Source organism: Ammospiza caudacuta, chromosome 3 (assembly GCF_027887145.1).
Source record: "Ammospiza caudacuta isolate bAmmCau1 chromosome 3, bAmmCau1.pri, whole genome shotgun sequence".
NCBI lineage: Eukaryota > Metazoa > Chordata > Aves > Passeriformes > Passerellidae > Ammospiza > Ammospiza caudacuta.
The window spans coordinates 91,837,409-91,889,381 of record NC_080595.1 but is presented as its reverse complement, the minus strand read 5'-3'; the positions used below and the strand labels follow the sequence as shown (position 1 = coordinate 91,889,381).

Below are 51,973 nucleotides of genomic sequence, written 5' to 3'. Positions count from 1 at the left end.
TTGTATCTTTAGTTATAAATGGCAGTTGAGAGGGAAGTCATGAAAATGAAAGACAATTCATGTTCCCTACGTTAAAGATTTTCAGAGATCTTCTGGAGCAACACGTACACATCACGGACTAAAATGAGCTACCAAAGTTAAAATGTCCAGTCCTTCCAAGGTGCTGACACTTGTTATTCCTATTGGCCTGAGCAGGAAATTTGAGCCTATAGCACCTTTGAGCATCACATAAGTTTTATTTAAATGGTTACTTTTTAGGCACTCAAATCTGAAAAAAATAAAAGGCTGTTTAAGTGTAATCTTATGAAAATATGTGACTTTCAGCACTTTGGATTCACATCTTAGAAGCAGGTCTGTACTTAGAAAAGTAATGTGGACTCTCCCCAAGTCAGTCTGAAGTGAAAGTTCCATAAGAAACACAGAACTTACTACAAGTGGATTTGCAGAAAAAGAAGTGCAAAGTAATGCCAGAATATCACTAGTGCATAAGTAAGCATTCTTTGTACATGAATCAATCATTTATAGAAAGAGGATATAAATAAATGGTGTTTGAGCTTTCTTTCAAATACTTAGATTTCTTCATATGATACATTTTAGAACATTTCACAGCATCTAAAATATATAAAAATAAATATCTACAATATTTACAAAGTATGATACAATCCAATCCTTAAAAAGAATTGTAAAGACATGTTCTTTAGCTCATACTGAGGTAAGTAGGTTTCTGTAAGACTGAGAAAAAAGAGGATAGGCAGTTATTTTGAAGGAACCCCTTTGTCCAGTTGTAGTCTGTACCACAGCTAAAAGCATGTGACACTCTGTGGCAGTTGTAGTGTATTGAGCCAAAGTCATCCTTGCTGTAACTCCATCGAAGTGAGTTTAGTTATGCTAGAGACAAATTTATCCCACTCTGCATTCTCTGGTTTGACAGTGTCTTCTGCAGAAACCCTCATGGCTTCATCTATGTTTGAAGTCACGTTCATCCCAGGTATGTGGAGATGCAGCTCTGCTGACTTCAATGGGCTGAGTATCGCTGGGATATCTGTAGATAAAATAAAGATTTTAAATAATTTCACTGCTTGTATCAGGTGACTGGCTAACTGACTCTCTGATTATCTCTCTCTGAACACTATGCAGGTGATTATCTATTAGTAAAATGGTCTTCCAGAAAATGTTTCAAATTGCATTTGAAAATTTGAAGTGAAAGCTTCTTGACTGAAGACTAAGGGCATTTCTAAGGCATAAATATAGATTTTTTAACTTTTCAACATTTTAATGTGTTCTACTACTTATTATTATGCACTATTAAGTACATTGCCCTGTGGTTCCTTATCCAGATGCCTTTCTGACCAGCAGTGCACCATGGCTTCCTGTTTATAAATCAGTCATGGAATCACTGATAGTTTGGGTTTGAAGAGACATTTAAAGACCATCTAGTCTAACTCCCCTGCCATGAGCAGAGGACAGAGAGAAGAGAATAAATCAGAAACAAAGGGTAAAACATAATTTATAGTCACACTGTCATATGAGTTTCATATTTGTAACTTTGCTTGTGCTGTACATAAAGGAATGGCAATGCTACTGAATTCAGGTGAAAAACCCCATTCCTTCTACATTAAGTGAAAAGTGGCTTCCCAGCTGTTCCTGGACACATTCAATAGCCTACCATGAAAAAGAACAAAACTTTTGGAAAATAAATTAATATGAATTGCTCTTTTGATCAGCCTAACTCACACCAGAATGCATGCTAAGCAGATAATTTGAAATAGTAAAAGACATTAACAGTAGTTCAATCTCTACACTCAGTTTTGATTAAAACATTTGTTATTAAATATACCACAACTTCAGCTAATTAGATGAGAGCTGTTTATATACACAATCCAATGATAGGGAAAATAATTTTCATACTCTCAGATACTTGTTCTTTATTTACTTACGAGTCTAAAAGAAGTACGTATCCAAAGAAAATATTTGTATAAAACATGACTGCTTTGCTCCCTAGCTATCTGCAACATGACTTGAAATAAATGTGAGAAATTTTCTTTCCTCATTATATAATCAAAGTTATGGCATATTCTATAAAATATTTATTTTAATTTTCTTTTCTTCTTAAAATTAAGTCAGTTCTTAATTTTAACACCCTTCTCTCTTTGTGCTCGGATCCCAATATTGATGGATGCAGAATTAGAATTTCCTTCTATGGGATCAAAAGGCATAGGGACTAGTATACTAACAGTGAGTAATAGATGCAGTACCATTTGATGGAATTGTGTTTATGTTGGTCAATACAACGTGTTCTGAAAGTTTTGAAACGTTATCAAAATTGCTGATCTGGGTGGTCAAGGATTTCCGACTCTCTGTACTGGCACGACCTCTGTTGAACCGTTCGTCATGGTGGCTGCGAATGCCAAAGATGCAACAGGAAAATGCTGCTTTAAATTCTTCTCTAAATTTCCCTGTCAACCACAAAAATGACTCATGAAAAAATTGTACTATAAACTGCATTTCATCAAACTTTATAGATTAGGATATAAAGGAGTTATCTAAAGCAAAATTAATGTGAACCACCCAGATGCTCTTCTAATGCAAAAGGAGAAAATCACAGTTTAATCATCTTGGAGAAAGACAGAAAAAAGACAACCTTTCTAAGAAGACGTGAGGTGTGATGTGAAGACAGAATTATTCTTGGCTGGACAGAACGGACAAACTAGAATGATTAATGACACCACCTCATAGATAGTCCGCTGATCATTTACGTATGTAACATAAAAATAATTGAGCAAATATAGGCTTGAATGATTGTATCTTTACTTGATATGTGAAATGAGAGAGCATGGCTAATTTGTGTTTTATCATTAATAGATTTTTAAAGAAGATTCACAATGTTTGACAATTCCATGCTTTTGGGGCTCAGAGGAAATTGCTCAGATCACTATCATACTACACACCACAAAAAAACTACAGTGGGCCAATACGTAGTGATAGTCAATAGAGTTTTGCCTCCCTGTATTTAGCTGCAATACTACCAGGTCAGGTCCTCATTCTGCTCTCCAAGCCAAATGACACAAATACAAACTGTGAGAAATCTATACTAGCAAGTAAACAGCTGGTTTTTGAAGTTGACCCTACTTGGCACAGTCTGGCCATGCAGGTACTATTAAAGACTCACAGCCTCCAAATCCCAAGACTTGGATATAACACACCAGCTGGGGACAGCCCCCAGACTGTGCTACCTGCCAGAGAGCATTCAGGAGTCTTTAGAGGAATGTTGTTTCAGATCAAAGTCATGCCAGGAACTTCTCTGCCACATTAATGTCACACTCTAGCACTTGGACTCAGGCCCTGGCACACTCCAGGTTACTTTTTGGTAGACAGCTGAGGGTAATGGGATACTTCAGGCAACTTCTTCTAGGAAGAGGATCTAGCTCCCACTGGAGGAGCTGAGCTGAAGTTACACAGTCATTAATTTTTGCTATGGTTCATTACATTCAAATTACACATTAAACTTGAATTCTAGGTAACAGTAACTTACCACTGAGGAAGTTATAAATAATAGGATTGGCAGCACTGTTTGCGTATACAAGCCAGTGTGAGAATGTGAACCAGGCATATACAGTTTCTCTGTCATCAGCATGATTAAACATCCCCAAAACCCTACAGCAAGAGAAAAGCAAACCTGAAAGATCGCAAAATTGGAATTCATCTTAAAAAATTTTACAACTTCTAGCCTGATATTATCTCTGATGACCTATTTGCAGTACCACAAAAAGGCTGATTCAGCAGTGCTCTCTCACTTGAGAGAAAGAAATCCTCTCCCCAGCCCTCAGCCTCCTGTCTTGGTGGTTTGGCACAACTGAGACTTTACCATGGTGAAGATGCACAAGTTTTCTGCCAAGTAATTAAAGTCATCTGGTGTAACATAAGCCAAGAAAAGATAGGAAAATTTGTTTTTGATGTACTTATGTCACTGATCTTCCTGGCTCTAGGCCCACTCTCCAAGACACTCTCTAGGCCACTCTCCAAATATCTCTGGAATTGAAAAGGTACTGAACTGGCCCCAAACCTGAGGCTAACCCTGGGCCTACTCTGCTATTGTTGTTGATGTAGCCTGTTTATTTCCTCTTTTTCATGTTGTAGGAGCCATGAACCATCTTCTGGAAATAGTTTTCTCTCTAAATTTCCTACAAAGGGACTTGAGAATGAAAAGTATTTAAAGTAGGCCTCAGGGAAGAGCTAGAATTGAGTAGGATGTATGTAAACCTTGAAAATCTCCCTTAAAAACTAAAATGTTCCAATAACACTCCAATTAAAAAAAACACTAATAACATGCTCATTTTTTTTGGATATTCAAATCTTCTGGCTGTGTGCCATTATTTACTGGTATTCCAGGGGACTCATGAGGTGTAACTTTACCAAAGCCTCAGTCTGTCAGGCACTGTACAAATACCAAGAGTGTACACAATCACATATGAAATGCACAGAGACAAAAAGATAAAAAGTTAAAATACAGCTTCATAGGAACAATGGAAGTGTTAGTCTAAGGTCTCAAAACTGTACATGAGTAGCTTAGGTTTGAACTCAGCACTTCACAGCACTTAGAGCCAAGCCACAACACTGCACTCTGCTGCTAACCTTCAGCTGCTGCTTTAGGTGATTGCACTTCCATGGGGGCATTTACAGCAAACAAGCTGCAATTCCACATAAATGATGAGGTTTGAAGAGGAGATAGGTTAGATCATTTTCATGAGGAAGATCTTGTTAATAAGAGTTCCACAATCTGGTCTCTAGTTTAAGTACTATGGATAGGTTTTATGTATATATAAACATATAGGTGTTATTTATATTATTTTCTCGCAATACTATGCTTATTTTCCAGTTCTTTATCATGAAATAAGTAAGCTTATCCTTCAATAGTATCTGTCAGAATAAAAGGAATCTTGTAACAGAGAATTCTGGTTTTAGACAGAAAGCTTTACCAAGTGTTTATATTTTGAGATAAAGTTTACCTTTTCAAGACATTAAGGATGCTAATTGGTAGGTAGCAAAGTGCAAAAACCAGAAGGACGACCATTAGCATACGTGCTGTTTTCCTTCTTGCACGAATCTGTTTTATTTCAGCTGCCACAGCACTAATCTTTGACTTTGTTGATTGTCCCAGCCCTCGGGGCTGTGCTGAAGGCTGCTGAGGTTTCCATTTCTTCTGAACAACAGAAGAAGTTCCTGGGATCTAAGGCAAACAGAATAAGGGGCATTTTGAAAAACATTTTAATAAACCAATTTTTTTGGCAGATATAACAAGACAAATAGACACCTCAACATACGCAGTGTAAGCTCACAGGGATAAAAAGGATTTTTAAATTAATTTAATTGATGCAGCTGCAGGAAACAAACTGAATTTGAGACACACAAGAGGGACAGCATAAAAAATTGTGTTTTATACACAGATATCAACTGATGCTCTCAAGTTTTCTTTACTTCCCACATACCTTACCTTGCCTGCATCTTCAGACTATCAACAAAACCAACCCTATTGCTGCAATTACGTTGCTTTAAAGTTCTACATTAAATGTTTTGTGGTATAGCAGAGTAGCTTTCCCCATTAATATGCTGATAATATAAGATACCAAACAGTTTTTCAGTACTGGAAAACAAGGATTTAAAGCCTACAAAGCTTTAAGTGCCATAAAACTTCCATACATGCAACTCATATGACAGTGAAGTAGCTAAAGAAATAATCACAGCTGAAGTGTGGATCTCTCTGCAAAGTTCTTCTAAATTGAGGGAAATCATGGAAATCACCTTGTCCTGCCAAGACACAGGAAGAATTAGATTAGTCAAAGACATGCAATGAGTTGCATGTAGGACCATGCTATTAAAAAAAATGTTTTTTTGTTTCCTGTGCCCTTACATAAGACAAGCCAAGTAAAACCATTTTGCTTCACTTCTTCTAAATTACTTCCTCCCGCAGCAAAACGTGAAAGACTGCAGATGTCAAGGACTTTCTCAGAGAACTCTATTACAATTACATTTATGATATTTTCAATGTCATACAGTGTGAAAACCTTTTGGCTAGAAATACAGTTTTATTTATGCATAGTACAACTGTGTGTAGGGTGACTAATATAATGAGAAATATTTCAACTTCAAAACTATCTGAAAAGTTCACATTGTCTATTGTAACTTTTTTTTTTTTAACCAGGGCTTATCCAGACAAACTGACCAGCAAATTATGAAAATTTAGTATTTATTTAAGAAAGATAAAAGTAAGACAAAAAGCATGCACATTCAGAATTGTTCTAGAAAACCTACTATGTTGTGGTTTTGTGGGGTTGGGTGGGGGTTTTTTTGTTGGTTTTTGGTTTTGGTCTATTTATTTGTTGTCTGGGGTGGGAGTTGTGTGTGAATATCTTCAGACAAGCCCTTAGTTCAGCATTTATGTACACACCAAACATGATTTACAACTATTGGAACATTTTGGCAAAGTTGCCATGTAATGAGCAGAAAATCCATTAAACAAAACTGGGGATAAATTCTAACATTTAGTTTTTACTAATGTATCCATGGATTTAACAACATGAATAAAACAATTCAGCCCCTTACACTTCTACTGTGGATTCCCACTCACACAGCTGAAATCATCAATTACCAGCTTGACAATTGCACATCAGTACCATTGCAAGGGATTTGCCCTACTTGGCTGTGGGGTGTAGCAGAGAAGTGATAGAATGAAAGGAAATTGTCTCAGGTTAAGCCAGGGGAGGTTTAGACTGGATATAAGGAAAAATTTCTTCACAAAAAGGATAGTCAAGCCTTGGAACAGAATGCCAGACCACTCCTGGAGATATTTAAAAGATAAGCAGAGGTGGAACTTTGGGACATGGTTTAGTGGTGACCTTGGCAGTGTTATGGTTGTTATGGTTGAATTCAATGTTTGTTATGGTTGAATTTAATGTACTTAAGAGTCTTTTGCAAGATAAATGTTTATATGATTCTGTGATTATGCACAAATATACACAAGTGTACACATGGGAGCATAATGCATATATTCGCTTGTTGGTAATTAATCAGTCAGAGAGATAATTTTGAAGCATTTGTGTAATTCCAACATGTTATGAAAAGCCTATTAGCTGTGAATATACAAGTACTAAAATTCAGAGTATTACTTTCTTATGCACCTTTTCTCTACCCCTCAGATAGTTATCAAGGGGCTTACAACCAAAGAAAATTTCTCAAATGTAGTATCGACTTGCAAAGATTGGGAGGGTAAATTTCAACTACCAAAAAGAAAATGGATAAAGTTCCTAATTATTAATTCAAATGTGCTTAGTGATAATGCATTCAGACATGAGGAAATTGAAGCATACTAGGAACTTGATATTACAAATTGTGTATCAACATTTTCATCATATTCAGTTGTGTTTGTACAGAAGCCATTTTTAATCAACTTAAAATCCACACAAGAACATAGGCTTCTAAATTACTACCTCCTTACTAATAATTAAAATTAATTACTCAAAATTTATAGAATTTTTTGCATTATTGTACTTGTCTTTATAAAATTGAGTCATTAATTCAAAGATCTGCTTGATTTATACAATCAGAAATTTTAAGAGCTATTACACAAAGTATGGCAATGATAACTTGTAACTCAGTCTTCTCTTTTTCATTTGAAAATTTGCACGCACAAGTACATTTTAAAAAATAACCTTTAGAAAAAATATAGGGCATAGAAAGCATCTACTGTTAGTTGGTTTTTCTATCATGTACATCTGAAAGGCTCATTGTACCTTGCAATAAGATCACCATATTTAACTGAATTTCTGGTAAACAGCATGATTTTTTTATTGAAACTGTTACCAAAGAACACATTTAGAGCACTTCATTAATTTGTGCTACATGACTGATTACAGCACACCTGCTGCACCTAGAAAAGTGCCTGATGCCTGCAGCCAAGTCATAGCTGATAATAGATGTGCAGTGGTTTTAATTTCACTTAGTGCAGCCTCTTATACTTAGTGCTATTATCTAGGCCAGGCAGAGAGACAGCTGTAATTTGGCACCACTGACAGCACTAAGCCTGCAGTAGAATTTCTCTTTTTGTCACTGAAAAAAAAAAGGATCATCCTAACCTTGCCAGCGTGCAACATGAATAGGGAGAAGAAACCTGAAGAACAAATAGACCAGCTAAAACAACTGGAGTGAAGGTGGGGGAACCCAAAAAAAAAGGTTGGTTTTCAGTCATTCAACTTCTGCTCTGCATCTGAGCCAGCAATTTCAGCTACGTGTAGGTTAAGAACAACTGCTTTGCATTAACTTAGTTAAAGCAGAGCTTGAGAGGTTAGGCAGATTGTAAAGAAGAGGAGGTTGAGAAGGATTATGGTGATAAAGCCATTAGGTGATACAGGACAGATTCAGCAAGGCAGAGCATATTAGAACTATGTTTAGACTAGACTTAAAACTAAGCAAGAAATCCTTTGCTTGAGAAGAGTCCCCTCAAACTGTAAAGGTTAAATTTAATCTCCAAGCCATCTTGTTATTTAATCTTATCAACCTAAGAAATTAAAAGCAAAAATAATAATTTAAAGCTGACAAGCAGGATAAACAGCAATTCTGGTTTAACCTAATCTGATTAGAAGTGACAAAAATTGCTCTTATGACTTATGGGCAATATCAAAAAGCCTTAAAGTGGATTTGGTATTTCCTGTGTATGAGTTACTTGTGAGAGATCTATTCTGTCAGTATAAGATTTGATTTTTAATTTTATCATATGCATATTTAGAAATACAAAGTCTATTTGTGGTTTCTCCGATGAATTATTATGAACTGCATGAAAAATGCTCCTGATGGGGCAGGTATTATCCCCTGCCCAGGACAGCCTCAGAATTGAATGGTATCAAACATGCTGGTGAGAGAGAAGTGATTCATGCCTATATGTTAATGGAAATATGAACTATTTTAGAGCCACTTGAGATGGAATATCTTGCATTATTTCTTCAACAGGATGGGTATTTTGTCTTTTTCAGAATGACAGGGCAGCTGGTAGTGGACTGCAGCTATAGATAAATCCTGGACAAAGCAGAAAACACCAGAGAGCACCACAGACAGGTGCACGATAAATTACAGTTCACACACAAAAAATAATTTTTTTAAAGATTCCTGAAAAAAACATACATCATTTTGCCACTTTAATTCAAATGTTCTTTGTTTGTTTGTCTGCTTGATGGGTTTTTTGTTTTGTTTAGTGTTCTTGTTTTCTTTCCTGTATTTTTATTTGAATCTTGAAAAAAAAAAAAAGCATTCACATTAGAAATTGTGAGAAATTGTGTCAATTATTTTTATACCAATTCATATCAAATGTTTTTGGTAACAGCCAGCTTCACATCAGGAAATTCCAGTCTCCCAGTACTGATAGCTGGATCTTCTACTTTAAATTTTGTTCAGATTGGACCTGCCATCAACCTGAGTAATAAAAATAAAAATAAAACTAACAAAATGAGAAGGTCAATCTTAAATTTTGACTGCTACAGGATATTTTAGCAGTATAAATAAGGTCATCTAAGGTCTTTTGGCAAGCATTTCAGATACATTCAGTACATTCAAGTGAGAGAGATTTTCCTTCTACCTATAATCCATTTTTCTGATGCCTTTTGCTTTCTTTCTCTCTAAGACAAAGCCCTTCACAGACGCACGAAAGCTGTTTACTTTGACTGCCTTCATTTTTCATTACATCTCAATGCCTCTCCAAGGTGGCTGTATACCTGCATGGATGGAAAAATCAAAGTCCCAAGTGACAAAATGGAGTTTATAAAGGCAGAGGTTGTACATGGGAATCTGCACAAAGCTGCGGGAGCAGTTAAGCAGAGGCAGTGCCGAGCGCCTTACCTGGCGACACCACAGCTTCCGGAATATCTGCAAATAGGCCAACACCATAAGACACAGTGGTGCCATGTATGTCACCAGAAAAAAGCATGTGTGATACATTTTGGGGTACACCTCAGCTGGAAAGAGAATTCAAATAGAAAAGGTGCGTTTAAATATACATACATTTCAAAATCACCTTAAGAAAAATTATTCATATAGATATGCATGTATTTTTCAACATAAGAGGAAGATGTACCAAATAATATTATGGTCAAGATTGGTTTTTTAATCACTTCTAGATACATTCTATTAGAAACATGCTCTTTATCTCAAGGATTTCCTATATCACATTACTGATTTCTTATCATATTATTACTTTATGTATGGAGTCTTAAGAAGTTTTACTTTTTGTTAAAACAGTAATGGATTAATTTTTTTATCTAAAAATGAAATGTTATATATAAGTGAAAAATTTTTCTATCTAAAAATAGGTAAGTAATCAGTCAACCTACCTCATCCTTGACATATTGAAAGGTTGTCTGTCATTAGTTTAATTCTGCAAAGGCTACTACATATTCCTGAATAAACTGCACAATCCCTCACCTACAAAGACTGCAACTGCAAACTACAGCACAGAGGACACTGATGGGAGGAGAGACACACATTCCATAAATCACTCGTTGGTGGCAGAATATATCTAATTAAGATGCAGTCATTATTATTATGATTAAATTTTAAAAATAGAATCAGTACATTCAAGTGCTTTAAACCTAGGAAATCTCCAAGATGTTTTTTAACTCAAATTTAACAATAATTTGAGTTAAGTGTTGTGTTCTAATTTCCCAGGTATCTGTTTTCAAAAGAAAACTTATGAATGTTATTTGCTTAGAGTAAATATCTTAGAAGTGCTGTGCCTGTATTGAGTTTTAAGAATGTTGCATCTTAAGCTCCATCAGTAGTTTACACCAGAATGTGCACTGCCTGAAAACTTATCTTCTATTTTGTAACATTAAATGTAGTTTGCTATTACCAATTGTTGGTATTAATTACAACTTAACATCTGTGGATGGCCTCAGAAAAGGAAAGAACTTTTTGGACAGTAACAACACATAGCAGAAGAGAAACTGTATCCCATGAATAGTTAAATTGCAAGGTAATACTAAGCATTGCATCTTGGATAAAGAAGGAAATTTTATTTTAATTTCCAGAATTTCCAAATGTTTCAGGATGATAAGATCTGCAAGTGAAATTCTGTATTGATTGCTTTTTAAATTAAAAAAAAAAAAGAAAAAAGAAAAAAGAGGGAAAAAAAAAGAAAAGAAAAAAAAAGAATTGCATGAGATCAAAACTGGTGCATCAAAATTATTTTCTGCCTGTTAAAGTGACTGAGACTGTGGACCCTATCAAAGAAGAGCATGCCAGGAGAATTTCAGAGCTTGTTCAGGCAAAGATACACAAAGACTTGCCCCAAGACTCTCATAGCAGGGAAGAGAACACCATAATGTAAATTCCATGCTCACTCTCAAATGCAGACTCAGGTAGTCTCACACTTGCCATTGGACCTGAAAGTACCTGCTGATACACCCAGAAAACCTTCAGTGTGAAGGAGATGGAAACCTGCTACAGCAAAATCCAGCCAATGTTAATTGCCAGCAAAGGTAATAGAGATGCTGCAACTGACATTTGATAGTTTTGATACATCAGGGTTCAAAAAATTCAGATGAGTAGTATTTGACTTCTTACTTGCTCTAAGATCCTGTAGCAAACCAACTTACCACCTCCTGACTAGCAGCTGCAGCTACTAACTCTTGTCAATGTCCCTGGGGTAGCCAGACCATTTGGGGCAGGTTCATTAAAATTGGCATTAACCTGAGATTATATGTTGATTGATGATCTCAAACTTTGCTTTGCATTCCAGAAAATGCAGCCTCACAGCAACCCTGCTAGCCAGGGAAGTATTGACATGCATGCTCCACAGGTGGAGAGATTAGGGAGCAACTGGAGTAACGTGACTTGCTGGGATCACAGGAGGTCAGAACCGAAAGAACATTCTTTGTGCTCAGGAGGAGGTGCCACCTGCCTCGTCAGGGCTCTGCCGGCAGCCGGGCCCCTTTCAGGTGGAAGGACGGTGCATATTTAAAAGGCCATCTGGAGTTTATGACTTCCAATTTAGCATTCCAAGTAAAGTAAAACATTAAATGAGCCTTGCTATCTACAAAGAACTGAGAACCAGGTTGGAGGAAGATCCTAACACTTGCCTTTGAAGTTCAGCCACCTGGAAAGTGCCAGCTGCTAAACATCAAAGGAAACCTGTCCCTCCTCCACCCAGGGCAAAGCCCTTTGCAGAACTTTTCCCTAAGAAACATGACTCTGCTTAGCTTCTTAAGCCAAAGAAAAGCTTTAAAGCTGTTTGACAGTCCCAGCAGCAAGAAGGAGGAGGGCTGGCTAAAGATACTATTCATTTATCAAGTGAGTTCCAGGCTCCTTGAATGCAAACATCAATCAGTCTATGGTCTATGGGACAGCTGAAACTCTTACTGCCAAGCAGAGGGGGAGAAAAGGGTCCTATGGTTGCATAATGGACTTCAGGACAGGGGGAGATTGTTCTTAGCTGGAGTAGCCATCCCTTTAAGAATGAAACAATGACTCTCATGCCTCTGGCTGCTATTCTATTGGAAAGAGAGAGTAAAACTTTAAGCAAACAGGTGGTCACAGGGGTTGGACTGGATTCAGATCAGCATTCCTACTCAGCTTCATTCATACACTGTAATTACCCCACCCAATAAAGGATCAGTATGTTAAACTGAGCTTTCATCTGTCTACTGCAGGGGTTATTATACACATTTTAAATTTTTCTAAAGCTTGGTCTTCCAGTCCCAGCCTGAAATTGGTAGATTGAAACTGCAGCTTCTGGATTTTTGCCAGAATTTTACTATATTTGTGTAAATACATATATACATACATGTATACATATACATATGTAATCAAATTGAAATAAACACTCAAAATGTTTTGATATGTCTAGCAAATGCAATAGTCCCTTTAGCCATAGTGCTTAACAAAATTGGTACTCCTGACAGCTTCCTTAAGAATAGGGAAAATCAGGACTATCAAGTTTGCTGAGCATCAGTGGAGTTCCCAGGTTCCCTTCTCTCAGGAAGATACCTGTGAGGTTCTGGAGTTAACAACATAGAGAAGCAATGCAACTAAAAGTGTACATCTTTAAAATAAAGCTTAATAATCAGGGATGTTAGGAAGTGGATGCCTATAGGACAAAAATATCAAACACATAATGCAGTGCTTCCAAGCTAAGTTCCTATGTCAGAGTACTTAGGGCTAGCTAATACTAAAATTACATGTTGAAACTGAATATATTGTGCTTGAGTTATCAACTTACAATAACACCCAGCATAATTTCAGTATTTGAAATATTCTAACTTCCTTCTACATTAAAATATGCCGAGAGTTTTTCATTAAATTATGAACACTTTGATAAACAGGATGTATAAATCTTCTTGTAGTACTGCAATTTCCAGCTATTTGTTTTCCAGAATTAAGACAATGTGGTTTTGTACTATTGTATCAATAGTCTAAGAGAAAAAGGAACACGAAGTCTTCCCTTTGTTTCCACTCAGCCATGCAGTTTTGGGAAAGAATTATCTCCATATTCTTTTTATCATTTGCAAAGGGCTTGGCTAATGCACTTTGGCTAACACTCTCTTCTTGAACAGCTCTAAGACAATGTACTTAGCTGACTTGGACACATGGTGAACTCATTTTAATATACATTTCTTTTATTTTGGCACTTTATCATCAAATTCAGCACAGCAATTACAGACTATTATAGAGCTGTGGCCAACTCTGGCTCCTTAAGTGAGCCTGCATTGGTCACATGTTGGATTCTTCTGCATTCCCAAATAAAATACTGTTATTAGACAGTACTCAAGATGAAAAACCCTCAGCCTAGAACTGGCAATGAATTTTACATTCAGGAATGCCAGAAGCAATTATAAAGAAATTGAACCCTGTTTTAGGCTGAACTACTGCTCCATTTGCAGCCACTGGCAGCTTTCCAACAGCATGCTCAAATCTTATTAGTCAGGGTGGCAACTATTGGTTCACCATTGGGGAGCCCAGGTGTCACAGTACTGATCAGACCTTCCCTCCAGACACTCATCGCACTTTTACGGTCTCCAGCAGTCTGTGTAGGGTACAGGGCTGTCTCCTGCTCTGGCATCCCTGACATCTTCCTGGACATGGCTTTCAGTTACTCTTCCATAGCACCTCATGCTTCAATGGCCCTGGGGTCCCAGAATTACAACAGACTTCCAAAACACTTTGGAAAGTGTTATTAAGCATCCTCTTTTTGCATTCCCAGTCTTTAACATTCACAGTTTAACATCCTCAGAACATGTGGTGTACATGATATTCTGCAAAGATTTTATCTGACGTACTGTAATTTTAGACAGCATTAATTGTATGCAGTTCTAAACAAAGCAATAAACACCCAAAATACAACCCCTTCTTGAAACTGATTTTCCTGTAGAACTTTTGAGTGTATGCAACATCTACATCTCCACTTTCTCTTTGCAAATATGGGTTATTTGTAGCAGCAAATTAATTTCTTTCTCCTTCAACATCCTCCTAGACAGCTCTTTCTTTGACCTTCTATATTTGCATAGTCAAAAGAGGCAAAACAAAATCCAACAACAATGTAGCTATTTTCTTTAAAAATATTAGCTTTTTATTTCTCCTTCCAGCTTTAAGGCTCATAATTCTTTTCAAACCACTGCCTTACTCTTTTCTTTTGTTCTTTTTTTTTTGGGCCTTTATGATTTCAAACTCTATTATTCAGTAGAAAAACTGCATATTCTATGCTCTGAACTTACTCAGAGTCCTTAGAAACTTTCAAGAAATTAGACTTTATTTGCTATAGTCTGAAAGGGATGTGTATACATATATATATATATATATAAAATCCTCATTGATAAAATATGATTAACTCTACTTTTACTAGTCAATTCCATGATTTTGAGAAATCTGCTCATAATTTAATGCATATAAAGATTCTTCTTTCAAGTTACTATGACAAGCTTTTATTAGAACATGCAGATTTTTTAAGGATATCTGAAATGCACCAACAGAATAACTAGCAACGATGGTGCATCACCATTGGAAGAATTATTTGTATAAAAGGCAGCAAGATAAAAATAGGATTGTTATCTTTCAGTGGAGTGAAAAGCTTCCCATTTCAGAAAATTTTTTGATATAACATTATTCTTTTCATGCTCAATCTAAATAATAATTTTTAAAAATTGGAGTGTTTGTACTCCCTTTCTGAAGCCAGACACAGAAAAATTGATTCTATACAGAAATACACTTGCCTTTATTATAATCCACTCTATCTCTCCAAACATCCAAGTGAAGGCTCACATCATAACCTGAAGACCAGCAGATTTAAGTTTAGAAAATACACTCCATAGGAGTAGAGTCTTGCAAGCACATGGGAATTTGGGTTGGTTGTTTCTTGTTGGGGTTATTTTGCATAGTGGGTGCTTTAGCTCAGGCTGCAACTACTTCAGCACAACTGAACAAGAGGCACCATTTAAAATATTCCTAAACCTACTACAGAATCTGTAGTTCAAAAGCAGCACTTTTCCTTTGGGAATCAAAAAATGGCCAATACAGATCTGGAAATTCTGAGAATACATTCCCTGATGAATTGCTCTCTTGATCTCCTAATAAATTAACCACATCCTTTCCTAGGCTGAGGTTAAAAGAATCTTTGCTGCAGAGTTAACCCTGAAGTGATGAGGGCATGAATAATTGCTTCTGCACCAAAATGAGTGGACAAAAATTGTACTTGGAATGAATGCTGTGAAAGAAAATAGTAACATAACTACTGCAGTATCCTGCAGCAGAAGGGGACACAAAATTTTTCACAGATGAAGGAAGAACACCAGAAGTAAAGAAGAGATTTGTCCTCTCCAATGAAACACTAAGTACAATACAGCTTAACAGAGGGTCCCTCTCAGCTATGAACTCAGCTATGAACCTTTGTCAGCAGTGAGTGCCAATGAGCTCGTGGCCACCTCTGCTCCCTTGCCTTGTCCCAGAGGACTAACTGGGATGAAGGAGATAAAGAACAGGGAATGTGATACCCAGTGTCTTCTCATTAATCCTCTGGCGGCTCTGTGTAAGCTGTTAGCAGGAAAGGAACTTTCAGAAGAGCACATGGAAGAGTCCCCAGCAGTTCAGGCTGTTTAAGCTAATTTATCATGATAATTAAACACAGGTGAGCCAGTTGTATTTTATCACAATTGTTCATAGGACTGGAATCTTCTTCTACAGAGACAGCTCTGGGAAAATATCTGATTGTGCTTCAGCCGGACTCAAGGCTATTAAACAGGCACCTTTTAGTTATGTGTTTTGGCAAACTTGGCTTTATTTTCCTGTGTGTGAAGAATGGTATTACTGATGGCTATTATATCCAGTGTCAGAGTCACAGCATGTAACTCATGCACTTTGTTAGCACTGGAGGTGTGCCAAGGCCCACCAGAGTCGAGCCCCAGCCGTTCGGGTGGGTGGCTCACACCACTTGCTGTGAACCAAAGACAAAATAGATGCAGTTACTCCCTGGCAATCCTTACAGCTTCACTCAGACACAGACCATGTTAGAATCAAAGTTACTCTGGAAAGGCAGGGTTACACTTCTTGTATAGATTAATTTGTAACGGATCACTTTCACAAAGGTATTTAAATTATTTTGTCCATGACAAATTTCAAATTTTACATTAACTCACTACCCTGTATTGGATTACATCCCTGTAAATTCTGCAATGACATGCAATTTGCATTGAACTCCCAGGAGATACTTATAAACACGAGTCAAATGCCAGCAATTAGCAAAATATCAGGTGAAAAGAAAATCTGTTCTTGCATAGTTACTTCTCAAGGCTAAGTACTGAAGTCTTTGTCAACCATCAATGTACATCAGTCACAGAATTATATAAGCATCAGCATTGAAGGGACAGAACACTTATGCCCTCTGGGAAGCATTAATATGGTCAAGATATTAGTCAGCCTCATTCATTTAAACTTCATTTAAAATGTATTTTAAGCCTCAGCAACACAAAAGAAATTCACAGAAATTTCACAAAATTTGAAAAAATTATAGTTCTTGGAAAGCTTATATAATCAAGAACATTTATTGTTATGTTTATACAACTTGACTTCATATTAACATCTCCTGATATTTTGATTACTTCATTTAACACCTCCTGTTATTTTGATTACTTTATAGCAGTACAAAGTCAGCTTGTATGGTCAATGACAGACTCACCTCCCCAGTGCTCATCACACACTGTGAACAAGGTGGTTTTATTGGCTAATCCTGGGAAAACACTGCTGCACTCCATAACAATAGCCTGAGGAATCATTATGATGCAGGACACAATCCAGATAATTATAATGCTGTTCCTTGCTCGCTTGGCTGTGCTTTTAAACATCAAAGGGTGACAAATTGCATACCATCGATCCAAAGCAATGCAGCTGAGTGTTAGGACAGACACAGACACTGAAACTGTCTAAAGAAAAAGAAATATTATATAAATTTAAATGTGAGGATTTTACCTAGAGTTTAAAAATTATTTATCATCATTTCCCCCCAGAGTTTTAAAAATTATTTATGTTTTCAACATTGTTAGTTCTTTATCTGCAATTGTTAAATAGACTCCCAGAAAAAAATACTACATTTAAAATAACTTCTTACAGACTTACAACAGATATCCTCAGCTGCTGTATCCTGCCAGAATCCACAAGACAATTCACACATTAGGATGCTAACTAAACAGAATGGGTGTTGCAAAATCAAATTTTGAAATAGAAAATTTAATCAACTTGGAATGTATAAAACTTTATCTGAAAAAACTTTTCAAATATTAGACAGTGAATTTTATCTTTTTTCTTTGTAGAAAAAATTATTTGAAGGTTTCTATGTTATATTAGCATACCAGAGCCATTATTTTACTTTTTATTTTTACAAGAACAATGAAACCCAGGATCTCATGAAAAAGTCGTGGACAACAATCAGCTTTAGGCAGACTAATATATTTTACCTTTTATTTAGTAAAGGAAATAACCTATCACTTCAGTTTTATTGTTTCAATTTGTATACTTGGTGATCATTCACTCTTCAGATTTTCTTTCACTAGAATGGAGGTTTTGAACAAAAAAGTTGTGATTTTGATTGTATCAAGTAGAGGTTGTAGCTGCTGGAGAACTTTGCCTTTGACATTATAGTTCTTTGGCCATCAAGGTATCTTCTGCAAATATAAACTGTGCTGGAGGCACACAGCTGTTGATCTGCACACACTCTGAGCACTGCTTAATTATTGTTAATTTTAATGACTACAAAGCCAAGCACTTGCCATTCTAGTTTACCCAGTCAGTTCATCCATTCACCTATTCTTAGAAAAGGTATTTATCAATCATTTTGATGTAAATTATTTCAAAACTAGCTAAGTCCATGGGTAAATGAGAAGCAATTATTGCTTAAGGCAGACAATCTGATCAACTCCCAGCGAATCTGGATACTTTGACACAAATTCAGTGAACATAAAAAAAGTTCATACTGCCTTTAGGAGTTGGATTCTCTGTCCTAGACACTTGTGTAGCTGTTCACACAGAGAGAATATTAATGAGTTTATTTATGTTTACAGGTATTTTTATTGCTTTACATCCCTTCTGAATCATTAAAAAGATCACAAAGTAAAGAGCATAGAAAAATGTTCCAAAAGATGCATTTTTGAAGTCCTACAATTAGATGGGATGAAAACCTTTATTCTGCATAATCATATTCCCAAGAGGAACAGTCTTTTAGGCCTCAGCAGGTACTCTGGGATACCTACTCAGTGTCAGGTATGGACTTTCATTGGATTAGAAGTATCAGGAAGATGCTGTTGTCATTTCTGGTTCTCATAACATGGGTAAAGTGTACACAAACAGAAAAATAATACCTGTAAGTAGGGAATCACTTTACAGAGGGTCTGCCCAAAGAACCACGTTTCTGTGATGTCCACAACTAAGGTTGCTGGAAGACAAGTAATTGTGACCAGAATGTCAGCCAGAGAGAGATTCACTATGAAGTAGTTGGTAACGGTGCGCATGTGATGGTTCTTCCACACTGCAAGGCAAACTGAATTTGGAAAGACAAGTTAGTGAGATGGAAACAACTTAGGAAATGCTTTAAGAGGAAAACATTTGACTTTGTGGAATTAAGAAAATGTTTGTGCCCTTTGTTTCACACAGAATATCTGAATATGTAAGAACCATTTGTTTTCTTTTAGAGTAGAAACAAGAGGGTACATGTAGACAGACTGACTGCAGGGTGGGAAATAATCCAACATACAAAGCATCTTCTCTGCTAGTTAATCTTCACTAACTACTTATACAACTTCATTTCTCTTTCAAGCCATTAGCTCTAGTCTACAGCAGTACACATCTATACCTGTAAATGTTTATCTATTTTCTTGTAATAGCATGATGCTTAAATCAAATTACTGCAACACAAAATCTTGTAAGCTGTACAAATATAATTTTAGAAAATATTTTGCTGGATTTAATATATCTATTTCATCTGCAGAGAATCTGTAACAATTTTCTGGGTAACTGTTATTTGAATTAAGTTAATAAAAGTAATTTTTGCTGTATTAAATGTCACATTTTTGAGGGTGATCAAAAGCAGCATGTAGCAGTCACTTTATAAGATGTGCCTTTAAAGCTTGTTTTGTATATTTTATCTCACTCTTTCTCACACTGAAAGACTTTTAGAAATGAATCAAATCAATCTTTAAAATCACTACACTAAATTCATAAGCTGCTGAATTGAAAATGCCATAATTAGGTCTAGGAAAGTAGCAGAAAAGTAATTTTTTTTTAAAATAATTTTGGAAGTCAAACCCTGAGTGAGTGGTGCAATCAAAAGCTTTTGAATTATTTAGATTTTTAAATTAATTCATACAAAGGTCTTTAAAAACTGATGCCCAAAATTTTCCAGAAACACCACAATACTTTTTGTAAGACAAGAATACAGTTCATTGTACATCAAAGGGTCTTCCCTGCAAACAATTATTCATCCATCATGCACATCTAGATGAAGATTCAAAGTCTCCTAATCTGTCAGGATATAGCACAGTGCTTAATTTAGATATACTAAACAGATCAGAGAATGTTAAAAAATTGAGCTAAAAAGGTCCTCAAGAGGTTGCCCAAATCTAAAATGGAATCTGCCAGAGTTAAGCCACTCTCTTATAGTCATTAAACTATCTAAAACAGCTGGAAAAAAATACACAGATTTTAAGGCACATAAGCTCTTGAGATCAGATGCTTCTTTAGATCCTAAGAAGGATGACGTGCCTGAAAGCTTCTGTCTATCTTCCAGCTCTATCAGTTGATCTCATAAAATATATTAATTCATTCCACAAATCTTATGTCTCTAGAACAACAGAACTACAGCAAGACTACAACTAAGGAACTGTTGGCAAGTTTACATTTGAAAATGTGCTATATTTGAAGATACCACACATCTCTTAAATGTGTTGCACTGTTTCATTATCTTCCCTTCCCTACAAAAAAAAAATTTCTTCTCAAGTCTAATCTACTTTTATTTTGCTGCTATTTATATACCTTTTTTTTTTCTGCACATAGGCAGAAATGAGGAAGAGTTTTTTTTCCTGCAGCAATGCTTTACATATGTAAGGATTTTTGTTATATTTCCTCAGAACTTCAGAGCTCTTAATCTTTTACTCTCAGTCATTCCTAGAACTTCTGCAATCATCCTTGTTGCTGGCTCTCTAGGCTCTTTCAGATGGAATTGAACCTTTCTGGTGAGAGTGCAGTGACCAAAACTGGCAGAACAGGCTTTCAGGATCTTACCAGTGCAGGGTTGGGAGCTGAGATTGCAGTACTTCTCCATGGGGGGTATGTTTAGACACTTAGACTAGGACACAGAGAAAGGGAGAGGCTAGGTGGCCTTTAGTTTCTCTAAGACCAGGTAATTTTATTAACTCTCTTAAGATATAGGCTTCCAAGGTTCATTTAAACCTCTGCTGTGATGCAACATATGCTCTTCATGTATTTTAATGTGTTGCAGAGATAGCTCTGGATTCTGTCTCTTGTATAAATTTAATTTTTGCTATATATGTATCATGCTGTCATAAATGCAAATGAAAACCTCTCTACAAAGATCTTCACTGTTCTTGGACTGGTTTTGAAAAGAAAACAGTATAAATTTCTTCTATTGTTTTCTTCCTGAATACAGGATTTCAGGTTTTCTTAGTTTTGATCTCAGATACCTAAAAGGCACAGCTTATGAATTAAAGGCTTAAAGGAAACATCATATCAATTCTATTTTCTTCCCATTTGGAAGATTTAAAGTACCTACCAAAGTAATTATTTCTACAGCATTGCATGATAATTACAATGCTGATACAACATAGCAAATCAGAGCTTTATCGCTGTCATTAGTGCATGGGGTTACCACAGTTACAGTCTGATAGTACAGAGGCAGCACCTGATAGGGAACAAATACATTGCTCCCCCTCTGGAATGTTATTTGCAGTTGGAAATGCAATGCTGGGGGAAAAAAATGCAAAAACCATTTCACTTTCCATAATTTTAATATTTAAAAATTTGAAGATCTGGACATTTACTTATGGCTGTTCTTTGTCTTAAGTGCAATTCATATTGAAAGTATGGTCCTGTCTTTTAGTTGGACAAAAGTTGATGTTAAGCGGCAATGTTTTTCTGTACTTCTTATTCTTTTTATCAACAAGCAAAAATTACATTAAAAGTTGCTTAAAAATTCACAGTTTGGCTACTTTTTTTCTCATATTTTGGTTTCAACAGTCCTGTGTTCTACCCAGTTCAGACAAATACATCATTTACAGCCATGGATGTCAGTGCCTAAAGGTGCAAGTTTTAAGCAGATATGTTTGGTCTTTGACCAGGCCTATTCCCATTCCTATGCTGGTCCATGTGAAAAAGACCTGAACATAAACATTATTTCTGGTAAAACAAATCCATTAAATTGACAAATATGAGGTCAATCTCACTGGCAGCCAGCTGTATCAGAAATCAATTCATAGCATTCTGCATGTTGAGTTCAAGGCTGTATGAGCAAATGAAACTTTGTGATACCCCAGAGATCTAAGAATTACTACCATTTTCATCTCTGACACAAAGATAGTGAAGTGCAGAACAGAAGTTGTTAAAGGCCCTACAGTAAATCAGACACAGAATGAGAAACTTGGACTCCTAATTCCCTGCCGTGTACTAAACCTTCCAGATCCCACTGCCTTGACACAGATGGAATTCAGATGAACTTCAGTATTTGCTGCTCCTCAGAGTAACATAAAAGACTGGGCCTCTTGCTACTCAGGGTATAGAGTGTTCAGGAAAGCCAAGACACAGAAACTACTCCTGAATTCCCTTGAATTCTAATCCGTGGGGATAGGCACCTGGAAGGTGAAAAAGCCCAATAGCTTACAAGCATAGAAATGCAAGATAATTTGTTACTTTATATTTCTCTGCTTATGCTTGTATATTTCCCCTTTTGACCTCTTCTCTTCTTCATAGCATAAAGTATTTCCCATTATTTTTATGGTACATAGCACAAGAGCACCTTAATCACCTTTAAGTTTACATAAGTATTTACATACTACCATAAAAAAAAAGAAAGAAAAAAAAAAGAGAGCCTGTGAAAAAAAGCCTCTGAAGAGGAAGTATTTTAAAACCAAGTCAGCTTTCTCTGCCCTCATTGCCCTCTGCTGTTTGCAGTACTGTTTTGAACCTGCCACAAGCATTGGTAACATTTTCTTTCAATGCAAGGCGAAAAATCTGTGAGGATCTGCTATGAGCTATTTGAATAGGACATAATGATAAAAAGTCATAAATAAGTCCTAAATGACATAAAGTTAGTTGAATACATTGCTCCCAGACTGTCTCTTTCTGAGTTTACTACAGTCCAAGGTTACTCAGTAGTCTTGGACAATGGCTTCATTGATAGTGTCCTAGCAGCTCATCAAGAAAGATTCTCTAGCTTGTGCTCAAAACCTGCTATTTTATAGGCATGAAAAATAGTTTGACTATGCCACTGAATACTGTGCAGCTAGTTAAGTGTCAGAACAAAAGAATTTAATATACACACTCCTTTAATTACACATTTTCATCCCAGGCAGCTTTACAGAGAAGCACTCAGCTCACACAGAAACACTCAAGTAACAGGCTAGGGAAAGAAAGTTCCATGGAGGTGAAATGCCATCTGCCTACCCAAACAGAAATAGCAGAGAGCTGTGAATTTCCACTTATCCTGAAGAACAGAAGAAAGGATAAGAAAGGTAGTAAAGAGTCTCAATTGGGAGTGTATTTTAACAAAAAGTACTTCAAAATCATAAAATAGGAGATGAGGCCAGCAGCAACCTTCCTAAAAAACTGGGAGATACCACTGTGTTAACAGGATGCCTGTTTAGTTGGAGCACAGGAGAGTGGCCCAAACTAAGCTCTTTAGACCTCCATCAAAAAAGCTGTGAAATAGAAAAATAATTTAATAAAGCTTCAATTTAACATTGTGTGCAAAGCTTTTATGTAGCCTTTGATGTTCCTAGCTATAAATGGGACTGAGAAAGAAAGTGGGGAAAGTGATGTTAACACAGACACTGACGAAAAGAGGATTAGAAAGGAGAGAAATGTAAAAAAGCAGTTATGAAACATGCTTCTGCTGTGCATGATTTTCCCTAGTGCTAATGGAACCTAATTACCTGTCCAATGTATTGTCTAATTTTCCATATTTTTGCTTTTATTTTACAAAACCAGTCGGAGTTAGAGCTATTCCTGCAAGTGCAAACAGGCAGGCAGGTTCCACAAGGAGCAGCTGTTTTTCTAATGGCTGTTAGACTGCCCCAGACCATTCATCTCACCGGGGACATTTCCCTCCACTTTTTCCAGACTTCAGCAGAGCTTTAAAAGGCGAAGCACTTGTTGTTCCCACTTCTTCCACACAGTGCCAGTAAAGGCTCGGAAACCAGCTGGAGTCGCCGGGCTGAAAGCGTTTGGAAAAATTTGTGGAGGCTCTCCATAAGCCAGGATAGCTCTGAGATAATGAAGCTACTTTCTGGACGCATCCTCCAAACACTGATGATCTCCCACTCCCCAAAAAAGTTTCACAGAAAAGTCCCAACAAGGACAAAAAAAGGTTAAAATCAAAGTTAAAATTTAAGATGGATTGCTGTTAGAAATCAATCAAGAAAGCTTCACCTCATATTCCTGAAGAAAAAAACCTTCTCTAATATGACAATATAGTGAGATTGTTATTTTTCACGTACAAATTTAGTCCCTGTGGTTTAGTGTCTTGAGGCATTTTAATTAGAGGCTGTAATGGTGTTTAATCAATTAGCACAGCTCATTGTATCTCAAGCTGAATATGAAAACAATAAAAAGGCTCCATCTGGTATAAAGTGCAGCTGCTTGCCTCCTGGAAGATTTATGCTGCCTTGAGCATATTAAACACTGTGCTGCAGTCCTTCCACTGGTGGATTCCTGGGTCAGCTGTCAATTTGTTTTCTACATGTCAACCCTAAATCATTTCCCTTACACTCCAGAAGTCTTGTCAACCTCTTATTCAGTGGGTCAGCTTTCAGTGCAACTTCCTGGCGAAAACAGAAATGCAATTTCCATAACCAGCAATAACTGACATTTTCATATATAAAGGAACAACTTTATCTCTTATCTAATTTTTGATGAATAATAAATGCCTGATGGAAGTAAACAAAGAATTATCATATTTCATTCTAAACTACAATGATTTTATTTTGCTTTGGTAATTCAGTCTGACAACTGTTTGACTGAAATGTCATAATATAGTCATCCAGAAGTTATTTGGAACTGATGCTGTGATTATAAGACCTGGTAATCAGCATGTCCAAATGTATGAGGCAGAAAGCTTCTAAAAAACTTTACTCTTTCACAGTACTTTTCAACCAGTGACAAAACATGTGATAAATAGTTTTCTTCTTTTATTCTCTATCTTGTAATCCAACCACCCCCAACTGTTTTCTCCTTAAAATTAATTGGTTCTCCATATGGAATTCTTCCTCTTGTTCTCTTTTGGTGATACTACCTGCTGCAAATCAAGATCTGAATGGTGGGATGTCAAGCAACACAAGGTTGAGAGGAAGGCTAAGTAGATATGCTACCAAAGGGAATTCTGGAGAGCTAGAGCCCCTGTGAAAACACTGAATGTATATTGCTGGAAGGAAAAAGGCTGTCATTAAAACTATCTTCATTATGAATGACTCCTGATTAAGGATTCTTCTACTTTGACTTAAAAGTCTAAAAATTAGGTGCTTAAGATTAAGCTTATTTAAGGAAGGCTTCTCATTAGTCTTTCAATAATTTCATTGATGATCTTGATTAAGGGGAAAGAAGCATTTTAAATTGCAGAGGATATTTAATTAGGGGTTTTGGAAACCAGCATTGAGAACAAATGATCTAAAACAAAGCAATATCTTCTGTGAATAGGGAGCTATCTAATCTTTAGGCTGTCCACGTCTTACCCACTATTAAGCTCTAAACTCACACATTACTTAATTTTTACGTAACTAATCTTAACTGAAAGGAAGGAGACCAACATGAGACCAGGCTTACATTGAAAAGTAATAGAATGGCAGAAAGAAAATACACTGTTTTATACAATGTTTATTATAGAGGAAATACTGGAAAAAACCCCTGTGTCTGGTAACAATGCCTGGCAGATAAGAACTGCTCTTGAATACATGATGTGATAGCTAAAAAGACAGACAATACTCTGAGCAAAGGAATTCCATGGCCTACTAGTGAGGCAATAGCTCCTCATCAACAGGAAACACTAAATGTGTTCAAACATGTGTGAAGAAATCCTTAGGAACATGACAAAAGGAGCAGGTGGCTAGGTCTTGCTCCCTATGTCTCACATATAAACAAGCGTGCATGTGTAGGTTCCATCACACAGAAATAATACCAAAACTGTAACAAATGCAGTTGAATAACACAGAACCCATGAAATCCCAAAGTATTTTGTTGAACATCAGCTTCACTGGAATGTACTCATGGGGAACTGTCACCCACAAAAGACAGTGAGGATCAACATAAATAAAAAACCAGGTAACAACAACTAGTTTGCTTGCAGCAACATGTTTCCTGAGGTTTTCTACCTACCACGTGTTCTATTGTACCAAAGAGTTAAGAGTTGTGGGTTTTGGGTTACTCATCTGCTCCAGCACACTTCTAAATCTTAAGAACTGGCTTATCAAGGCATTAGAGAAGAAAACAAGAACTGAATTTTGTGTAGTGGAAGCTTATTTGTATGGATCACAACTGGGAGTAAAAGCACAACCACCTAATCGGCACTGGAATAATTCTCTAACTCAGCCACATTACATAATATTAGGCATTCAACAATCTAATGGAAATGGAAGTTATTAGCAGAGAATCAGCTATGCTATAAAAACAGACTTCCCAAAGTGCCTGGTTTAGTCAGCTCTGGAGGAAGTGAAAGGTTCCATCACAGAGTTTTCCTAATCTAACTATATTGGTTTAATCTAACAGATTGGTTTAAAATATCCACCCCCCACCCCCCAAATCATTACCAGTATTAACTGGCAAACCCAGTCATCTCTGCAGAGCTGGCTGTACTGATTGACTAGATGTTTAATAATAATAATTGATATTATTACAAATACAGCCTACAAAATCTTTATCTACACTTCCTATTACAGGTGGAAGAGTCAAAAATTTAGATGTCATACTGTATATGACACTATGATAAAAAGATTTCACACTTGGCTGATTCAGTTGAAAGCTGCATGACATTAAAATGAAGGTGTGTTTCACAGCTGAAATGCTGTGCAACTTTGCAAAAATGTGCTTCAAAAAGCATCCATCAGTCACAGCAACATGAGTTGCACTAGGAAAAACCTTTCCATGTCCACATTTGTTTCTACTGGAGATGTAAGACTTAGTGACTTTTCTGCAGGATATACGAAGAAAATACAATTCACTATGCTAGTGACATGTTCCACCTTGCATATTATACCACTTCTGAATCTGTATCACAGATTCTCATTGCAATATTCCACAAACTAGCTAAAATCCTTGCAGTCCTACTGTGCTAAGAACCAGGAGAAAAAGCACAGTTCTGTCAGAGCTGGGGGCACCCCCAGGCTCTGCCACCTATGCCCCCCGCTCAGGAGCTGCCTGTCCATGCTGGAGGCCAGCTCTGACATGGGGCAGCACGTAAGCTGGGACCAGGCTTCTGGAAACAGAGCTTTTGGAGTTTTGGAGTACTCTTTTGGGACTCAGTCTTTTGCCTCAGAGCTGCAGTCAAGCTCAGGCTCTCACAATAGGCTCAGGCAAAGACCTGGTTGTAAGTATGGTTTTGCCTTGCTGAATTTGATAGTAAAACTCATCCATGGACTTGATTTTCTGGCTTAACCTCAGACCTTTTTCATCAGAATAGATTTGTCTGGTGGTTGCTGGGATGTGACTGAAACCTGGTAAACATCCTCAGACCTACCAAGGCTCAGGCACTGTGGGACTGTGTTGTTGAGTGCACTGCCCTGTCACTCTTGCTGCTGCCCTCAGCTCCTGGCACCCCCTCCCCTGGGGAACAGCCCATCATAGCTCTTTTCTGACACATTCCACTTGTGAGACAGGCAGTAAGTCAGCTGCTTATGTCCAAGAAAACAAATTTGACATGCAACACAAAAAATAAAATATGCTTTATAAACAACAACAACAACAAAAAATCCCAAGCCCTTCAATTTTTTGTTTTGAAAAAATGGTGAGTAATCCCTATATTATGCAAATAGCAATGTACTTTAGTTGGTACTCAAACTCTACTATAAATTGAGCTCATACATTCTCTTAGGTAGAAAAAATATATACATATTGTCTCATTTCCTAAATGCTGTCTTAATAGTGATAAAGCCATTCCAGCTATTCATCCAAGAGATAAAGGTGACTCTCATGCTGATATTACAAAGTCCTTTCAATGCCAGGTTCCCCAAGGAATCTGAAAAAAATGAAATGCAATAATTTAAAATGTAATTAAATGAAATATGCCTCATCTACAGCAACAAAATAGGATTCATGAAGATCATTTAGGAGAATACATGACTCATCCAATTCTACCAACATAGGCATGTATGCCTAGACCTCAGTATTCACTGGATATCTTTAAAATTACAACAGAGCAGCATTTAAGAGAGCTGCCTATTCATAGGCATTGAGCAGGACTCCAGTATTAGAGCCATACACTGATTTTTTTCTGCTCTAGCCCGAGAGAAATCAAATGGAGGCTGTTGAACTCTATGAGTCAGACTATGAACTCTTTGAAGAAAGAAGCATAGTTCGGTTCTTACAGATCTCAGCAAAACCAGCAGTTACTGTAAAACAGGTAATAAATAATACATCTATCCAGAGAGGGGTAAGTCTCTCCCAATCTCTTTCTGAGCTGGAATGAAAAACAAGTATCACCAAACTGTGTGAGTAAATAAAGTTTCTGAGACTTCTCACTGATGTATTGCATGGCCTCTCACCCTTGGAAGCCAGCAGTGTTGAGGGCTTTCAAGCTGGGCACTGCCAAAGATTGCAGCTCCTGCCAGCTCTGAGAGGGGCTGCTGCCAAGAGCCCCAGCAGCACAGCTGGGGGGATGCCAGAGGGTTGCTTGTGTTGCCTTCAGTCCTTGATCGAACCAAGTGATCTCTGCTGCACATTTTCATTTTGATGAATGCATGTTCCCTGAGAGAAGCCATTTCATTAGAAAAATCCTGACCCACATGAATGAATAACTTCAACAAGGGTCATTTGCATTCTTCATATGTATAAACAGAATTAAATGTATGTGGTTGCACATTACCTTGTAGTCTTACTCCAGTTATCAACTACTGTAACTGATCAGCCTGGAATGGCTTCAGTAACCAGAGACCTCCAGGCATCCTAAAAATACCTTTTCTTCTTTAATTATCTAGTTTCCTATTTTCAAGCAATGCTTTTAATGACCTGTTTTCAAATAAAGAAGAAAAAGGTCTTAACAGTGAACATACATTCAACATTAAGAAGTCCTATGATTCGCACTAGATGTGCAAAGAAATTGTTTCATTGATCAAAGAGTTTCATTGATCTGCAATAGTAAAGAAAATTTTTGGTCTTATTTGCAAAACAGAAAATCCTTATCCTCCACACTTGTTCTGCTTCTAGCGATAAATAGTGAGCAAGTGAAGAAGAAAATAGGATAAATCATCATACTGATATTGCCATCTAAATTTCAAATTCCCTTAATGGTCATGCAAATATATCATAAAATCATCTTAAAATCTGTTTCTTTTCCTTGAGTCCCACTGAAATACCTGGTGAGCAGCCTACCCAGGCATACAAGAGAATCATTGACATGAAGCACTGTGTGCAATACTGAAACCTGCATTCAAATACAGAGACTTGCTAATGTTTTTCACTTTAGCTGGTATGTGCAGCAGCTCAGACAGTTTGTGTCAACTCTCCTAATTAAATTGAAAGCTAAATAGCGCTGCAGCCCTTGTTATATGCTATTATTAACAGAATTCCTGCTGTGTATTTCACTCAAGAACCCAACAGATGTCAATCAAAGTTCAAGCTCCTGATTCTACCCTTGGTTGTTAATCAACTGTCAGAATGCTTCAATCCAGTTTATTACTAATATCTGAGGAATGTGCTGTGCCTTCCACTTGCACAGACACTCCTTATCCCATGTGAGTGCACAAACCAAGATAAGAAGCAGAAATTCAATTTTCAGCACCACATACAGAAAGGGAGGGTTTTCCCCAGTTACTTAAGTGTTATTTGAATAGGATGTGTTAAAAATAGAATCAAAGCATTGACTCCAAATGCCATGAGCTCCTCAACACTGGGCAAATGTAAGCAAAGGAACTCAATGCATCATCAAGGATGACACTATAAAGCATTAAGGATGATACTATAAAGCACTAGAAGCGACTAAAACATTCTTTAGAAGCACTCCTGCTCCTCTTTGAGAAGGTCCATGACTAAATCCCAGATTAAGCTTCAATATGGATTTTTCAAGCAGCAGAAATCAGTTTCTCAGAGATATCAACATGTGTACTGTTCTACATCAGATTTCACATGTAGTAAAAAAGTTCCTCAAAAATGTCTTTGTAAAGAGCATTAGATCACATCCATTTCTCTCCTCATAATCACATGAGCCTGCAATCAGTGCAGTGTGAGCTTTCTTGAATAAAGATGAGACAGTATTCAGCGACCAAGCACCTGCAGAGACCACAAACAATTCCTCCATGAACAGAACCAGCAACATGGAGCAAACAGCTTGAGGAGGATCATAGAATCATTTGGGTTGGAAAAGACCTTTAAGATCATTGAGTCCAGCTGTAAAGCTGAATGATCTATTGTAGGTTTTGCTGTGATTTAGAGGAGTGGACAGAAAAGTGTTCAGCTACTTCTCTGTCCATTTTAAGACAGACATTTGCTACCATGCACTACAACTTGGAGAGAGAGATTTCAGAGGACAAAAGGTGGACATTCCATCCAGTAAAAGACGGAATGCAGGTGGGTGCAGAGCCAGATGCCAGTTTCCACCCCAAGCAAAGAGTTAATGTACACAAATGCAAGGAAAGAACAGCTGCACATCTGTAGTGGAATAATATCTATTTGTGAGTGCACAGAGAGGAAAGCTTTTCTCCTCGTGGCTTCAGAGGGGAAAAGAGCGAAAACTCCTATAGCTGAAGATTTGACCTTGAAATTTTACAGGTGAGAGGACAGCATTCTGAAGCTTGTCTACAGTATCGGTTGAGGACAATAGGTAAGCACAGATGGCTCTCCTAAAATAGTCTTTGCTCAAAATCACAAAAAAGGACAGCTTTTATCCTAGTTTAAAATAAAATGCCATTATCTTTGCCAGGGTTATTATCTTTACACTGTCGATCAAGCTGGCTGCCGAGCAATGGACTGAGCAAATGCGCACCCAGGGAATTAGGGCAATGTTACAGAATTACTAAAAACAACCAAACCACTATCATCAATGCGTTGACATTTTAAAAAATTTCTTTAAAATATTGCCTTGGGCTGCAGTCTCATTTGCATCTCACTTCGGGAAGCCTGTAGAGTTTGCAGTGACAGGCCTGACAGGCACAATTCCTTCCGAAAAACATGAATGAAAGACCCGTATGGCGGGGCGGGGCGGGGCCCAGCGCGCTCCGTTCGCGGCAGTATCACGGGATGGACACCGGGAATGCCAATGGCCTGACCGCAGCACAGGGGCTGTGGCTCCGGCGGCCACACCGCGTCCATTCAGAAACGCAGAACCGCTGAGGGCAGCGCCTGCTCCGCTGCCCCGGCCACCCGCAGCCCGGGCGGAGGCACGGCCGCCTTGGGACGGGGGCACGGCCTTGGGACGAGGCACGGCCGCCTTGGGACGGGGGCACGGCCTTGGGACGGGGCACAGCCGCCTTGGGACGGGGGCACGGCCTTGGGACGGGGCACAGCCGCCTTGGGATGGGGGCACGGCCGCCTTGGGAAAGGGCATGGCCTTGGGACGGGGGCACGGCCTTGGGACGGGGGCACGGCCTTGGGATGGGGGCACGGCCGTCCCGGGCGGGTGTGTGCACACGCGTGGCCGCCCTCCCCTGCACCAGCACAGATTTCTGTTCCGAGAGCCTCCGCCGTGGCGGCAGCACGCTCGGTGGGGAGCGATGAGGAGCGGTGGGCAGCGGGCGGGCTGCTGACAGCCAAACCCCCCTGCCGCTGCCGCTGCCGCTCCCGCCCGCCGCCACAGCCACCCCGTGCCCTCCCTCCCTTCGCTCTCCTCAGCTGTCCGCCACACTCCAGCGCCCCTACCGCTCCCTTCGAGGCGGCCGCCGAGCAGCCTCGCCGCCTCCTTCAAGGATGAATGGAAGCGGGAGGAGGCGGGCTCCAGGAGAGGCGCCGCCCCGCCTCGCTCCCTCAATGAGCGCCCGGGAGGGGCCGCCGCGCCCCCGCCTCACGGCCCCGCTCCCAGGGCGGGGGACGGAGCGCGGCCGCTGCTGCGCCGCCGGGGAAGGAGCCGCGCGTTCCGGCAGCTGAGGGGCCCCGCCGGCTCCCCTTACAACCCGGGCGCCGTCCCTGTGCCCGCGTCCCTGTCTCTGTCCGGGAACACCGCCCCGCGCTCCATATCCCCAGCGCCGGGCCGGGGCTCCGCGAGGGAACCGCATCCTCCCGAGCTGCCGCCGTGCCGGGAGGGTTCAGCACCTCGGCCCGGGGACAGGGGCGGGAGCCGGCCGGCAGCCGCGGCTTTCCGCCGCCGGGCCGCCCCGGTGCGCTCCGCCAGCCCCCTCCCCCTGCCCGGCCCTGGACGCCGGCGGCCGCCGCCGCAGCCCCTCGCCCGCGTAGGAGGAGCGGATTTTTTATGGCCCCTTCCGTGCAGCCCCAACTTTCCCCCTCGGCTGGGGACTGCCGCCTTTCCAGCGGGGTGTGCCAAACCCACCGCGGTTTCCAGCCACCCTCCGCGCAAAACCCATCTCGGGAAGGGAGAACGGGAAGTTTTGGGGAGCTCGACTCACCCAAGACGTTCCCAACGAGAGCCACAATGAATACGACGATGTAGCCGGCGATCAGCGCCCATTCATATTCCTTGGGATGCAAATACTCCTTCCAGAGATACCGCAGGAACTCCTCATCATCGTAGTCGGAGGAAGGGGTTAAAAGAGCCTCCCGCGTTTCATTTAGTTCCGACCCACTCGTCCAATTCCTGTACGGAGGGGAACCATCCTCTGGTTGAATCCCGGACATCCCTAGTGGTTATTCCGGAGGCTGGGAATAAAACAACAACCAACAAACCCAAACCCAGACCCGTCAGAGCATCCGAGCTTTCTCCCGCCCGTCCATCGAGGCTTGTGGTTGCCAGTGCGAAAAGCGGGGTGTGGGGAGAAAAATGACGCGGGAACTTACGGGAACCAATGCGGGAACAGGCTGGGGATCCGCGTCGGTCCCCAACCCGCCCCGGCGAGCCTTTTCCCCGACCGGGCAAGGGGTGCAGCCTCCGCGGGGGACGCTTCACCCCCTGCACCGTCGTGGAAAAGGCTGATCGGAGTAGGCTGCATGCCTCAGGTGCCGGAGTGCACCCGCCCCCGCGGGAAAAGTCACGTCCGTTTCAGACGATGTCGATTTTTGTTCCCCAAACCATGCACACACACCCTCGCACACCCCGCATCTCTGCACGCCTCCCCTCTCTTCCTCCCCCCGCTTCAGCTCATCCCCAGCTCCTCATCACTCCCCCAACCCTACTTCCAGCTTGCCCATCCCTCTTCTCGGCTTCTCCTCGGTTTCTCACCCTCTCTTACACAAGCATTTCCCCTTAGACCTTTCAACATTAGATTCCAGATATATTCAAGATATTTGTAAATTAAAGGCTGTGGAAGGCTGTGGTGGGGGGAAGCACAGGGTTAAAGAAGCCATTAAAAATCAGTGGCTAATGAGGCTGCCTCATTTCTGTGCTGCTTTGAAAGTTAGGCTAAAATGGGAACACTGTGGGCTTCCCAACACTGGTAGGAAAATCCCTAAGAGGGCTGAGCAGATAAATGGGAGGTTTCATTGGATTTGAAGATTGTGAGACCTCACTGAAGCTTGAGTTTAGCACGCATTCACTGCGCTGAGGATGTTTCAGACATCCAGCTTGGGATCTCAATACAGCAACTACCCCTCAGTCATTCTGAAATGGGCTCAGCTGGCAGAAAGCAGTTCAAGAGAACCCAGAAGTGCCAGTTAAACAGCATGATAGGTTTCCTGGCTTCTGGTCATTACTTCTTGAAATATTTTCATACTTTGCCAAGTGTACAATCTCTAAAGGAGAAGGGAGAGGTCTGAACTTGTCGCTCCATGACTGATAAAATACCCTCTTACTCAGGCAATCTATTCACTTCATATCTGAATAATTTAATGAGCCTGATAAAAGCACCGTTTCTATTGGGACATGGCACAACTAGCTCAGTCAAGCATTTCAGTGCAGGGTCTGCACCTCCATAGAAATGGAGGAAGTGTTATGATGCCACTCTGCTTCCAACTCAAGCATAATAGAGAGACAGATATTCAATCATTAACACTGCATGTAGAGTGCTTAGCTCTAGACAGTATTTTAGGCTACCCAATTGTTTTTTGTCGGTGTGCAGCCATCTCTACTACCTTCAAAGTTCAATGCAGCATACCTGGAATACCTCCTCCTATTTCTATAAACCTGCTCACTTTGTTTTAGCTCCTTTTAAAACAAAGAAAAAAAAATCTTTCCTATTCCACAGGGAACTTGAGTGAACTTTTTAGTCTAAATATGTTATAGAGTGAAATATACTCAGATATACAGGTAGGATCAGCATGTCTCTTACATAAATTAGAAGGGTAGAGTTTGAAAACACCATAAACAAAGATTAGATATCTGCAGCTAATGAAAGTTGAAGTATGAAGTTTCTTAGTTGAAGTATGAATTAGTATGAACTTAGTTGAAGTATGAATATTGAGAAGTTACTTAAACTCTCCTGTGGGAACGCAGGATTACTTGGTACACAAAAAGAGCACTATTTAAGGAGCTTGTCATGGTCTTTGCTAGTGGGGAAAGATTTAGAGAATGACCATTTGGTAATCAATAACAATCACACTCATGCTCCAGCTTGTTTCCTCTGCTAAAATGTTTGAAATTCCACTATTTGCTTCCAAGTTGCCAAAAAAATGAAGTCATATCTTTTTTGACATAAAGTTTCTTTCTCTGTCACCAGTAGTGACTCCACCTGCAGTGCTGCATGCAGCTCTGAGGTCCCCAGCACAAGAAGGACATCAACCTTTTGGAGCTAGTCTGGAGGAGGGCCATCAGAGGCATGAAGCACCTCTCCTATCAGGAAAGGTTAAAAGAATTGGGATTGTTCAGGCTGGAAAAGAGATGGCTTAGGGGTGATTTAATTGTAGCTTCCCAGTAGTACCTGAAGAGAAAGATGGAGAGGGACTTTTTACAAAGTATGCAGAGAAAAGACAAGGTGGAAGACAGATTTCACCTGAAAGAGAGTAGGTTTATACTAGACATCAGGAATAAATTGTTTACTGTGGGGGTGGTGAGGAACTGAAACAGGCTGCCAGAGAAATTGTGGATATCCCATCCCTGCAAGTCTCCAAGGCTGGGTTGGATGGAGCTTTGAGCAACCTTGTCTGCTGGAAGGTTCCTTGCCTATAGTAAAGGGATTGGGACTGGATGATCTTTAAGGTCGCTTCCATTCCAACCCAAGCCATTCTATGATTCCTATGAATAGTAAGGAAAGGAATTAAAAAGGCATACATATTTGGAAAAAACATGAATTTGTGAAAAACTTGTCACAAGATTCATTCTTTCAACAAGATTACAAATCTGATTGTTAATACATAAGTAATAGATTATGCAGATTAATTAGCTGCCTAAATTCAGTATTCCTAGAAACCAGGAAGACTTTGTTTTGGTTGATACCACACATTCTGATCAGGGAGCAGACTAGTAAAAAACTGAATATGGCATACATTATAAAGATTAAAAATGGGCTAGCTAACAGATCCCAGGATGAAAAGGTAGACAAACAATCATTGCTGAGCCTATGAATTCCTACTGTCAGTTCTTGGTTCTGTTATACTTATTCTTCAATGACCTTGAAGAAGCTGGCAGGTGACCCAAAGATCAGGCACAATCAGCTAAACACACATGCTCATCACGAATCTGTAGCCAGAAAGCTTCATTTGATCCTTGGTTGTATAAATGAGTGTACCTGTGAAAACAGATTAAATTTTAAAGTATGAGTGAAACTCAACTTAGGGGAAATATTCAACATCTACAAAAACTCTGCTGCCGAGGAAATCAAGATCAAATGTCTTTCTAAAAGAAAAGTGCTAGATGAGATGAGAATTAATTCAGAAAAATCACATTATATGGAATGCAAGAGGTCAGACTGGATGATTATGGTTGTACCCCTCTGGCTTTCTAATTTGTGAAAGTGTGTTAGCTAAATCAATTCCCCTGATGAATTTTGGTTCTGATTTATCTTTTCTTTTAATTATACTATCTGCAACAAACTTGGTGCAACAATTTAAATGTTCCTTTCATATGGAAGTGTACAGCAAATGTTGAAAATTAGGTAATTCTTATTTTAACTGGTGCTTTGTTTTTGGTTTTTGGGGGGTTTTTTTCAGTTCAAAGCCTGCTTAACATGGGGTTTTTGCAAACTTCTATAATCAAAGAATATGCTGGTGACACAGCACTTAAAAGAAGCTTAAATTCAAGGGTATGTCTATTAACCTTCTTATCTCAGGAGAGTACTTTCTGGTACTTTATTTATCTTAAAGGTTCACATACATTGATATCTTTTCTAATCCATAACTTTCCATCACTAATCCAAAAATACTGAAACTAAATTACCAGCCCTAGAAGATATGTCTTGTGGCTTTCAGTATCACTTATTATATGATATTAGACCATGTGAATATAAATCAAACAGAATTTTATGCTTTATTGCATCTGATAGCTCACAGGAACTGACATTCATAGAGAATAAACAAACCTTACTTCAGCATCCAAGTTTATTGCTTCATCAAACACATTTCCCTCTCCATAACAATAATTTTATTGCAGACCTACATTTTTCTTAATCACACAAATAGGCAGCATTTTTCTCTTCTGTCAGAGACTAGCCCTTTCATTTAAAAATCTATTTGATTCAGAAGATTAGTTCCATAGTAGTAAAATACCATATTAAATTTGGAGCCCTTTTCTCAGGCCAGAATTAATTTTGCTTTTTTTCAACTTGGTTGAAGATGCAGCTCAGCTGTGGAGTTTCTACCTTTGTTGAAAATTTTAGCAGGTGATTTTGTTGTCAGGAAGCAAACCACATAAACACAAGCACTTAAGAGAAAGACTGTGTGAATGTCTTCCTTCCTTCCTTCCTTCCTTCCTTCCTTCCTTCCTTCCTTCCTTCCTTCCTTCCTTCCTTCCTTCCTTCCTTCCTTCCTTCCTTCCTTCCTTCCTTCCTTCCTTCCTTCCTTCCTTCCTTCCTTCCTTCCTTCCTTCCTTCCTTCCTTCCTTCCTTCCTTCCTTCCTTCCTTCCTTCCTTCCTTCCTTCCTTCCTTCCTTCCTTCCACCTGCCTTAATGTTTATTTACATGACTCGTCTTGGCCAGTCATATTCCAAATTTTGCCCATGAAGATCCTCTGCTATCTTTCCTTCTATAATGGTATTGCAAGGTGGAAGTGCTGCTTTCTGGCAGCAGTTCTAAGTAGTTTCTGAGAAGGAGATGAACTATTATCAACTAAATAGTGAAGGCAATAAATGAGCAAGTAGAAACAAGGTAAGAGCAAGAAAGGAAGACTGAAAGAAAAAGCCAGGGTTAGAAGTTTATACAGCCATAAATTTCATTGGGATCATCAGACAGTGAGGTGAAAAGGACCACAAAAGAAAAATTGATATTTTTCTGTACTTTTTTGAATTAATTAATCAGTTACCCTTGTAAGTAAACAATGATGTTACATCACAAAATGCATTTGCAACTTCAGGTTTCCTTTAGATGTGTTCTTTTCTTAGCATCAATTCAGTGATGAATTGTAGGTTAAAGAGTCAAAACTAATTTTAACAAAAGAGACAGTCCTCAAACCTGCTGCTAAATTTTCTGAAGTGGGGATATGGGAAGCATCCAGCAATTATCCTTGTTTAGGCAACCTCAGATATTTTTCTCTTTGCATGTAGAAAGCAAGATCCTGTTAAGCAGGATCTTATTTAAACAATTCAAAAACTTGCAAAGGTATTATTCCCCATAATAACAAGAGTATGAGCAACATTCTATTGATTTATTAGCTGACTAGCACCATTAAAATAAGTCAAAGCTAAGATGATTTTCTCTGTTTCTAGTAGTGATCAGATAAGAAAAATTAGCTGTTGGTTAGCTCATGCCATCTTCATTATTAATATCCACCAATGCAGAACATATTTGAAGTGAAAAACTCTGATTCTAGTCTCATTCACTCTACTGTAAATTAGGAGTATCTTCATTCATGTCCGTAGAGTTATGCTGCTGTAATACAAATTAGAATAATAGAATGCATATCTGTTCAAATTCAGACAAACTGAAAGCAATAGGAGAATCTGACTCTCAATGAAAACTCTGTTGTCCAGCTGGGAACAGAATTGCCTGACATCATTCCTATATGTTAAAGATATAATTTCCAAGGGTGTGCAATGCTAATATATAAAAAAGTACACTGTTGTACCATGCTTTTCTTGGTCCATGTGCTTACTAACAGCCAAGTACTAAAAGGGGTTTTAAATCTTCTTTTTATTTCTTTTACCAAAAAAAATTGTTTTGATATATGAAAATTGATGTGTACCATCTGCAGTATTCTCTCCTCCACCAAGTCTACAAATATTTAAAAGCAAACACATTTAATGATCAGGGCACAAATCCAAACATAGATAGAACAAATTACAAGACACCTTTCCTGAAAATGCCTCTGAACTGTATATGGAAGCTGAAAAACAGATGTCTGTTTACTCTTTTTTTTTTTTTTTTTTTTTTTTTTTTTTTTTTTGGTAAAGCATGCTCAATGTTAATTTCAGTTGGCAAGTTTAAATATGTGGGGAAAAAAAATCTCTTCTTAACTTCATAAATATATGTGAGCACTGAAAGTCATATCTGTAGAATCTAAGACAAATTTATTACAAGTCCATAAAAGCTGTTAAATTAAGCAGTTTGAATGCTACACTGCAGTCAAGAGCTCTGAAGTCAGAGAAACTATAACTTGAAATAAAACCTTTTTCTTAAAATTATTTTACCTGGAATGTTCTTCTGACCCATTTGGAAATAGCAGAGGATCTGTCGTGTGATCTGAGACAAGATAGATGCTTTCATATTAAGTACTTCGAGGAGCAAGAAGGAAGAGGAAATAAATATGTTGGTTATTTTAAAGGAAATAAAGACCTTTCAAATAAATTTAGCACAAAAAAATGTATGAGTTATTGCAATGTTTTCATGATGGTTAGAGGATTGGCTCTCCCCTTAGCAACATAGGCATTTTAAGCAGATGAGATAGATTAGGAATGGGAAGTGAACAGTGACAAAGATGGCTTTAAGGGACTTATCACTTCCAGAGTTATCAAAGCTAAAGCACACCAATGTGTATGAGAGGCCTGTGACCTGTACTTTTCTATTTGGGTTCACTGCCCCCTGACAGAAGAGCAGAGTAAAAGAACTACGTTGTGCTATTGCTTTCACCAAACTGGTTCTTACTTTGCTCTCCAGCCCCTCCTGTTGCATAAGGCCAGCGAACCCTCCCATCTTGGTTACATCTCTGCCAGTGGCCGGGAATAGATGACTAGAGGAGAACATAAGGGTAAAGCAAGTTTGCAGCGATACTTCCCAGCTTTCTCTCTTTGAGCAAGCTGCTAGTTAGCAGCTTCCTGAGGCAAATCATTATGTCTGGCTAATAAATATGTCTTTGCAAGTTTTTCCCAACAATTTTGCTTAATTGTTTCCTGAGCCCATTTGAACCTCTGGCTTCCACTGAAACTAGAAGCAATGACTTCCACAGTTTTTTTACAGTGGCCCTTCTTTTCTACAGTTAAAAGTGTTTCTAAATAATTTTACTGTATTTGGTTTGCTGCTCATACAGTGTAAAAATTGAGTATTTCCCTTTCCAGTTTTTCCATACCAATTTCTTCAGTCAAGTCCTCCTCCAAACTATCTCCATTTCAACAATCATTTTATTTTTGCTAATTAACTTAGCATAACTGAAAAATTTGTTACCTTTTATATTCATGCCCTGAATCATCTCTGATCTGTTTAAATAAGGTCCAATTAACTCAGTGGGGTTTTTTTTTCTGTCACTTGTTTGAATTTTCTTTGGTTTGTTCTATACACTATGCTTCATTTGAGTACAGCATTCTGTAACTTCACTACCAGATGAATAAACTCAAATGGCACACTTTTTGGCACATTGGCTTTCTGATACTAAGTTTACAAACGTACCCATTTTTATTTAAAGTTTCATCAATGGATTTCTTTTTCCTTGGATAGACTGTGTCCCTAATACCAGTTCAATTTTTATTAAACTTTCCCCATTCTTAACAAGCTGACTCTGCTCTTTATGCCATTTCTCAGACATACTGACACTGCACTCTGTCTAACCCTGTTCGTGGTACTGAGAACACCTCTCAGGTCATCTTTATTCAAAGATTTTCTATAATCTGTTGCTACTACTCTACAATATGAGCTCTTGAGATTTCCATTTTAAAGTTAAGTTTTCAGTGAACAAAAGAGAAGTATTTTGTCATGAGGAAAGCATCAAAAGCATTTGTTTTCATGTCATTGTTCACCCCTTGCTATTTCATTTCTTAAGGTGCGCCTTCTTCTTCTGTTAAGTATGTCTATTTTCACACGGCATTTCAAGATTTTAGTGCTACCTTGATAGTTTATTCCATGCCTGCTTTCTTTGTTCTTTCCTAGCCTAATAAAACTGGGAAGGGCTTAATTTCCTCCTATTTTCAATGAATTGTTGCAGGAATATTTTTCTCATTCATTCTATGAGCTTGTGGGTGGCTATACATTACTTTGGACTGCAACATGCAGAACTTTGCAATAATTTCCCCTATTGTTACAAGGTTTCTTGTGATAGAAAAACATGTTTGGCACATCAAAAATTGAAGTCATAATGGCATTCCATTCCAAAAGAAAAACATAGAATTTCCTATACATTTTGTCATAGAATTGTTAAGGTTTGAAAGGACCTCCAAGATAATCAAACCTAACCATTAAACCAGCACTGCCAAGTCCACCACAACACCATGTCCCAAGCACCACATCTACTATGTTTTCTTGAACACTTCCAGGGATGGTGATTCCACCACTTCCCTGAGCAGCTTGTTCCAATGCTTCTCATCCTTTCAGTGAAGAATTTTTTTCTAATATCAAATCAAAACATCCCCTGGCATAACTTGAGACCATTTCTTCTTGTCCTATCACTTGTTACCTGGGAGAAGAAACCAGCCCCCACCAGTCTACAGTGTCCTTTCAGTTACTTGTAAAGAGCAGTAACATCCTTCATGAACCTCCTTTTGTCTGGACTAAACAACCCCAGTTGCCTCAGCTGCTCCTCATTAGTCTTGTCTTCCATGATCTTTCAGCCTATGGGGCCAAAGTGCTCTGTTTTGCCAGCATAGACTGCACTGATTTGTTTCTCTTCTGCACTTAGCTACTGAATCTATAAAATGTGTATTTACTGAGGATAGTGTTAGAGAGAAGTCAGAAACCCAAAACCAAGACAGTGTGAAGAAATTGATCGTTCAGGCTGTAAAATATGCTAGGCCAAAAAAAAAAAATTAGTTGCCTATGTTACAAAATTACTAAAATGAGAACCTTTAGTGGTCTTCTCCAGCTCCTCAAATATTGGTCATTGCTTTCTCTTTTCATTTTTTACTGTCAATTGCATGTTTCAGTAAGTCTTACCTTGATTGACTGTGCATTAAAGAATATTATTATTGCCCAATGTCTTATTAGACAGTGGCTGCCTCGGTTTTTTAGTTTGCTAAACACCGTAAGCCAACAATTCAGCTTGAAAAAAGAAGAAAATAAAATGCTACAAAATGCCAAAAAGAAAAGAAAATGTTAGAGTTTCTAGATACTGATCAACATTATACTGCAGAAATTAGCCTAGCCTGAATGTCAGATGAGCCTTTTAGTGAATTAAACCCACATTTTTTCATCTCAGTCAAGTCACCTTGCATTTTAGAAGTCAAATCTAGCTTCAGTTCTCATGCCTGAGTATAGCACTACTTATTTTTATGGGCAGATTTTTCTCTTCCCTTTACCATTTGGCATTATTTGAGCCTCAGATAATTATAGTTCTGCTTTTCCTACTGTAAAGATGTGTGTATGCTTTGCAGGAAGAGCCTATTATCTATGGAGGGGTGAAGGAAGAAGTGACTTAGGGACCACCTTTGCTGCTGGTAAAGGCAATTTTGGAAGAATCAGCCCTGTGACCAAGCCTATGGAGAATTACCTACTTATTGTGCAGCCACACATTGGGGCTGGCAGGGCCCTCAGTGGGCTCAGATGTGTGACAATACACACATCACTGTTGATTTGGGCCATCAGATAGAAACCCATCAGCACAGGGACTTTCCTTGCTTTTTCCTTGTATTTATAAGCAAGCTGCCAGCTCAGAGTCATATATTAAAAAACTATTTTAATCTCTCCCAATACTGTTACACGTTGAGGCGCCAACACTGAAAAGGAGACAGACCTATTTTCCTGTGAAGTTAAAAATGTGAGGCAATGCTTAGTATGCTTTGAGTGATGAGTATGAACCAGGAGATTGCAGCAGACCTGCACCTTTATATTCCTTTCAGCAACGGTTTGGGGGTAAGGATGTCTCAGTCTCTGCAGTTCTTCCAGTGATTGTGAAGATAAATAATCCACTTCTGTGGGGTGCAAGACTATAAACAAGACTGAGTCTGTGATACTTTTCATTCTTTCCTCTTCTAAAATGTAATAATATTGGCTGCATATTTTTCATTTACTGTTATAGAACAGCTTGCAAACAAGGCATCCTTGTCTCAGTTTAATTTCAGCTGGATCAGATTAACCAAGATACTCAAATAAAAATCTAAACATCTCATGGCAAAGCATGAGCAAAGCTTGGAAAAGTATCATTTGAAAAAGCACTATTCACATTTTTCCTTCAAAGTTTGCTGCCTGTTTAAATGCTTAGACCTTCTCAGATGGTTTTTGCTGGTTTTTTTACTGACTTTTTCTTCTGACTACTTCAAATCTTTAGGTGTGAAGACCATTTCTTGTGAAGCACTGCTAATCTCAGCATTTTCAACTTTATGAGGATTCTGTATGTTTCTATACATCATTGTCTATTGCTTGCAACCATCTATGGAAAACTGTCATATTTAACCTCTTACAGCTTACAGCTACTCATCTACAAACTGAGCTCACAGAATTTCCTTAGTGTAAATTTCTGTAAAAACATAAATTTTAGGTGCTATAAGTGAAGAGGGTGAAGGATGGCAAGTTTAACATGTAAATTTATATGAATTACATAAATCCTGATACTTGTGCACTGAAAATATCCAGACTGAGTCCACTAAGTCCAAACTAAATGTCAGAACATGAGAAATCCGTCCCTTCCTTTAGATATTTTGTTTCCTTTCTGTAAATTTGCTTAGTCATTCAATTGTGTAAAAAACCCCACACATTTTTTCTGGCTTCAGTAGATCTACTCACATCTACAATTACCTAAACAGATGTTATTTATAACCTGTGTAAATATTTATGTATTTTTTTTAAGGACTTATAAAGTGCTCCTTCATTTTCCATTGTTCTTCCCAGAGGAAAAAGACTGAGCTGGATCATGAGATGGAGAATCTACACTGAAAAATGAGCTGTTGAAAATGCACCCCAAATTATTTGTTACTTTGTTGTTACAGTTTACTGAAGGTCTCTAATTGATATGTATATGCAGGGAGAAAGGAAAATTAAGGGAAAAATACAGGAGTGTGGTATAATTACACAGATCAGTGTTGTCCCATCAGTAATACTGTTGGAAGTACTAGTGAACCTATCACTCTTGAAGGTCTTGAAGATCTTTGTAAAATGTGGTGAGAATGATAAACACCACGAGAATTTCTTTACAAAATTATAATATTTTACCACAGGAAACAAATCAGAAAGGTCAAAAATTAACAGCAGTATGAAAGCAAAATACATGTTTCTGCTCTTAGCTCATGGCAAAAGAAGGAATCACAGAATGAAAACAGTAGTGGGAAATAAAAGATAGACCCAACAGCTTTTCTTACAACAAGGTAAAAATAGACTATAAAATTGATTAAGGTAAAAAATTTAACTACCTTTTAGAAGGTCCCATAATCAATATATACAACAAGAATATTCAGGCTTGTCACTGCTAATTATAACTAAAGGTTTTGACTTAGCTTTCCTGTGTTAGAAATTAGATGAGATTTCTGAAGTTTCCTGTGGAAATCCTATTGCCCATAAATTAACACACTGTGGAATCCACTAATAATGTAATAAGATGCACCTTAAAATAAGCTAAATTTCTTTTCTCCACAAATCCAGCTTACTGTAAGTAAGCCAATTATACCCAGATAAACTATACATCTCCTGTTTTCACAAAACCACAGTAAACATGGATGATTACAGCTGAACTGAATGTTTTTTAGGTTACATTATTATCTTCAAAATAATTTAAGAAAAATATATTCCATCTTGAATATAAGATTGCAATATCTATGAATAATTAAGAAAACAGGCTTTGCTTTTAGTTAAAGATGAAAAAATGTACACATCAGAATGATGCCAAAAGATTTTGCTTTTTATATATTTTTAATATATTTGTAGCTCTGTAGACTATTGTTGTATAACTATAAAGTTTCTTAGCTAACTCAAATAATTTTCCTACCCTGTTAGGCAAATACATTCCTGGAATCATATTTTAATCTTGCTTCTTCAGTGAACCAAGGTTGTTTCACTTTCCCATTTTTTAGACATAAACAATGTAGGGCTAGAAGCGAAGGGGAGGCTTCAGTAGGGGGCTCAGCCAAGAGGGGAATTCAGTACTTCTAACTGGGTTTTATTGTCAATTATGCTAATTTGCTAAACTTATAAAAGTGTTGAAGCCCTGTATCATGTGCGCATTTTATCATCTTAACCTTGTTTGGCCCATAATTTTAGAGGCTATCAAGCAACAAAAACATAAAAATTTCAATTTAGATATGCAGATTAACCCCCCTCCCAAATTTGTACCTGTGTGGTAGGCAAAATAACCTCACAGAATTGTAGTAATAATGTATTCTTAAAGCTTGTACTTGGGTCTTACTCAGCTCTCCCTCTACGGAGAATACAAGAGGCTAGCATAAATTACCTGGAGACTGTCCTATATTGCTCTTCAGCAATTCAAGATATTTGCACAGGAAAAAGTTTCCTCCTCCCAGACCCATTGGCAGAGCTTAATATTGTAGGCTGAGAGCACACTGGATTAAAGAAAAAGGGCTCACACTGCCTCCTGTACATCAATCCATCTTCTAGGAAACTACTATTTAATTCAGTATCCAGAAAGTGTTCCCTCACTCTGCTAGACCCAGCATAGCCAGATAATATTTCTCCAATCTGTGGAAAGGAATACAGTTAAGAGGAAATATAGTTTTTTAAAAACTTACAGTTATCTCTGCTAATTTCTGTTTATATTTTTATTTTAAAGCAAACATTTTTAAGCAGTAATGAACAAATCAAGCATGAGTTATTAAAGATCAACAAAGTACTCAATACTGCAGTACTCAAATAATCATATATTCATTTTAGAATTAATGGTTTGAATAGACATCTGGAAAATATATCAAACACATAGGGATGTCCCACAGATCAAAAGAAGCACCTTTCAGTTGTTCACCTCTGATCCAGATGTTCTGCTAAATAGTTGTTAACTAGTTTGGGAAACTTCCTGCTGCTTAGAGTAGAAGTTGACTTCAGGTGAGCAAAGCATTTACAGCCTGCTTGTTTATGTGCTTGCCCTTGTAGTTGCTATGCATGCATTTAACTAATTAGTGAAGCAATGAATGCATCTATAATTTATTTAAATGGAGCCAGGGGCTGTTGTCTGGTCCTGAGTGAGTGGGTCACAGGCTAGATATGTCAACACTACTTTCCTCTCTGCTTTGAGTCTTTTGTTGGCCTCTCTGCTGGTACTGGCTGTATCTGTACAGAAAACTGAGCAAAACCTTTGCAGTGCCTGAGTGTGATTTGGAGGTTAAACTGGGACAGGAGCCATTTCCAACATAGTTTTCAGGACACCACATGTTTTTCAAACTCTGTTGATATGAGCAGCTCCAGGATCCTGGCTTGTGTATTCGTCCCTGGATCTTCTTTGCTGCACTTCTTGAAGATGGGTGAAAAATTTTTGATTTTTACTCTCAGCAGAAATCTTCCTTGATGGTCATGACTTTTTTAAGATGATAGAGAAATGAAATTTGCTAGTCAATGTCAGTGACATTAGCTGGTTCCTTTAGCATTACTGGATTCATCCCACCCCAAATAATTGAATTTTTTAAAGACTTCCTTAAGCTGTAGCTTCCTCTGGTGTAAATAGTGTCATTTTCACACCCTCTCCAACTAGATGCAAAAGACCTGAGAGCAGACCTTGCCAAAAAAGACTATGAGGAAAATGTCATTGAATATTTTTGCTTTTTCTGTGTCCTTTACCATCAGATAAGCACACTGAGCAGCAAACCCACATTTTTCTTAGTTTTGCTTTTGCTGTACGTAAAGAAACTCTTTTTTTCCTTCATGGACTTCACCAGTTTCAGCTCCAGCTAACACCTGACTTTGCTAACTTCAGCCCTAGATGTTTAGGCAATATCTCTATAGTTCCCCAAGTAGCCCATCCCAATTTTCACCTTCTTTGTATTTCCTTCTTTTTTTGGCTCAACGCAATGGTAAATCTGCTTTCAGAACTGGACACGATAAAAATATTCACAGTCATCCAATGTGAAAAGCTCAACTTGTACAAGCACTTCTACTTCAAATGTGCTCGTAATTTTTTGAGGAGTTTTAAGTTAGGTCAGTCATCATCAATTTTTTAGAGCTAACATGAACTTGTAATAAATAACCCACTACACAGAATCGCAGAATCACCAGCCTGCCTTCATTTTTCATCTGTGTACAGCTAGTACTGCCAGGTGACCCAGCAGCCCTCAGACCTTGTGTGGATAATGGCTGAGCCATGGCCTACAAGGACCTGAGAAGCAAGCAGGGAGCTGCTGGTTGCCTCTGCTGTCCATTCCTGCTGCCCATCCTGTCATCCATATGACAGGTTGTTATGTCAATATTTATTTCCTGCTGGAATACACACTGTTTACTCACTTAGGATGGATTTTACTTGGAAGAGAAGTGCCTTTGATGTTTTCTGTGACAAGTACTACATGCATTGTGTTTGGACCGAGTTTGCAGTTAAATGAAATTAGGCAGTGCAGGTAATAAATCATAGCCCTTGAAAATTAGAACAAACTGCCTTGTTCTTATTCCAAAATGCAGCACTTAAAAGAAAACCACAGTAGCCTAGAAAACATAAAAACAACCCCCAGAATTAAAAGAAAACTAGTCATCTCTGAAGAAGTTATTATGGGAAGAGACACAAAAGAAAAATGTGGGAGAGCAAATAGGAAAATAGAGATGTGCAGACCTATCTAATGACCCAGAGTCACTCACACTGTTGGAAATCAAACTCATTGATTTCTCCCAGTATTTTATACATCAGACCTTTGCATCTCAGAACTGCAAGACTGTGACCAGTGTGGCAATGTGGTCCACAAAAAAAAGAGGCATTCACAAGCCCGAGCATTTTAATATATTCTTTACTTCAAAAAGTATACTCTTTCCTTGAAGTAGTGGATCACAGCAGAGCTATGGCTGTGTGTGCCATGAGCTATGACTGTGTGTGCCATGTTATTTCAGCTGCTAATCAAAGCCTCCATTCCCTGTACTGGATACCTGTTGAGGGTTACACACAGGGGAGGCTGCTGGAAAGGCTTGGACAGATGCTGCTCTTAATCAGCACCTATTAAGTTTTCTCCTGAGCGTAGTTTGGCTCCTTGGAACATGGAGGAGTCACTTAGCTGTGTGTAGGTCAGGTGCTCACAGGGGAGATGTTTAATGTAAGACATCATAAGTGCTGGTACAGAAGACCACTGTGCTTCGAGGCAGGCAGCCAAGTACCATCGCCAACAGCTCACAGCCCTTTGTGGGAGCTTCCATCTGAGTAAACAAGTGGTATTTATCATGAAAGTGAGGCTATGCCTATACTAACAAATTAGTATTCCAGACACAATTCTCCAGAAATTGCTTTGATACTACTGAACTATTTTACTCTTCAAAGCAGGACGCTATGTCCAAACTATATTTCAATTCACGAATATCAGCCCAGGCATAGTCTGAATGTGTACAGCTCCTGTCAGTTAGAGGTCCCTGGAAGTTTGATGTAATTTTGAGTGAAACACAAAGAATCATTTGTGTTTGAAGAAAGCTGTGTGGTGCAGCATCCCATGAATATTTCCATCGATGCATGAGCATGACTAGACAGGTCAACGATTATAACTCACGGACTTCTGTTACAGAGGTTCAACAAGGTTCTTAGAGCAAGAGATAGCTTAGGGCCACTTTAAATTCTTCCACTTGCTCCTAGCCTCAAGGCTCGCTCAATACCAGAAATACAATTGCAGCAACGTGTCTATTAAAGCCTAAAGAATTGCCATTTTAAAAAATCAGGAAACATTCTCAATGTTTTGACTTTAGGCCAATTGGTTTTGCTACCTATCCAAGCATCCCGGAAATTTTTCTTCAGTGACGCAAGAGATGGCACAAAGTTCCTAGGGAGGAACTTGAAAAAAATTGGTCAGTAGCTTCAACTATAAGGAAGGAGTACTGTAATCTGTAATTTATATTGCTCCCAGGAATCCAAGGACTGTTAGCAAATTCTTTGAAGGATTATAACTTCTTACAAAGATGTGAGCTAAATAAACCTGCCATGGGAGGTCTCATCTTATCAAGTACTGGCAAAGATGGGGATGGTGCTGATTCCTTCTGAGATATAAAACTTCAAGTGATAAAATTGATAGGGAATGCCTTACAGGAAAAAAACACTCAGCAAAATCCCCAATGATTCTTCACTTCTAGAAAAGCACGAGAGTAGAGAGTCACATCTTCAACATAAAACAGATAGCTCTAGGCGCAGAAGGGTGTACATGCTACATTTAGCACACTAAGATTTACTTCCCCTCCCCTCACCCTCTCTTAAGGATTAGCCAATAGAACCTTAAAAAAAATTGAGCATACTTGCATGGGTGCAAGTGACAAGCTTTTATTATCTGGAGTGAATAAGGAAGTAAACCCTCTGATTTTCTTTTTATTTTATGAATGATTATGTACAAAAGAGGCAACAGAGATTTAAAAACAAAAAGGGTAAGGAATCCAAAGTGATTATGTATTGGGCTGACAGCAAAAATTCAAAGCCCACAGAGTTCCTGTGTTAGGCAATAATACAGGAGGCAATAATGTGTCCTGGATTACAGATGCTTGATAGAGTACAGAGGAAGATTAAATGAAATACCATCAACTCATGGGAAGCTTACAACTTGTTTCTATTTGTGAAGAATTTGAAATGCTGATGGCAGACATATTTCACACCCAAAATTACTCCATTTAATTTGAAAATAAAAGCTCTTGTATACATTAGGATACAAGCTTAAAAGAGCAAACTATTAAAAAATTAAAGAAAGACCTTACCAAAATTCTCCATGACAAAACCTATTCAGACAATTATCTCTATGCCAATGTCTGGGTCCAGGAACTGAAATTTCAATGTCCACAATTCAAACTGGTTAAAATTGTTCTGGAACTGGTTTTTACTCAATAGTTCCTCTGCTAAAAAATTCTGGGGAATTGTTCAGCAGGTAGCACAGGCAAAGTGATATTCTCAGTAGGGTCTATGAATAAACAAACCTCCTTTCCTGCAGTCAGCTTACCTATACTAAGGCAGCCTAATCCTGTCAGTTCTCTTTGGGACTGGAAAATGAACCTGGACATTGTTACTTTGCTGATGTAACCGGACAAAATTTTGAACATATTATAAATGTAGATTTATTTTATACCTTTCATCTAGGAACTGTCCCTGTCTTCCATTTTGCACTGATACACAGAAAAATTACTTTTCAGATCTTCTGTGAATATGTAAGTAGCATGTGAAAATAATAGTTACAGTTGCTGATAGTTAAGATGCTTCTGTTGGAAGAAAAAAGATCTCCTGATCTCAAGGGATCTAACTTTATCATTAGGATAATGCCATTTAAGTATGATTAAAAACATCCCATGTAATTCTCCCACCTTCAGCACAATTATATTTCAAAAATAAGGTTCAAACTGTAGCACATTTGATAGTAATTGCTAAATTATTTGCTTTTTCCACTGACTGACAATCACATACTTTCACTGAATTATTTCCTAGACAACCTAGTGAGAGTTCTGTGATTTCCATTATTCATTACTTTTTTGAGCTGATAGTAGACAGGAACTCCCATGGCTGTCTTCATTTTCAGAATAAATAAATGATAAAAATGGGATTTTTCTTTGTCCTACACACAAAGCCTGTTTTCCCTCAGTACAAGAGGGAAAGGACATTTCTCTTAGTTTCTCTGGTCACCTTCTGAGTCAGTTTTGCACCCATAGAGCACACTTCTTTGAACCAGGTTCATGGTTGTTTTTCACCCTTTTTTTCCTCATGGGTGTGCATTCTTCCAAGAGTCTTCAGGCCTCTGCAGTGGCACCCAGTCAGAGGGAAACCTCTCACAAAGTGTAGCTCATCTTTGTCCTGGCTCTGATATTTGGCTAATTTTTTAGCAGTTGTTAATTTTTATAGCTGTCAACCTGTAAAGAAGGCTGAACTAGACTTGTTTTGTTTAAACTGAGTTTTTTGTTGTCTGTTGACCCATTCAAAGAAAATAGTAACACCTTTCAGTACAAGAAATATCTATTCTGATTTCACTCTTTCCTGTGATTATTCACTGTGCAAGAAAACCATTGCAAGTTTGGTGATAGTTATATTCAATCCTGCCTGCTGGAATTCCTGCTGCAGTTCTGCTGGCAGCCCTGATACTTCACCCAAACTTGAAAACTCCATCAATGTGTAGTTGCTATGCCAGCAAATCATTGGCTATGGACCAGCTTCACAAATTGTCAGCCAAGAAACCCTGGAAAACCTGTCTGACCCTGAAGGCCGTGTATGCACCTTCCCTTGGGGAAGTAAGAATAAGAAACTGGAGCATGCATAGGGATTGCAAGAGTTCATTATCACAAAAATCCCCTGATTTCTCTTTGCCTTAAAAGTTAATAATACTAGCATTCCCTTTAATCAGAAATTGAATGGCTCATTGCTTACACAGGCACAACTTGGGAAGGATGAACAGGACCTCCTCTGGACAAATAGGTCAGCAAGTCCTTTGGCTCCACACGGAATGCACGACAGCTGCAGGAAGTGTTCAAAGAAGAAGATAGAACACAGATACCAGATTCTATTTAATAGAGGGCATTCTCTTGGCAAATGCTTTATTTATGACAAAATAATTTAGATGCTGAACTGGAATATCCAAGACAGGATTGTCATCCTCCTAGAGTCAGAGCACAGAGAGAAAGCAAGGCAGAAAAGTCCCTAGAGAGCTGAAATCTTGGACTTGTCTGGAAGCCTTCCCTGACCACAGAAGGACCTTGAAGAACCTGCATTTTGAACTTTAGTGCCTGTCAATTGGTTAAAGATAGGCAGAAAGGTTTTATCCCAGTATAAGGCTTGAATAGGTGCCGAGTAAGAATAAAGGATTGTTGTGTGCCTTCTATCTGCAACTTTGGGAGCTTTATCATTAGACCCCAGCCTGAACCTGACACACATAACTCAGATCACTCTCAAAAATAAAGGTGGAACTTTCTGATGCTACCTAGCCAATTCTTATTAACATATGGAAGAGAATCTACCTCTGAATTCACTTCAGAAATATCTTGTTTTTCTATGCTGAGCAGAAAGCTATATTTCCCTTAGTTTAATGCAGAGACATCAATGTAAGATTTCATTTTTTCTTCTGTTAATTCTTTATGTTTAAAAGATTTTCCTTTTATGTAAGTCTGTTTGTGAGGTTTGGATATTTGAGTTAAAGAGCTACAAGCTGATAATTAAATATAATTGAACACAAATTTTATCTTTGAACCAGGTTTAATTTTACTTTTATATTTTTAAACTAAGATTCTATCTACTTACAGCAAATATCTTGTTCTCCTAACTTTTTCATTCTACTGTGACTCACATTTTAAGCTGATAAAATAGCATTAGACCTTCTTGTTTATTGCAAGACTATTCTGCTTTTTAGATGTGGTAAAGTCTGCTATTTCAGACAATTTTAATTAGCATGCAAGACAAAATATTGTACAAGATA

At 38.4% G+C, this 51,973-nt stretch overlaps 1 protein-coding gene across 1 annotated transcript; it reads right to left on the bottom strand.

Moving 5' to 3' along the window:
* Positions 1–848: 848 nt before the first annotated feature.
* Positions 849–33,041, bottom strand: HCRTR2 (hypocretin receptor 2). The gene is made up of 9 exons (XM_058802645.1): positions 32,890–33,041; positions 32,502–32,689; positions 18,879–19,057; positions 17,204–17,447; positions 9,883–9,998; positions 5,007–5,227; positions 3,533–3,654; positions 2,256–2,456; positions 849–1,042 (listed from the first exon to the last, which is right to left on the bottom strand). The coding sequence occupies exons 1-9, from the start codon at positions 33,039–33,041 to the stop codon at positions 849–851; spliced, it is 1,617 nt and encodes a 538-aa protein (XP_058658628.1).
* Positions 33,042–51,973: the final 18,932 nt, after the last annotated feature.

What these genes read in the sequence shown, in the direction of transcription:
- HCRTR2 (XM_058802645.1), bottom strand. Translation starts at nt 33,041, where the DNA reads ATGCAGCCTACTCCGATCAGCCTTTTCCACGACGGTGCAGGGGGTGAA. An exon ending in TCTCGTTGGGAACGTCTTGG is followed by an intron (nt 19,058 to 32,501) that starts GTGAGTCGAGCT and finishes TTCCAAATTCAG; the next exon opens with TTTGCCTTGCAGTGTGGAAG. An exon ending in TATTTATAACTTCCTCAGTG is followed by an intron (nt 2,457 to 3,532) that starts GTAAGTTACTGT and finishes TGTGGTTGACAG; the next exon opens with GGAAATTTAGAGAAGAATTT.